Raw genomic sequence first — 72,089 nt, forward strand, 5'->3', positions numbered from 1 at the left:
ATATTTATTAAATGTTACATAAAACCTTCCAAAGACCCCACAGAAGTGAAGACAAAGAGCCCATTTAAAAAAAAAAAGGATATGCTTAAAACTTTAAGAACTATTATTTTCAGTGTTTATGGATGAAAAGAAATATCTATTCAGATAAATACAAAAGAAATCTCAGTAAATAAAATTTAATACTATTTCCCTTTGATCATTTCTTATAAGTTTATGTATAAGTACATTTGCATGTTGTATAGCAATGATTATACCTCTAATATATTTTATCTTAAAATTCCTCTTCTGTTACTTATGAGACATCTGTGGGTATCCCTTCAACATTTTCCCATCTAGCTGTTAGGATGAGCGTTTTCCAGTTGGTTGCTCCTATCTAAAGTTGGAGTTTGTATTTTGGTAGAGATCACATTAAATCTATAGATCACTTTGGGTAGCATGGACATTTTAACAATGTTTGTTCTTGCAATCCATTAACATGAAATGTCTGTCTGTTTCTTTGTGTCATCTTCAATTTCTTTCATCAGTGTTTTATAGTTTTCAGAGTACCTGATCTTTTACTTTGATTTGATTTGCTTATTCTTAGGTATCTTATTATTCTTTGATTAGGCTTATTCTTAGGTATCTTATTATTTTTGGTGCAATTTGAAAACAATGGAATTATTTTCTTAATTTCTCTTCCTGCTGCTCTTTTATTAGTGTATAGAAATGCAACAGATTTCTGTACATTGTTTTTCTATCTTGTGGCTTTATTGAATTTTTATCAGTTCAAGCAGGTTTTTTTGGTGGTATCTTTCAGGTTTTCTACATATAGTATCATTTCATCTGCAAATAGTAAAAGTTTTACTTCTTCCTTACCAGCTGCGATGCCTTTTATTTCTTTTTGTTTTCTGATTACTGTGGCTAGGCTTCTAGGATTGTATTGAATAAAGTTGTGAGAGTGGACATCCTTGTCTTATTCCTGACCTTAGGGGAAATTGATGGTGCTGGCTGTGGATTTTTCATACATGGCCTTTATTATTTTGAAGTAAGTTCCTTCTAAACCTATGTTGTTGAGAGCTTTTTTTTATGAAAAATCCTAGGAGAAGAGGTAGCAATGTCTCTGATATTGGCCATAGCAGCATTTTTCTAGATATGTCTCCTGAGGCAAGGAAAATAAAAGAAAAATGAACTATTGGGACTACATCGAAATAAAAAGCTTTGCACAGTGAAAGAAACAATCAACAAAACTAAAAGGCAACCTACAGAATGGGAGAAGATGTTTGCAAATGACATATCTGATAAAGAGTTTGCATCCAAAATATATAAAGAACTTACTCAACACACAAAACCCCCAAATAGTCCAATTAAAAATGCTCAGAAGTCATGAACAGACATTCCTCCAAAGAAGACATCACATGACCTACAAACACATGAAAAGATGCTCAGCATCTCTCATCATCAGGGAAATGCAGAAAAAACTACAAGGATATATCACCTTACACCTGACAGTATGGCTAAAATTAAGAAATAGCAAGTGTTAGTAAGGATGTGGAGAAAGAGGAACTCTTGCACTATTGGTGGGAATTCAAATTGGTGCAGCCACTGCGGAAAACAATATGAAGATTCCTGGAAAAGTTAAAAGTAGAACTCCCTACTATCTAGTAATTGTACTACTAGATATTTACAAAAAAATATATAAAAACACTAATTCAAAGGGATACATTTTTCCCTATGTTTATAGCAGTGTTATGAACAATAGCCAAACTATGGAAGCAGCCTAAGTGTCATCAACAGATGAATGGATAAACAAGTAGTATATATATTCAATGGAGTATTAGCCACAGAAAAGAATGAAATCTTGCAATTTGCAACAACATAAATGGAGCTAGAGTTCAATGCTAAGTGAAATAAGCTAGTCAGAGAATGACAGAAACGCTATGATTTCACTCATATGTGAAATTTAAGACGCAAAACAAGCAAGTGGGAAAAAGAGAGATTAAAACTGAGAAACAGATTCTTAAATACAGAGAACAAACTGATGGTTACCAGAGGACAAGGGGTTAAAGGGATCGGTTAAATAGGGTTTGGGGATTAAGGAGTGCATTTGTTGTGATGAGCACTGGATGATGCATGGAATTGTTGAATCACTATGTTATACATCTGAAACTAATATAACACTGTATGTTAATTGTACTGGAATTGAAATTTTAAAAAATAAAGGAATACATAAGTAAAAACACAAAGTCATAATTCATTATTATGAAATGGAGTTAATAGAACTAAATAAAATGAGAGAGGATCTTTCACTCCTGGGAAAAATGGAACAGTAGAAACTAGATTTACTCCTGACTAAAACAATTTTAAAAATTATCAAAGAATGATTTTCAATACACTGAGCATCAAGCAACAAACGACAGTGATTCCTGAGAGGCAGGATACAAATGAGGCAAGCTCTATGATTGTCTTAGCATTTTGGAGAGACTTTCCAGTCTATACTGCAGGCAGTAGGAATCCAAATGGAGTCCTTCCTGCATGCTCACAGAGGTGGTGAGATGGAGCTAGTAGTGAAGGGAGATCAAGAAGGCTAGAATTCACAGGACAGAGACCCAGAGAGGAGGCAGCTGCACAGAGAGAATTCCAGAGATCTTCAGAAGGCCCCTTGAGTATTCTGCAGGTTGCTGATGAACACATGCATTTGTGGAAACTAATAGCAGTGAGAAAAGAGCCACCTGAAAGGATTAGAGGGAATAGAACCTCACATTCACACAGGGCCTGTAGGAACACCAGTTCCCACCAGCCAGATGGGCAAATATCATAATTCACTGGAAATTGGGAATAATATTCAGGAAGCCATGCTTAAATAGCAGGGAGTAATTAGCCCCAGATAATACATAGATTTGGCCCTGTCTAACAAATCTTAACTGCAAGAATCCAATGGATCAAATTGTTTCCAATTAACCTAACTACATCCTAGAGAAAAGTTCAAGAATAGCATAGGAATACCAAATATCTAGCAACCAACAAGGCAAAGTTTACAATCTCTGGCAACCTGGGATCGAGTCCCACGTTGATGGAAGCATGAAGCCTGCTTCTCCCTCTGCCTATGTCTCTGTCTCTCTCTTTCTCTGTGTCTCTCGTGAATAAGTAAATAAAATATTAAAAACAAAAAAGAAGAAAAATGTGGTATGACCTAAGGGTCAAATTATGTTACAGAAGAAAGGGTTAGTGAATATGAAGACACAAAGATAGAAACTTTCTAAAATGAAAGGCACACAGATAAAAATAGGAATTAAAAAAAATGAAAGAGCAACAGTGAACTGTATTACAATTTAAGAGCAGCCAAATATATATGTAAAGAAGGGGAGAGAACAAATGGTTGATAACTGAAAAAAATTCAAATTTGATAAAAATTCTAAACCTACAGGTCCAAGAAACTTAACACATCCTAGGAATAAGAAACATGAGGAAAACCACCCCAGGGCACATCATAATCAAATTTTTCAAGACCAATGATAGAAACAAAATCTTAAGGCAGTTGTGTAAAGGGGGAAAAGGACATATAGAAAGCAAATAAGAAACCAGACAAGCAAAAATATCAGAGATAACATCTCTAAAAATAGCATAAATAAAAATTGTCAACCTAGAATTGTATATCCAGCAAAGATATTTTTCAAAAACAAAGGCAAAATATTGATCTTTTTCAGACAGAAAAAATTTATTGCCAGATTTGCACTAAAGGAAATGTTAGAAAAAAAATGATACTAGATGGAAATATGGATATACCAAAGGACAAAAGAGCCCAAGAAATAGTTACTGCATGTATAAATAGATATTTTATTATTTCAATTCTTAAAAAGATAACTGACTTTTTAACCCTCTTTAGAAAGAAAATTAGAAAGTTCGTTGAAGTGAATGAAAATTAAAATATATTAAAAAATCTGTGAGATACCAGTAAGCAATACCTAGTAGAGGAATTTATGCCACTAAACTCTCCTTCTAGAAAGAAGAAAGTTCTTTGAAATCAATGACTTCAGCTTTTACCTTAAGAAACTAGAAAATCAAGATCCAATTAAAATTAAATAAAGCAGAGGACAATAATAGATGGTGAAAATCAATGAAATAGAAAACAGAAAGAGTACAGAAGAGTACAGAAATGAAACTAAAAGCATATCCTTAGAGAAAACCAATAAAATTGATTGATGACTAGCTTGATTAGTTAGGAAAAAGAGAAGAAAAAAAATTACCAAAATGAGTCTTGAGAGGTGACATCACTATTCAAAAGATAATAATGGAATATTTTGAACATTATGCCAATAAATTTTTAAATTTTTTGAAATGAACAAATTTCCTGAAAGATACAAAGTGCCAGATCCTATTCAAAAGGAAATAGATAATCCAAATAGCCCTATAGGTATTTTTTTTAATTTTTATTTATTTATTCATGAGAGAGAGAGAGAGAGAGAGAGAGAGAGAGAGAGAGAGGCAGAGACACAGGCAGAGGGAGAAGCAGGAGCCATGCAGGGAGCCTGATGTGGGACTTGACCCCGGGTCTTCAGGATCACTCCCTGGGTTGAAGGCAGGTGCTAAACCGCTGAGCCACCCAGGGATCCCAACCTATAGGTATTTTTAAGAATTGAATTTGTGTCTAAAAATCATTCTTCGAAGAAAATGGTAAGAGTAGATGTCTTCGCTGGTGAATTCTACCAAACATTTAAGGAGAAAAAATTTATCAGTTCTACACAGACACTTTCTAAAAACTGGAGAGAAGAGTATTCTTTCTAATTCATTTTGTGAGTCCTGCATTGCCATGATAACAAACTCAGACAAAGAGATTGCAGTAAAAGAAAATGATAGACAAGTCTCTTATGAACATACATGTCAAAATGCTTAATAAAACTTTCACAAACTGAATATGTCATGACTAAGTGGAATTCATCCCAGAATGAAAAACTTAAATGGGATGGGTTTTAATATTCAAAATTAAATCCATATAATTCACCGTATTAACAAACTAAAAAAGAAAACCCACATGATCATATCAAAAGATCTATATCATGCGTAAATAAATAAAATCTTAAAAAAAAGAAAGTGCTTTCATCAACCTGGTAATAGGTATCTATGAAAGAACAGAAAACGGTATTGCTAACATCAAATTAAACATCATACTTAAGATTAAAAGACTGAATGAATGTTTTCCCTCAAGATCATGAAGAAAAAAAATGGTCACTCTTGCTACTTCTATTCAGCATTAAACTACTATTCATATTCAACATCAATCAGTGAAATTAGGCAAGAAAATGTCAAAGGCATCCAGATTGCAAAAAAGGTAAAATTGTCTTCATTTGCACAATATGATTGTCAATGTAGAAAATATGATGTAGTCTATAAAAAGTTACTAGAACTGATGAGCTTAATAAAGTTGTTAAATATAAGATCAATAACAGAAAATAAATAATCATCAATTGACATAAAATCAATGCCATTGGTAATACCATAAAAGTAAATATTAAGTACTTAAGAGGAAACTACAAAAGAAGTAGAAGACCTAAATACTCAAATAAATATTGGTAAGACCTAAATACTCAAATAAAACATTGTTAAGGTAATTAAGGAAGAGCTATATATAAACTGAGAGATATATTTCGTTAATGGTTTGAAGACAGTATTGTAAAGATTTCAGTTATTCTCAAATTGACCCAAATATCCAATAAAATCTCAATTCAAAGTTCAGCAGATACCTTATTTTTTTTGTAGGAATTGCCAAGCTTATTTAAAAATCCATGTGAAAATGCAAATAACTTAAAATACCCAAATCAACTTTGAAAAAGATGAGCAAAATTTGAGGACTAACCCTACCTGATTTAGTGACTTATTTAAAATTACACTAATCTAGTCATATGGTGTTTCAATTAAGATAGAGAAATAGACTAATAGAACAGAGTGGAAAGAAGGAAAAGAGAAATAGATTCATATATAGATGTAATTTTGACAAAGATGTAAAGGTGTATTAATAGACAAAAAATAATCTTTTCAGAGAAAGGTGCTAGCATAATTGGCTATCTATAGGAGAAAAAACCCAACTTTGATTCATACCTTATACCATAAACAAAAATTAATTTAAAATGAAGGATCCCTGGTGGCTCAGCGGTTTAGCGTCTGCCTTTGGCCCAGGGCACAATCCTGGAGTCCCAGGATCAAGTCCCGTGTTGGGCTCCCGGCATGGAGCCTGCTTCTCCCTCTGCCTGTGTCTCTGCCTCTCTCTCTCTGTGTGTCTATCATGAATAAATAAAAAATAAAATCTTTAAAAAAAAAACAAAATGAATTATATACCTCAGTGTAAAACCTAAATCTAATAAAGCTTCTAAAAAAAACAGATAAGAATTTTTTGTGAACTTTGATTAATAAAAGATTTCTTCAATATGACACCCATAAAAGAAAAAAATAAGATAAATTCAACTTTGTTATCTTCATAAAGTCTGCTAAGAGACTGAAAAAGATAAGCCACATACTGGGAGAAAATATGTGCACCTTATATAGGTAATAGAACTATATAAGCCACATATGTATATGTGTACGTATATATTGCCATAATATATAAGGAATCCTCAAAACTCAATTTTAAAAAACCAACCCAATTAAAAATTAGTGAAAGTTTTGAACAAACACTTCACAGAATGTATACAAATGTTCAATAAGCACATGAAATGCATACATCAGGGAGATGCAAATTAAACCACGATGAGATACCAGTACACACCTATTAGGATATCTAAAATTAAAAGATTGTCCATATCAAATCTTGGCAAGAGAAACTGGAGCTCCCGTATACTTCTGGGGGGAATTTAAAATAGTAGAACTCCTTTGAAGTATTGCAGTTTTGGGCAGCCCCGGTAGCCCAGCGATTTAGTGTCGCCTTCAGCCCGGGGCATGACCCTGGAGACCCGGGATCAGTCCCGCGTTGGGCTCCCTGCAAGGAGCCTGCTTCTCCCTCTGCCTGTAACTTTGCATCTCTCTCTCTCTGTGCCTCTCATGAATAAATAAAATGAAAAAAATTTTTTAAGAAGAAGTATTGCAGTTTTAATTATTTACCTTCTATGTGGTCCTGTCATTCCACTCCTACATAGAATCCCATGGATTGGAAAGACAGACAAAGAAAAAGCCATGCACATTGTGTAATTCAATTTATATAAAGTCTAGAAAATGCCATTATCTAGAGTGACAGAAAGTAGATCAGTGGTTGCTTGGAGACAGGAAGGCTTATTTGAAACTGCAGTCCTATCATCAGTGTGCTCAAACCTATATGGCATTTGTGAGGAGCATGGTTTGAAAAAAAGCTGAAATCAGATAGTACAGAGTCTGCACAATTGCAAAAACAGATGTGTTTGCTATACTCAAGTTTGTACTTATGTGATAGACATGTAGTAATTTGATTGATGGCATGATTGAAGAGTATAAGGCAAAAAAAGTTACATTAACTAATTGAGCCTCATTTTTTCATATAAAACTAGAGATAATAAAACTTCAAAATTTTTGAAGGATTAAATATTGCATGTAAAACCACATACTACTCTGCTCTTCAATTTATAGAAAGTATTTGAGTAGGGTATTTATTTATTTATCTACTTTAAAATTATTATTGGGGTTTAAATTTATTTTTTTATTTCATATTTTTTTTATTTTTTACTTTTAAAAGATTTTATTTATTTATTTGACAGAGAGACAGCTCAAGCAGAGGGAGTTGCAGAAGGAGAGGGAGAAGCAGGCTCTCTGGACCCTGGGATCAATGACCTGAGAGCCAAAGGCAGACACTTAAGCGACTGAACCACCCAGGTGCCCCATCTTCATATATTTAAATTTTGTTTTTTATTTGTATTATTTTCTTTATTTAAATTTTATGAATGATTCTATAAAATTTACCTTTAAATATATTTACATGTGTCATTTGAAAGACTGTCCTTCACCAGAGTGTTATGCTAGATTTTTGTATGCGTACTAACCAAAACTGATATCTTTTTTCTCTTTTGGTGGAATTTAAAAAAAAAAAAGGCAGGGCTCTAAAATTATGTCTTTAAAAAGACTTTAACCTCATTCCTATTGTCCCAGACCAGCATATTTAAAGTCCAACTCTGGAACACCTGGCTCATCATCAAATGAAAACCCTGAAGGGGGCAAAATTGATAAGCTGACCTACTATTTGTTCAACGCAATTATCTTGGGATTTCAAGAGGCTCATGAACAACATGATGTGTGTGAAACATTCATCTTTGTTGATGAATGCTTGTATATTCTATCAGTACCACGTCCTCTGAATCACCTTGGGATGATCATAGCCACACTGTTCAGTTGAGATAAAAGTCCCAACATTCTCTAGTACTGATCTGCTGGGGCATTTTGCTTCCTGGTAGGGGTTTTATTTTTTATTTTTAAAGATTTTACCTATTTATTCATGAGAGACACAGAGAGAGGCAGAGACACAGGCAGAGAGACAGAGAGAGAGAGAGAGAGAGAGAGAGAGAGAGAGAAAGGCAGAGGGAGAAGCAGGCTCCAGGCAGGCAGCCCCACGCGGAACTCAATCCCGGGTCTCCAGGATCCTGCCCCGGGCTGAAGGTGGCGCTAAACCGCTGAGCCACCAGGGCTGCCCCTGGTAGGGGTATTAAATGCTATACGTAAACCTCACCACTATCCCAGACTAGAAAGCATTCTGGAAAACCAAGGCTACTGAGCACTTCTGCAGTAAGAGTCACTGCCAGAATTTTATATTTTACTTCCTCATCCGAATTGCATCTCCAAGAACCAATGCTTTCACCTACTCAAAAATTTTCCAGATTCCTTAGTGGTACTTTAGTATTGGACCTCTGATCCAAGCTGAACATCTGTGATCAAGACTGGTATCTCTAGTCTGTCTTTCCTCAGTTTTACAAGCTTGCTATAATATTACTACACCATCACTACTCAGTTTCTCATCAGTATGGATTCTGTTCCCCAGTTGCTTTTATTTCAATTAGACCAAGTGAAGATAGTACTTGTTGAGATCTGAGTAGATCAACTGATCTCTTTATTGTTTTCTGCAAATATTTTTCTTCCCCTCTTTTGACATGCAGTGGACTCTTAAATTACTTCAGTTTTAGTTAACTTAGGAGCATCTCTGTGCCTTTTCCTATATCTAAAAAAAATCTAGGAAAAATTGATTGATACTTGTGTTTGTGTGGTACTGTTTATTTTCTACTACAGCTTACGGTGCATTGTGAATTATTGGTGATTTGTCTCTTTACCCTTTGAGAACAGTATCTGTCTGATTCATGTTTTGGATCTTCACAACCTACCATGGTTCTAGGGTTATATTAACTACTCAGTTGATGCTTAAATGATTGCTTTATTGTGTAATGATTCTTTATATAACATAATAGTTTTAAAAATTCAAGAAACAATAAATTCATTCAATTTCCTTTAATGAATATTTGTTATAAAAAGAAAGAGGTATAAAGTCCTGTTCCCAAGTCCAAATCACTTACTAATTTAAACCTTGAGTTTTCTGAACTACCCAATTTGAAGTAATCTGTTTATAACTGAAAAAAAAAAGTTTTATTGAAATGTTTGAGAAAAAAATATGTATTGCAAAAAGCATATGACAAAGATTTCAAGAGTATAAAATTAGTTGTAGAAGTAACATAATTTACTGGTAAACCCACATTGTATTAGAAATGTGTAAAAGTTTTGTTTTTCTTTTTAATACTGAGCACCCATTTTTATAAATTAGCTTCCCAAGGGGAAGTAACTGCTTGCATACATTTTATCTATTTCTTAGATTCAAGATTCAATCTTCTTAATTGAATGTGAGGTTTAAGTTATAAGAAATCCTTTGACAAGAATTTTCTTTGATGGATTTCAAAGTTAGCTAGAATTTTTAATGTCAGGATGTAAAAACCTGTATATATGGTGTTCTATTTCCTTCAGTTCCTATCCCACAGGAGACTAACCCTATAATTTCATTCAGAGAAAAAAAAGATGAAATTTGTATTCAGAAGTGTTCAATGATTGCTTTTTTGTGCTGGTGGTTCATTTCCTGAAGTCAATGTGGCTCTCATAATTATCCTTTAAGATCAGGTTATTGATTAGAGTTGTATAAACTTTGTTGTCTGGTTGCTGGATTTTCACTGAGAACGACCTTCTCTTGATCTTCTTCTAGATCCTGTTAGGAAGAAGGGAGAATGCATAGATTGTAAATGTGATGGAACTTTAGAATTTAACAATGTGATATTTTGTGTATGACTATATCCATAAAGACCATCATTTCTTATTGTAATACACATTATGTTTTCTTAGTTATATCCTCTGTTTATGAGGATAAATTCAAGGTTATCTTTTGATCAAAAGTATATGAAAATAATAAAGTTTGAGAATTTTAGTTCTTTCAGAAATTTGGATGGATTAGGATGTGTAGAAGAAATCCCTGACAGAACCTTCAGTTAGAAATCATTTGTGCAATTGATTTTTAATTTCAAGTGTCTACATTGGATTGGCTTAAAATCAGATGTACCTGTAGTGCATTTATAAGCCTTGCAATTTCTTTTGACCATTAATATGTAATTATTTTAGAAGTTCCAAACTTGTAACTTACTCTAAGTTCCACATGGAAAATCTTTGATTATTTAATGTATCAAAATGCAAGGTAACTTAAGTGAAAGATTAGAAAATGCACATAAATATAATTATGAAGAAAATTATAGTGCATGGGTGATATATACATGTGTATAATCTACACATTATATCAAAATTTTGTACAAAGTTATATTAATAACTTTCTATATGTGTAAAAATTTTAATTTACTTGTGTTTCAAGTAAATTTACTTTTGTTTCAAGTAAACTGTAGCCTGATCTCAAATAATAACATTTTTAGAGAGTTCAGTTTCACTAGCAACCGACTGTTGCTTGGCTCTTATTCAAGGATTTCTTTTTAACTTAACTCTACTTGAGTCTACCTCGGTGGTTCCAAAAATCTAGCAGTTTAGATGAGTATAATTGCCTTTCCTTTAACATTCACTATCCTTAGATTTTACTAATAGTGCAGAGCATGAATAATTTATTTTCTGGTTTTTGTCATCAAAATACTTTGCCTCAAATTTGCTAACTTTTCTCCCTAAAAGACAATAAAGTCCAATAAAATATATTAAAACTCTATCCTTTGACTTTTCTTAACATAACAAAACATGTGTGCCATATGCACATTACTATCAATATATTTACCTTGAACTCTTTTGTTTGCTTGTATCTTCTTCACAGGTGTGTCTAGAATTAAATAGTTGTAGTGAGAAATACTTTGAAATTATTTCTAACATCAGAAAAGAGACCGTAAGTAAAGAAAAGTATGAAGTCTTAAAATAAGCATTGCTTAAACATGTAGATTTTCTTTTGGAATAGTGGAACTTTTTCATTGGCCACACACAGACGTTTGTTTTCTACATATCAAAATGAATGCTCACTATTTGCAAAACATTGTTTCATTATTGTATTTGGGGTCCCACAGAGTAAGTGACTTACATGACTTTTTCACTTTTTTAATAAAAAGCATTGCTTTATGATGAAGGGATGTTTAACATTATATAAAGCTTAGCAGAAGTATCTTCTCAGAGATATCCAGTCATTTCTCCAGTCACTCCTATTTGTGATGTATCAGACTTCTGCCTCTGTAAAATTCTCCTTGTAAATTAATTCATGATTAAATTAGAATATGAGGACAATAGCATTGGCCTAATAATTCTAGAAATATAATATTAAACGATTCAGGAAATGTGTGCCAACATACTGCCGAATTTGACTTTAATCCTACAAGACCATTTATAAAATTAGTTAAAAATAATAAAATAAAAATAATAAAAGTTTTCTTATTTAAGAATTTCAAGTGTTTCAGAGCTATGCAGTTTTTTGTTGTTATAGTTGCAAAATATTTCCAATTTTTTTGTTTTTCTTTAACTCATCAGTTAACCTAATTCACATTTTCACTCTGCTAATGGATACTTAAGATCAAAGAATAAATGTGGTTCCTACAGTGACTTCATTTTTCTGCTTATCTTTAAAAAATATTTTTCTCCAAATTTTGACTTTTTGCATTTATATATTATCTATAGTCAATCAGGTAAAGATTTTTCTATTATATATATTTTTTCAATTCTCTGAAATTCCATTAAAAAGTAAAGCAAGAAACTACCACCAACAGTAATGTTGGCTGCATGTCACCAAGAAACATTTTTAAAATGTTTGAATAAGTTTGTTTCTATGTGGCACATTCCAACATGCTCTTTTTCTCCACAAAATATACGATTTATAACCATTTATAATATCATATTAATAGTAGAATACAGAACCATAGAAAACCTCATTAAATTAGATAGTAGGGGAAAGTTTACTTGAGATAGGAAAGCCTGAATTATGGAATATGCTCCAATTGATATATTTTTATTAATTTCAGGTTTATTTGGTAACAAAATAATGGCTTATAGAATATAGTAAAGAAAAGATGGCTCTAAATTTTAATCAGTGACTAAGATCTTTTCTTTTTTTAAAGATTTCATTTATTTATTCATGAGAGACACAGAAAGAGAGGCAGAGACACAGGCAGAGGGTTCAGAAGCAGGCTCCCTGCAGGGAGCCCGATGTGGGACTTGATACCCGGACCCTAGGATAACGACCTGAGCCAAAGGCAGGTGCTCAACCACTGAGCCACCCAGGCGTCCCAGACTATTGTTTATAATAGCCTTATTAAACTCCAAATGGCAGTTATTGTATAATTTAAAACAAGGTAGAAGTATTTGAGACATTACATTTCAAAAGAAGCACTTACACTCAGATTTTCTTTCATACACTCGGCAACATCCAATTAAGTAATTTGTTAATTTATTACTATTTTGCTATGATAATACTAAAATAAGAAGTATAAACTATAGCAAAAAAACATCTTTAGAAGAAAGCATGAATAAAGTGCAGAAAATCAGATTTGTCTCCAATGGCTCTCTGCTATCTCAAAATGAATGAGTCATATCATGTTGAGAGAAACAAATGGTTGGAAGATAAACCAATCATATGAATGCCCCTCCCTACCACATTTCGTGAAACATGCAAAATGCTTCAGCCCAATTATTTATGACTTGCATGTTTATATGGCTATGGCTCTCAGAAATAAGTTAGGTGTAAAATATTACTATCATAAGTTTATATTATATGTTTATTATGTAAATATAATTGGTCGTGATACTTACTGGGAGCTTGTATTTGCAGAGTATTATTCCAAGTACTTTTCATACATTAACTCATTAAGATGTAGGTAAGTAACATTACTTTCCTCATTTTCAGATGAGGAAACCAAGTAGAAGAATTAACTTACTTATAGTTTGAATTAGAGCCCAAATCAAAAGCCAGACCTACAAGCTGATCCCTATTCCCTACACAGGCTTTACATGTTATATTGGCAGATTTGTCAAAACCATCTAAAATGACTTCTTTTTTTGTTCCTTTCTCTATAGGTTGATATTCTCCCTTAATACTTTAGTAGGTTCAGTAAATATAGCTTTACCTAAGATAAATGTGAAATTCTGTACATTTCATGAGAATATTTTCGAGTTAAGGGCTCCGAAGTACTTCAGCAATAAATCACAATATTGGTACCAAGAGGACCACTTAGCCATGCTACCAGTCATGACTAAAATAATTGAGGAATACACTCAACTTATCAAAATGTACTATATGTACCACTATGAGCAGTGTAGATTGAAAACTCCAAGTTTTGAGATAAAGACTATAGTTTTCACTGAGGGGGGCACTCGACGGGATGAGCACTGGGTGTTATTCTGTATGTTGGTAAATTGAACACCAATAAAACATAAATTTATTTAAAAAAAAATAAAAATAAAAATAAAAAGCAAAAACAGAAATAAAAAAAATAAAGTCCTTGTCTAGTAGATCCATCATTAAAAAAAAAAAGACTATAGTTTGGATAGAGATCAATAATTTGTATTCTGAAAGAACAAAGGCCAGTCTTGCAGGATATAATCTTTATTCATAGCAGCTTCTTTGTAAATAGGAGTCTCAGGATCTAGACACTTATAACTCAGTGATGACCCTTTGATTTTAAGGGCTAGAAAAAAACCCTACCATGCCCAATTAGTGTCCAGATACAACTAACTATACTTCTTATATTGTCTTTATTATGTGCAGAAAACCTTAGAAATGTTTTGATAAAGAACTTATGATGTGGCATTTAATGCTTTATAGGTGTGTAAAGAAACCAAATGTTGGGAACTAAAAGAATCAACCCTCTGGGATAAAAGAAACAGGAGTTAAAGAAAGATTTCATTAGCTAAAATTTGAATATCATATTCTTTAGCAGATATGTTTTCTTTTGCCTAAAGTTATTGTTATGTACTTAGTTCATTGTTTGTAGTCAATTTGTAAAGTGGCACTTATTAAAGGAGAGGAAAACATACTTACCTGAAGTTTAAGCCTAAATAAAGTAAAGTGATGTATATATTGGTGCAGCTACTAATTGATTCATTCTCTAAAAAGCACTGCCATTCTACAAAGCTGCCTACTATGGTAAGAACTTAAAAAAAAAAAAAGAATTCAATTTAATCTTCATAATGTCTTCACCTCTTCCCTCCAATCCTTGTTTTCCTAGCAATTAAACATTTGTGAATAGATGAGTGAATTCTGTATTAGATCATACAGAAAACCTCCAATTTTTGATGGCTTTGGCTGTGTCACACACTCCCTGCAGTCTGAAAGGAAATCATGTATTTTTCAGACACATATTTTCCTATAGAGGGGAAATTCAATCATCGGTTCAATAAAAATTATTTATTACCAAACAGTCTCAATACTATATAAAGAGATTTTTACCTATGTTAAAGAATAAAGAAACAATTACCTATAATATGCATGGTTCCAAGAGAATTTACATCATCTTGAACATAGGGATACAATTTAAGCAGAAAAGCCATCTTGGATGCTATTTTGGATAAATACTGAAATGCAGTTGTGCTTCTCACTTCATAGTATATTTCAGGAAACATATTTGATTTTTCTGAATAATTTAAAACTTGTTTCTTTAATTTGTCATCTAAATACTTTTGTTGTCGTAAAATGAACTAGATGTTCAATTTTGAAATGCCAATTACCCAAATTATGTTTTATTAGCATTTACTATTTGAATAATTATAATTTATAGTTTGTGTAAGATTTTGAATTCTTTTTTTTCTTTTTTGCTTTTAAAAGTAGTTCATTTTAATGCCATAGACAGAGAACATTCTGTACTTTAAAGATTAATTTCATATGCAAAATAATTTACATATCTAGGTATAGATTATCACTCAAACTGTTAGAAGAAACAGATATCCATTCTCAAGAATGTAGTTTGGAAAAGAAAATTACTAAATGCACTGTTTTTTTTACTAGATCTATGCACTTAAAAAAATCCATACACATGCCTTTTATTATTGTTCTGGGGGCAGTGAATACATTTTTTTAATATAAAATATATGTCAATTTGGGCTTCTTTAAAAAACTAACAATTTGAAAAGTATTCCCTTGCCAGATACTTGAAATATCCTTACAGTTATCTGTATCAAAGAAAAAAAATATTCATTGCTCCCCAAGTTTTATACCATGGAACTTTTTAAAGACTTTAAGCTAGTAATCATTTCTTTGTTATTATTACTTAAACTATTATCAAGTCAATCAATCTCTTAAGACAACACATCATGTTGTCTTTTTCAATCTTATTAAAAGAAAAACCTGAATGCTTAGTCTTTAAAAAGTTGAAGAACTCTGTCTTCAGGACCTGTTAAGCGGGTTAGTTATTTCCCTTTTACTAACCTCCCTGAAGAAGTCTTTTAATTTCTTCATCTTCAAATAAATGACCATCACCACCTTCAATGAATTTGGTGACCTTGGTGACCTCTGAGAGGATACATATTTATAGCAGAAATTGGTTTATGTAATAAAAACACAGGGCACTTGATGCGATGTATAATGGCATCTGGCTAACAATGAATTCCAGACCAACACTTGATTCTTTCTCCAGTTGTAGTGCGGTTTTTGATAAGCCAACATTTTATAAAGCTGTTGAACAATATATAACAAATATATAACAAAACAATCAATTTGACTGTCATTTGAGTTTAATTCTCTATCTTTGGACATTTTTCATGTGTTGGCATGGAATTCGAACAAAGGAATGACATAGAGTAGAAAGTATATAAAAGGCCTCAACAATTATTTTAGACTTTGAAACAGATAGCTTAGGTATAGTCACATTCTTATTTTTCTAGACATGCTGACCTTCTTGCAACAATTTCTTCAGAGTTTCTTCTGTTTCTCCACCACCAGTAGAAATTCTAGTATATTTTATTTCAGGACCTGAAAGAAAGACAATTAAAAAAAAAAAAGTTCTAAAAGAGCGGTAGGCAAACTTCTCTATAGGGCCAGATAGTAAGTATTTTTAGACTTTATAGGCCATATGACTCATGTTGCAGGTATTCAAATAGTCACTGCAGGATGAAAATAGTTATATACATTAAATGAAGGGATGGTTATACTGGGTTCCAGTAGAACTTTACATAAGTAGGTGGTACAAGCCATAGTTGCTGACTGCTCATTTAAACAAAGACTTGCAAAATAGCTGATTTAAGAATTTTAGGCTAATTCATTAGTGGGAGACTGACACAGAGATTCACTAAAATTATGGATCCATTGCCTTACACAATGTTGCCTATATGCATGTAGAGATGTAGTGTAGGCCTTAAGCAAAATAGAAAATCAAAGGAGGGAATGGTTTTTCTTCTAGGATTTATTAACTCATTAATAAATAGCAAAGTGAAAATATTATATAGCATGTATGAATCTGCATAATGAAAATGCATGCTTATAGATTTATCCACAAATTTCAATTCAGAGAAAAACATAGATTACATATTTAAAATAATATGTAATCTACGTTTCTGACAAAAAGAAATAACTTCAGTAACCACCATGAAAATGACTTAGTCCATTTCTCTAATGATTCTTATAGAGAGAGATATTTTAAGATTTACTATGGTTTTACCTTTATAATTTAGGCAGAGTTCCATGTTCGGAATCAAAGATTACCTGTAATAATGCGTTCTTCCCTTGTCTCTTTTTCAGTTATTTCCACAGGCACTCCATCAATGATTTTAGTGTATTTTTTAATAATTGGCTCTAAAAGTAGGGGAAGAAAAACACAGCTGATGTATCCCTTATGGTATCTAAACTGCCATTTTAATGATTAAATATGTTTCTTGAAGCAATACCATTTAGAATTCAATCATAATCATTTTGAGGACATATCTCGAGCAGATTCAACAAACATCTAAAAAGTAGTGTTACGTCCTGAATCCTGGGTGAGGGAGAGAGCGCTGGCAAGCTAATTCTCCACGTCATATTTGTTTTCTGACTGTGGAATGAGTATTTACTGAGAATCCAGGGAATTATACATAATTAGAGTGGGAGCCTTATCATAAATCTCATCAATGACTTAATAGTAATGTTAACATAATGGCCATTTTTTCTACTAAGTCCAATAGATTTCTTTGTATTGATATTATTGTTATCATTACATTTCATATTCATCACTGGCATCTACACAGTAATGACGATTTTATTGGACCTGGTGACTTAATGGGTAAATTAATTTCAAGTAGTTAAATTACTTTAACTCATTAAAGGTAAAGTGTACTTTATTTGCTTGGAAGAGATTTAAAAAAAAAACCACTTAATGGGAAGAACCTATAAATGAAGTGAATATTCCTATAATTTATACAAAAGTCAAGAGAAAACATCAAATATTCAATATATTTAACCAACACTATTTCAAAATAATCACAGTGGCCCTAACTAGGCTTTAAGAAATACACATAACGTACCTCCATGGATCACTTCAGTTACTGTTTCACCTTCTTTAACCAGTCTGAACTCAGGTTCACCTTCAATTTTGACCTTTGTTATTGTGGGTCCTGAGTCATTGTTTTAGGAGACAAATTATCACATTAAAGCGGTTCTTTAACTTTAGCAGAACAGGAAATTTATTTCAACATTTGATGTTATTCAAACAAGTGGTCTCAGCCTTTATGAAATCAGTTTTAATAATTTCCCATTGTCTTCAAATTAGGCAGTATTTATGAGAACAAATGGCTCAATCCACTGGTATGCTGTTAAAATTACCTTCATCTGTTTTAGCAGTTAGCATTTCCATCCATTTGTTTGTAGTTATAAAGTAGGATCACACAAGGTATTATATACTTTGTGCATCATACAATATGTACAAATTTGAGTTGCTCTAATGATAGCTAGTGTAGATCTTACTTTACTATAGTGGGGTCATCGATTACTCTTTCCCTATTAAATTAAATTAAAATTTTAATTAGTATTGTACACTTTATCCAATGGAGGTAAGACTGAACATTTAAAATTTTCAACTTTATGTCTATATTTAAGGCACTGAATTTCAGGTTTCATGTGAAAATAAATTTGAGTACTTACCTTATATATGAAAATGATGCAAGAATTTGCTAATTAATAATTAAATGGTCCTTCAAATACAAAAGTTAAACAGTGTTGCATTTGGCTTCCAAAATGATTTTGCTCCCAGAGAAAATCATTTTGAATGTTAGAAAGCTGATTACTACATTAGTTAACTGAGACTATTTCACAGAGAAGAAGAGTAAGGTTCAGTACATTTAACTCATACTGTAACACCCTTCAACAGTTGAATATCACCATATTTGCTTTATCTTTGAGAGGATTTATTTGCTTGTCCAGAAATTGTCAAGGTACACCATTACCCAGAATTAGTCTAGAACAATCTAAAATAGTGAAAACAATTGTTCTTTCAAATAAGGAACACTTCATACCATACTATGGTATCAAGGGATCTTGAGTATCAAATGTAAGGCCAGGTTTTTAAGGTTTAGAAATTTCAAAAGAACATATACTTAAGGAGTTTAAGAACAGGAAATGAGTTAATAAAATATCCAAGTCGACATTTCATTAGGAAAGCTTAAACTGAAATTTCAGAAACACCGTCTTACATTACACTCTATGTAGGCAGGGATTTTTATCAAATCTTTTTTTAATATTTGATAAAATATGAGTACCTAGTAGAGTGCCCATTACAATAATAAGATGCTCATCAAATATTTGTTGAAATGAATTTCAGTTGTTTATGCTTAATTCTATAATTTGGTTAAGTACATTTTGTAAGAAAATTATTTTTTTTAAGATTTTATTTATTTATTCATGAGAGGGATCTCTGGGTGGCTCAGCGGTTTAGGGCCTGCCTTTGGCCCAAGGCCCGATCCTGGAGACCCGGGATCAAGTCCCACGTCCAGCTCTCGGCATGGAGCCTGCTTCTCCCTCCTCCTGTGTCTCTGCCTCTCTCTCTCTCTCTCTCTCTCTCTCTCTCTCATAAATAAATAAATAAATAAATAAATAAATAAATAAATAAATATTTTTTAAAAAGTCTATTTATTCATGAGAGATACACAGAGACATAGGCAGAGGGAGAAGCAGGTTTCCTGCAGGGAGCCGGATGTGGGACTCAATCCCGGTACCCTGGGATTAACGCCCTGAGCCTAAGACAGATACTCAACCACTGAGCCACCCAGGCGCCCCTATAAGAGACATCTTAAAATTGTGTTTTGGAGCCTATTACATTTAGTAAGAATTCAAGAAACATTAAAGAACCTGCAAAAAAAGAAAAAATAAAGAACCTGCAAAAGTTAAATGAGAATGAAATGCAAATAGCAATCTTAGAGCTGAACAATTGTAAATGGCTGCCAAGGTAATCATTTTGTTTCCTTCAGTATGTTACACAGAAGTAAAACTTCTGAATTTTTGAACTGAAGAGTTTTTAATGCATAGGTGACCTGACTCCATTTTTCATCCTTTTTCCTTTATAGGAAGAACCCAGATAGAGTTGATGCTTCACTGTGTTCCTAATTGAAGAAAGATTAATATAGTAGATTCCCACAGACAAAGATTGGGAAGATAAATGAAGACGCTTGGAAGGAAAGATAGGAATCTTTGAAAATAAGAACAGCACATGTGAATCATTTTGATTACAGAAGCTATCTATGATTATACAAAATTTTAGGGAATCTAATTTTAAAAACAGCACAAGAATGTTAAAGACAAATGTATTACCAAGGACAATTTGATCATTTTTCATTAAAATGATCAAGAAACATTTTGTTAACAAGAAAATTCTATGATTTAATTTCTTAAGACACCAAGTTCTCATCAAAATGTAAAAGCAATGAAATGACCATAAGCAGAGTATTTTTTTTTTTAGATAAGCACAAATTTCAAAGTCTACATCAATTTTAGGTCTTAAGAAGAAATAAAAATATAGATAACTAATTAGCTAGGAAATAAACTATTGCATACATGTTTCCAATATCTAAATGGAAATCTAGGTTTGCCTTTAAAGGAATAGACAAAAATATTCAAGAAATTGCCATCTCAGTTGATAGAATGAGAAGAAATATCAAAATCAAAGATAATTAATATAAGAATTTTTTGAGATTCAACTGAAAACATGAATTTTTCACCCTTTTTTTTTTGGAAGACTGTTTCTATCCTTCTTACAAAATAAAGAAGAAAACTTGGTCTTTTCTTTGTGGTGTGTCACCACATTAAAATGCTTAGACATAAAAAAAATCATTCTTAAGGTCTGACCCTTGGTAATAATTAAAATACATGAAATGAAGATACCATCAAAGATGTTGGAGTTGGCCAACATAGACAGTAAGGGTAGAAGTTCAGGACTGCAATTAAGAATCTTAAGGTTTGACTCACTGCACCAGCTACTTATTCCCTCTTCTGTTTCTGGTAGTCTAACTTAAAAATATATCATATGTGGTTGTAATTTTTAAAGCCTTCATCAATGTATAGCTTCAACGCTCTTTTGAGAATACAAAGCCTGTATTTTTTGAAGAGCTTCTTATAACAAGACATCCATGTGGGGAGATTGGAGATGAAGCTACAAAAAAATACTCTGGTGTAGTCTAACTTCAGTAAAAAAATAAAATAAAATAAAAAATTAAATTAATTCAAATTTTTAAAAAAGCTCAGGATTTATTTGTTTGTTCGTTTACTTATTGATTCATCTGGGTACTAGTGTTAAAGCAATGGCCAATTAGGTTCAAATGAAATCAAGTACAAGCAAATGTACTGAAAGTATTAGGAATGCACATCTACTCTGCTAAATAATTTGCATTCCGCATTCTACAATTACATGAGCATGCCATTGATATAGAAATATTTAGCATGTTAGTTTAAAAAAGAATGTAGATACATTCATAGAAATCAGTCTATTATTTGGATTTTTTTCCACAATAAAAGGAACCATGTATAACATTGATTTTTACCTTCAGTTTTGATAATAGGCTGAAGACTGCCTTCAATCACTTTAATTTTTGGTTCCACAACTTTGGTTATAATTTTAGTTGCTGAAAGTATAGAAAGTGGAACATAAATGATGTTTACATTAAAAACAACCTGAACAAAACTGTCTTTTTTTTTTAATCTTTGTTGAGTACTAAGGTATAGGTTGTGGTAATATGTTCAGGCAGTCAGATACAGGAAATATTCATGTTACATTTTTCTATTATCTTCTCACGTCCAGATGGTGTACTCCGAAGTCCAGTGACTTGGATTTGTTCCAGTGAAATATATACACACTAAGTGAGGAATTCTATCTAGAACTCTGTGATTTTGAACTGCACCACTAAAGCTCTTTACCTTCTTTTGTACTTCTTGAAAATATTGGCTGCATAGCAACAGAAGACAAATAAACATGATTAATTTCATGCAATTCATAATATCTTAAATTGCATTGATGGATTCTTTCTCAGAAGAAAAAATGAAAGACAAAGACAAAATATTTTTCATGCATCTGATAACAGTGATACAGAAAGGAAAATATGAAAAATAGTTCAGAATAATTAAAAATAAAAATAAATTTCAGCCGGCCATATATGAGCTCTATGCAACAAATATGATATGAGCAATATTTAAGTTATTGGCTAAAATGTCTTTCTTTAATTTTCAGCTTTATTATCATGATCATTTATTTTTAGATTTTATTTATTTACTTGAGAGAGAGTGAGTGAGAGAGTGAGAGAGAGAAAGAACACAAGCAGGGGGAGGGGCAGGAAGGAGAGGAGGAAGCAGACTGAAACTGAACAGGGAGCCTGATGAGGGAGGGACTCGATCTGAGGACCCTGGGATCACGACCTGAGCCAAAGGCAGACGCTTAACTCACTAAGCCACCCAGGCGCCCTGTCATCACAATCTTTTTTTTAAATGAAGGTATGTATTAAAGTGTGTGTCATTCACCTAACTAAGACAATAATATGCAAAATTTATTTAAAATAGCAAACTATTTGTTTGGCTTTTGGTTGTACAGATTAACTGGAAAAGTGCTTCTGGAGCCATGGAACCAGAGCTACTGCTTTTTGTCATTTCTAATTAGAAGCCTTAAAAGATAGCTCCATTAGACAGTGGGGCTGCACTATATAAAGTTAACTGGGCAATCAGAGCAGATTGTGTTGACACATTAGAGGTGAAGTGTTAGCACAATTCAGGTTTCTGTCACGTTCTCACCTCAGACTTCTGAAATGTCAACTTTTAAAAATTCATATGGGTTCTAGATCCTTTTAAAAAATATTTTATTTATTCATTCATGAGAGACACAGAGAAAGAGAGGCAGAGACACAGGCAGAGGGAGAAGCAGGCTCCATGAGGGAGTCTGATGTGGGACTCGATCCTGGAACTTCAGGATCATGCCCTGGGCCCAAGGCAGGTGCTCAACTGCTGAGCCACCCAGGCATCCCGGGATTTAGATTTTAATTATGACAATGTTTTAGTCAGATCAAATATTTTTATCTTGAATTCTTAAATTATGAAGCTCTGAAATATATCAAATCTATGCATCCGATTACTGACCCTACAGGTGGTCTTGCCACAGAGGAACCTTTCCATTAAGTCCACATCACAGAGGTCTGTGCTGCTACTATCTAAAGGGCTTAATTACTTTTAGCTTAAAATTTTCCTTCTTTTTTTTTAATTTATTCAGAGGAAGAGAGAGAGAGAGGCAGGCAGAGAGGCAGAGACACAAGCAGAGGGAGAAGCAGGCTCCATGCAGGGAGCCGATGTGGGACTCGATCCCGGATCTCCAGGATCACACCCCAGGCTGCAGGCGGTGCTAAACCGCTGCGCCACAGGGGCTGCCCAAAATTTTGCTTCTTATTAAAGAAGTTGAAGTGTAGGATGTTTAGTTGGTTTGTAGTTGTGTTTCAATCTTACTTGTCTGAAGACGTAGTTTTGACAGGTCCCAGGTTGAGGATTAAATACAGATTTTATTCTGTTGTACCTTAGATGCTATATTGTTGGCATCATATCCCACAGAGCATTTTTCTCCACATTACGATTGAAATGTATGATATTTTGAGGACAACAGTAATATGTATCAAGGAAATTAAGAAAGTTTTAGAGACAAGTCAATGAAGGAACATAAGAATGAAATCTTAGGTTTAATTATTCTCTATCTCTATTTGAAGTATACCTCTACATAGCAGCATACCCATCTGGGGAGGAGTTAAAGAAACATCTGGCATTGGAATGTAAATCCCAGAGCTCTTAGATCTTTTGAGTAGATAGACGCGGTTTATTACACTTGAATAATTTTATAAAATACATGAAATTATTATTATTTTCTGTGAGTGTGGATCCAATTATAATAGAGGAAAATAAAGGAATTATATGACTTTGGCTCATTGTAAGCAAAATATGGCATTGGCATATATATAGAAAGCAGTGGACTGATCATGGGTAAAGTAGGAAAGGTAAAGAAATATGGTGCAGGTACACAACTTTGAGAAAGATGACATAACATTTCTGATGAATAGAGCCCATAATGATTCTTTAATTTATTTTAAAATATGTACAAGATTGTATACTTCTATACTTGAATTTATACCATGTTGAATCATAGCTATTCCAACTAAATCTTTAAAACAGTGCTGAGCTGGCCAGATACTTGATTTGTATATGTTATTCTTACATAATTGAAATCAGTAAGAGCAGTAGACATTTTGTTTTGCTCCTTACATTGTCTTTATTCTTTTTCCATAACTGGTGTAAAGGAAAAAATTTTTTAGTACAATAACAATGCTCATATTATAAAATAGAATTATTTTCTAGCCAGGATAAATGTGGGAATTGAAGTAATGATTTTACTACTGGTACATTTTGAGTGTTTAATTGTAGAGTCAAAACAAAATGAAAATAATTTCTACTTTGAAAGCTACAAAGAAAGAAAGAAAAAAGACAAATGAAGAAAAAGCCACACTGAAAAAGGAGTACTACAAGTTACATTTATGAGAATGGAATACCCTTTACCATTGTTAAGTCGTAGAGGTTTAATTTTGATAATCTGGTAGAGTCAGGGATAAAAGAACCTTGGCATCTAGAAATTTTAGGTTTAATGCCTGGAAAATTCTTTGTTCCTTTGTCCAATTTTGAATGGGGAGAGTTTTTGAACTGCTAGATCGTAAACATTAGGATTCTTTGGCACATCACCTCCTACCTTGTCCTTAGAGAGCTGACAGCTTGAGGCTAGAATGAGCTACAAATCCTTCAGCAGTGTTAGTTCTGTGTTTACACATCTGAATTTTCAGGTGACTCTGGAGTGCCTTTTGTCTCCTCTTTGTATGTTTGTATGTCTTTTTTTCCTTGCCTCTTTTCCATATTTTACCATATTCTCGTATCTTATCATTCCTGTTTTTCTGATGAATGGGGAAGTATTTCATAGGACCTGACAGGTAGGGCCCTGGCTGAGAGGCCTCATCCAGATCTTAAGCCTGCTTCAAGTGGGATGAAATTTGCCATTGTTTGGAATTCTAAATACCAGATTATCAACAATTTTTGCTTCCAAGTGCAAAGAAAATTATTGTGTTTTCTTTTTTTTGCATCTTGCCAATTGCATGTGACAAATATTCATTATGTACTTACTGTAGACAGTCATGGGGATTTCTTTGAAGGTGCTACCACGAACAAACTGAAAATAATATTTGTATTTAGTAACATGAAATGAGTAGTTTTATTAACAAAATTATGGCATCACTTTAATTTATTTTTCAATCTGCAAATTGGGCCAGATGGCATAAAGATTATTGGATTTGTTACTCAAAGTCTTAAAAATGATAAAAATAGTTTATCTAAAGTTAGATGTTTATTAAATAGTATTTCATATGTTTTCCAATACTTTGACCCTACGAGGACAAAGAAGCAAAATACTTTTTTGCTTTTAACTCTAAACTGTGATTAGTGACAATTTTTACAAGTGAATACTTTACCTTATGTTCTGTAGCAAAGTATTTAATGATAGATTATGGTTTTTTTATCATTATGTCTTTTCTTTCCAATTGGACTGTAAATTTTTAAATAAAGGGCCATCTCTGATTCAACTTATATTTCCCATTACACTTAATACACTGCTTGGGCCCACATACCAGATACTTGTTGAATAAAACCAAAAAGAAATTATGTCATTTATTCACAGATGGGCTAGTGGTTCATAATCTACAAAAAGCAATCCAAGTCTAATGGAAATCTACCTATTAATGTATACATTTCTGGTCTTTTATGTTAAAAATTGCAATCTGTTCAGCACATTAGAAATAAATGCAGTAATGTTCTGTACCTTAATTTGGATGTATTTGATCAGTTTGTTAAGTATTTCCAGCAGCTGATCATTTCCAACAGGTGTGTCTATGCAGAGGAATATTAAATGAGTATTGGTAAGAAAGTGTGAAATGAAAATCTAGGTTTCTATTGAAAAAGGATTTAATTCATTAATGAGTTCCATAATTACCAACCTGCTGGGTAGAGGAGTTTATCTACAACATGAATGACACCATTTGTTGTCATAATGTCCGATTCTTTTGATTTCACCTCGTTCACCAGAAGTGTATCATTTACCTATCAAAACAAGGGATAATATCAATGATAAATTAATGATAATTAACATTAAGATAATTGATCAATGGATGAATGCTATCATAAATTCATTCTAGAGAACTTACTCCTTTCAGGTAGATTTTGCTTCCTTGAGTGGTCTTCAGAATGTTAGTAACACCAGGTTCAAATCCTTTTCCAATGAAAACTCCTGGTGTTAGGTGATAAAGGATGATGTTTTGAAGGGCATTTTTGTCTCCTGGGGGCAGGGGAAATGTATATTTATAACATGTCATATTTTTTGATATTTTGATACTGGAAAGACCAAGGATAAAAATATTTCTTTGTCTTTTTTTCCGCACTATAATTTCTCATCATGTCATTGTTCTCTCAAGTTGCTATCAACACCATGTCAAAATAGTCACTTCAGTCTGTTCAATCAAAATATTAGCCAACTTAACTTACTGGGAGGAGAGAAAATCAAATTATTTTTGGAATTGTGACTACTTTTGTTCTTTGTCACCTAATTGTGTGGACCTTAACAGAAATAGCATAAGTGAACATCTAGCTCAACAACCACGACAGCAAGCTGTTAATTTAGAGCATTAATGAGTAGTCCTCCAGGAATTCCAAGTGAAATTAAGGGAAACCGGTTTAGATATGAATATTAAAAAGGGGGTGTTTTTGAGGCTGACTTCTGGTCAGGAAAGCTTGAGGAAGAAATTAGATCCTGAACCCAGGTGGCAAATATCTGGTATTCACTTCTACTCACGAATCAGAATTTCCTTTTCTTCATTTGTCATTCCCTTAAAGGCATCATTGGTTGGAACAAATAATGTCCAATCCCCAGGTTGTGTCAGGAGCTCTTTCAAGTCTGCAGCTTCAAGTAGGCTGAGGAAGGTGCTAAGCAGGAAAGAAACATGTTTATTCTGTTAGATTTAGATTTAGGCATGCTCACAAGCAATGCATGGAATAGAATACAATCCATTTATGGTGGAAATCATGAGAAATTGTTCATGCATTTTCTTTTTCTTTTTCTTTTTTTTAGATTGTTAGATTGTTTCACTCACCAAATCATATTATGGTGCACCAGGAAGCAAAATAGTGTTAAGAACATATTTTTATTTTGAAAACATTTGCATGGACTTATTCTAATTACTATTTTCAGTAATACTGAATACTCAATGCCTTTTGGAATACTAACTCTGAAACAAAACTATGCCAATAGTTCTCACTTTGTGTGCGTGCGTGTGTGTGTGTGTGTGTGTGTGTGTGTAACTGAGACCAATAGGCTTACCTAAAGCGCTTATCTTGTTTTAATTTTTCATGAAGGGATTTCTCTGCTGGCTTGATGATCTCTCGGAATATATGAATGGCACCGTTTCTTCCTTGTTTGCTTCCTCTCACCATGCATGAATTTTCAATGCAGACAGCCTAGCAAAGAAGTGAAAGATACAACTGTCCATTTCCTTACTTGAAATGTCATATGTGGAAGTAGATGCATAGTTGAGTTAATAGATTGACTCTTCTAAGAGGTCTCCTGACCTCTCCAGCCAGAGGAAAAAACATCTTACTTCTGTTTTTAAAGTCTGGCACAATCTGACCTTACACTTCTTATTCAATCAGGTTTTCTACTACTAGTTAAGCTAACCTATGTGTCAGGCAGGTAGTTTCATCAGTAAATAACAAAAATTCCATAGAATTCCATGTCTACATTTTTCATCATTCTTCTGCAGGTTTGAACCATTCTTTCATACCCTCTTTAAGAAACTTTCACCCTTTAACTCTTTAGGACTCTCTTGAACCATAAAGTTTCCTGACTTCAGTGCCTTTTGTGATCTTTGCAGGTATTTGCTATGTTTTCCTGACTGTAAGATTCTATCAACTATGTCACATTATTGATTTGGTTGTAGTGTTTTTAAACAAACAAGTATATACAGGCCACTTTCTGCATCCTGTAAAATGTGTGTCTTGGGAGATCCCTGGGTGGCGCAGCGGTTTGGCGCCTGCCTTTGGCCCAGGGCGCCATCCTGGAGACCCGGGATCGAATCCCACGTCGGGCTCCCAGTGCATGGAGCCTGCTTCTCCCTCTGCCTATGTCTCTGCCTCTCTCTCTCTCTCTGTGTGACTATCATAAATAAAATTTTAAAAAAATTAAAAAAAAATAAAATGTGTGTCTTGGGATTGTGGAACTATAGTGAGCAACTGCTTTGTGTTATATCAGGTAATGCTTGACTTCCTGTGAAATCTTTGAGCTCTAGATGCATTTGTTGCCAGGACAGAAATTGAACAGCACAACTGTTCTTGCATTGCAATTTTCAGAAGCAATATTTTCTAGCAATATTTCATCAGATGAAGTACATTAGAACCATTTTATAGAGTTCAGAAGTCTTTATGTGCCCATAGAAAAAGTACCATTTTGTTTTGTTTTGTTTTGTTTTGTTTGGAAACTGGGAATCCAAAAATCAAATTTGTTTTAGAGGAGTTTTAGTGATTTATAGAACAGAAATAATTAATGTTTTATTTTTTTAAGATTTTATTTATTTATTCATGAGAGACACAGAGAGAGAGATAGAGAGTGAGAGAGTGAGAGAGAGAGAGGGAGACAGGCAGAGGGAGAAGCAGGCTCCAAGCAGGGAGCCTGACGTGGGACTCGATCTCGGGTCTCCAGGATCACACCCTGGGCTGAAGGTGGCGCTAAACTGCTGAGCCCCCGCGCTGCCCTAATTAATGTTTTAGAACAGAAAGTTATTTATAATGAAACAAATACAAATTATCTGAATTATTAATATGTGCATTTTCTATGTCTTTTCATACATTACTCAGTTCCCTATGAATATTTACTATTATTAAATATTCTTCCTATGAAGAATGTTCTTCTACTCTTCCTATGAATATTTACTATTACAAAAATAAAATTTTGGAAACATTTGTTGTAACAATATTCTTAGACAACGACGTGTCATTTGACATTTAGGCCAACGTGGTTATTTTATCATTTCCTGATTCACTTACTGTACGATAAACGAAGACTCTGAGCTGTTTGCCTCCAATGGTTTCGAGCTTTTGTCCATTGTAAAGCTCGTTAAGGCCAACTTTTACTTTCAATATGTGATTCTGCAGAATTAATTTAAGAAGCCGTTGATCCATGCTCAGAGTATCATCTATAAATAAATTCATGAAGAAAAAGGATTATTTAGAAAGCATTAAAACTCCTCCTAGTAAGGATATTATGGATTCTGCACTCATAAAATATCTGAATCAAATAAATGCTCAAGGCTACGAATTCCATGCACCAATTAGAAACTCTGTGAGCTCTTCCATCAAATGACTAACACCATTCTAAGGGTTCCAAACAATGGATTTCATATCTGTAATGGCTACATAGCTTTATGTAGTCATTGGCACAAGTTAAACTCTACTATTGGCCAAGATTTTTTCTGAGAATTTGATACACATCAGTCACATGAAACACTACTGATGAATCATTTGTAAATTTATATTTACTTCTGAAGAGAATATCAAAACACATACACCCTCTTAAAGGTCGGTTAATGTCCCACACATATGGATATAGTTATTACAAAGAAGAATAACAGCATTTCTAGGAATCCAGATTTTTCATTAATTTATGCATCACAATGTAGCATTCGAAAAAATATTTTTTAAATAATACTTATTCTTTAATGGCTAAATTTTGCTTTGCAGTTTAAATATGTCTTTGTGAAATCACTTTTCTAGAAAAAGTAGCAGGTTGCATTAATCTAAACACCATCCTTAAAAAAAAAATCTAAACACCATCCTTGAATAGCAGCTACTAGATTAAATACTTATAATAATTTACATCATAATATGGAAGTGTATAATAAATCATCTATTGCTTTTATTGATTTATAATTTGACATCTTTTTTTTTTAAATCTAACTTTTATTTTTTATTTTTTTATTTTTTTTTTTAATTTATGATAGTCACACAGAGAGAGAGAGAGAGAGAGGCAGAGACACAGGCAGAGGGAGAAGCAGGCTCCATGCACCTGGGAGCCCGACGTGGGATTCGATCCCGGGTCTCCAGGATCGCGCCCTGGGCCAAAGGCAGGTGCTAAACCGCTGCGCCACCCAGGGATCCCTAATTTGACATCTTTAATCAAATTTGGAGATAAGAAAGATAACTACTTATTTTTAATTATTATGTTGGTGTTAAATAAACAAATTAGATTAAATTTTTCTTAAGATCTATTAATGCATCCCTTATGTGTGCTGGAAATATGATTAGAATCATAGAATAACTGAATACCCTTTATCACAAACTTTTTCACTCCCTGTAGGCTATTACCTAATATAATGAATTGTTTTGAAATGAAACACATTTTAATAGGGACAATGTAGTGCTAACAATGTGTAGGTAATAAAGAAATAATCAACACCTGGTAAAATGCCTATTATTACTTAATGCAAACAATCATGATGAAGAAAAAATGTGTATGTGAGGATTGATGTGGGAGAGAGAACAGGAATGACAGTGTCCAGTACATACCTGAAAATGCATTATTCATAGGTGCCAGCAAAGTATATTCTCCATCTGGCCGCAGAGCAGATGCCAAGCCTAATTGAGCCACGAGGTCCGTGAAAGTGGTTTGCTGATTTCCAGCCAGCTCAATAACTTGTTTGGCTATAAAGTAAACCATCACCATCCCAACAATGTCATCTTTGTTATTATCATCATCCTGAAATTAGTAAATCAATTCTTGGCTGTTCTCTACAAGCTATTTGCTACAATTACAATGTGATCCAAAGCTGACCATTTGGCTATATCTTTCCTTCTATTTTCAAGAAAAACTATAGTACTGTGAGAATCTTTATAAATATTAAGAAGTCCAGGAAAGCCAAAGTTCCATGTGTGGAGTGCCTGTGACTACACAGGCTCCTTCGTACTCACTTCACTATATTATACATGTGTTTCACATGCCTTTCCTTATACTACACATTCATTTTTCATGGATTTACTCTTGAGGCATCATTATTGATAAACAGTAGTAGGTGGAAGAATATGAAATCATTGCTTACCAGAATCAGGAATTAGGACCTGATCAATCAAATGGATAACACCATTATTTGTCACAATATCTTTTTTGTTCACCATTTTTATTCCATTTACTGTTATGCTGTCACCATCACATCCTATCTCAATGGTGTTTCCTTCCAGAGTCTCAAAGACTGCTCCTCCCATGATAGCTTCAGAACATTGAAGGGTGTTCAAAAGGTGGTACTTCATGAGAGCTGGAGGATAAATTAAAAACAGCAAGTTTTAAGATCAAGGGAAATTGCACTTAACCCTTAAAAGACATGTTTCACTGTGGACCTAAGTTTCCTAAGAAATATAATACATCTAAAACCTAAGTATTGACTGAAGGTTTTTAAATTCTGTTTATGTTCCAGGGCCATTGTTTCAATTAACTGCATTAACTATATACAACAGAAGTAGCTCAGCTCAGGAGGAAGTAAGAAGAGAAGATCAATTGTATGAGGTGAATTGTGTAGTACTAGAAAATGTGTTAGAGCAAGTTCCCACTATCATAAGAAAGTAATTTCTGATATGAAAACAAAAGGAATGGTTTCTGTATTTATTAGTGATGCCTATTCCTAAACGCCCAAGCAACATCTTGCATTAGCAGCTCATAACAGAATAACTGCATATTAAAAAGATTAATAAGACAAATAATTCCCTAAAGAAAACATCTGGAGAGTAACCAAAATAAAGATGATTTCTTGTAAGATATCTGAAGGAATCTATTCCTCACTGTATTATATCTATATCTGCATCATCAAAATTTCTCATTTTAAATTGGTTAAATGTATTTTGGGAGAGGCTGAGTAAGTTAAATGTACTACTCACAATGTAAAATCTCTTTGAAAATAAAAAGGGAGAATAGAATGAAGCCAAATTCTGTGTATATATAAATAGTGGCCCAAGAGAACTGGGCAATTTTCTCAACTTAATTATACCTTTTAGCATAAATTTAGAATTAAAGGCATTACATAATATGTATATGATGTTAAAATTTCATGATCTAATTTTTCTTTTCAACAATGGCTAAATCCTTTTTAATGCCTGCTAATTATTTTATTTACTTGAAAGCAGTAAAAATGATGTGATCTTTCTGATATTCTTATTTTTAAATTAATTATTAATTATTTAATTACTCTGCTGACTCTTTCATGGGCTCTGTTTTTTTAAGATTTTTTTATAGTCTATTTCAGAGCAAAAGTTTTTCTTTGCCTTCGCTTATCAAAGATGATAATATTGTCATGACTTAATCATTTTTTTAAAATTTTCTTTTCTTGGAATTCTGGGAGGCTTTTCATAGAGGAAGACATTTCAGTACCTTCAGAAGCCACTTTGTCTCCCATGATCCTTTCCAGGACACCTCGTGGAAGTTTCTCAAAAGCCTCATTAGTGGGAGCAAAGAGTGTGAAGTGACCATCTCTTCCAAGAGACTCCAGGATATCAGATGTGATAGCAGCTGCCTGAAACACAAATGTGCTTTTTAGAGGCTTGCACATTGTAAATCCAAAAGAAAAATACGATACACTTAACCTGGGCCATCATGAGGGAGGTGATTCTATAGAAAATGATAGAAGTTTGCTCTTGTCAGATCTCTAAAACATTACTTTTTGGCGCAACCAACTCGCCCTTTCCAATTTTCCTCAAAACTCTTTGTAAGAATGGGAATCCTGCCCATGTTTGTGGGACTGTAGCAATATCCAGCAGTACATATAGCTGATATGGACACATACTCAATGTCATAAATAACCTATAGGCACATAACTAACCATTCTGTGTCTATTGTGTCCACACAAGAATTATTATGTCATATAAGATTATTTCTTCAGTGTAAAATAAAACTCTTTTTTATTTCAAGAAACACATTTGTTACATTTCTGCCAGAGTTTTAAAACAACATTTTTATTATTAGGTTCTGACAGAGAAAAAGGAGAAATTTCAATGATCCAAGACAATCTGCTGTTTTTTCTTGTATTTACCCTAAAAGATGACAGGTCATCTTCTGCTTCAATGAAGTCTTGAATTGAGGTACCAATTTGTGTAAGGACACGGTCAATGACATGTACAACACCATTTGTTGCAATCTGGTTCCCATGGATGATTCTAGCGCAGTTAACAGTGACAACCTATAATTATTTGGGAAAATCAAAGTGCAGAAATCAGAGCGATCAACTGACCACTGAGACCCTAAGGACATTATTTTTCATTTCTACTAGTAAATGTACCATGAAGGAGCCAACATTCTAAATGTAAATGTTGAGGTTAAAGACGTATCACTCTGTCTAAAAATGAACCTAAGAGAAAACAGGATTGGTTGAAAATGCAATCCAGTTACATTTAACATATCTAGAAACTAAGGCAAAAAAGCATTTTTTTTTCATTTGAGTTATTGTTTTTATTTCTTTCTCTACCCTTTATAGAGATAGTCATAAACTATTTCAATAGCAGGTCAATGCATTACATGAAAATGTCTATCAGTCTGAAAGTAAGTTCTGAGAGAGAGAAATAGTTATTGCACAAATTAATCAGTTCTATTCCAGGGATTTCCTAATTATTGCCTTATCACTGACCCTTTTCATCCTTGGAAATTTGTTGAAAGAACCCTATGACCCTGTTGGAAATTTCCCATGAAGACTTTTAATCTAAACACACAAGAACCTAAATCAGCATAGTAGCTAGAAGATGAATAAAGGAATACTCAGTCTCTGATTATCCTTTGATAAATTCTTATTTACTATTTTTTCTTTGGTTATTATTTTTCAAACACATCAACTACTAAAATTTCCATTTTTTAGGCATTTAAGTCTACTGTCAATCAACTGTGAATTTAATTTCTTCCTCACAATCACTCTCCAGTAGAAGTCAGCCACTAAATTAGAATTTAACATGCTCTAAATGTGGTGAAAGGGCATAAGGTAGTACTTACATTCACTAACATTTTGCTATTTATGTGACTATTAAAGATGAAGAAAAAATTAAGGGTAATATTACTTAGCAATTTACTTTTGTTCATGAAACTTACCCCATTAGGATAATGGTTAATGAAAAGCCCCAAATTGTTATACATGGAAGGAATAATCATGCCATTTTTTAAGTCCTTGGTCAACATTCTATTATTAACCATATGGCTATGTAACGCGTTCAATAATTCAACATTTACATTGCTCTCCAAACCTCTCCGGATATCCTAGGAAAAATTGAAATGATAGAAGTTTGTTTCATTGTAGTTCATCATTAAAATACTTATAATCACTCTATTTCTTACTCTCTTGTTACTTTTTTATTGCATTATCCAGATGGCCAAACCAAAGTAACATAAATAAAATTATATTATCTCAGTTGATTAGGGAATTTTGTAAATTCAGGCACTGAGTTAAGGGTCCTGAATCAGATAGAGTGCTTGAACATTTTTAGAGACAAAATTTTTAAGTAAATATATTGACAAAGAGACAAGCTTGATGTAAATTAAAGGTTTAGGGCAATATGAAACTGTCATATGTTAAAAATATTTTGGATGGTAAACAAAACAAAACAAAAATGGCATATTTGTGCAAAGCATTTGGATTTTAATAAGGATTTTATGTTTATTTCATAACAAATTCCAGAATTTAATCAACCTATACCTTTTTATTTTTCCAATATATATCCTATAAGTATAATGTATAACATGTGTGTATCATGTAGTATATGACATTATATATGGTGATATGGGAAATATAATAAGTCAAAGTATCTTTAAGTAAAGATACTTAAAGATAAGTATCTTAAAGGTATTTATCATATGGGAGCAGTTAAAAATAAACATAGTAATATAAAGAACAGAAGGCAAAAAAAAAAAAGTGCTTCTAGGGATCAAATGAGGAAGGGCAGCTATTCAAGGCTTGGGGATAGGCCTTAAAGGGTGGATAGGGTAGGAATGGTAGTGATCATTCTAACTCCAGTTGCTGACACAGGGGGAATGTTGGAAGAGCAGATGTTGTTCAGTTTGGTTAGCCCATACTTTTATGTTTGTTAGATAATATTAAGAAAGAATTTTAGGAAAGATGATAATATGGGATGATAATGTGGAAGATTTTAATGCCTGCATAAAGCACAAATTAAACTGGCAACAAGGAGCCACTGATGATTTTATGGCATTGGAATATAATGATTAGACTGGGCTTTGGGAAGGTTAATCTGGTGATAATGCATAGCAAAGGTGAGGGTATTAGTCAGGAGGATGAAACATGAGACATGGATGACTAATAATAGTTTGAAAGAATTAGAGACAGCAGAAGTAGAATGACTCACAATTTTCAAGTCTAAACACTTAATATGGGTACTGCCAGTTATGGAAAAAAAAAGGCAGCAGAAAAGCAATTGTTTGTGGGGAGAAAGAAAATGGCATATGTTTTAAATAACTTTTTGTTTAAAGATGCAGTGGTGTATCTAAGGAGAAATATTACTCCCCTGAGGTCCCAAGCAGAACAACTAGAGAAACAGATTTCATGGTTATATGACTGAAGTGATAGCTGAGCCATTAGAAGTGTATATAAAGGAGGTCCAGGTGGCAGAGTCAGTAAGAGTCTGCCTTGGGCTCAGGTCATGATCCCAGGGTCCTGGGATGGAGCCTGGTATTGGACTCCTTCTCCCTCTACCCCTCCCCACTGCTTGTGCGCGCTCTCTCTCTCTCAAACAAATAAAATCTTTTTTAAAAAGTATATATAAAGAGCAGAGTCTAATACCTAGAAGAGACTTTAATAAGACCCATTCTTAAATGAAGAAAGAAGAGGAGTCAGAAAAAGAAATCAGAAACAGTCAAAGCAAGCAGCAGAGTTCTGTAAAGCAAGCAATTAGCCACACAGTTAATGTAGCAAGATAATATCTAAAGGAATCCGCCTAAGTTTTACTAAGTAGTATTTGACTCTAGTAGTAATTGTCAATTCACCTTCATATCAAGTAGAAAGTAGGAATATATTTATATACCAGTTTTACAGATTGGAAATTTAGTTGTATTATAAACCAGACTATGTGCTCGCTTTGGCAGCACATACACTATAAACCACACTATGTACAAAATGTCTGGAAATCAAATGCATTGTTTATTATACTTCACTTAAATATCCATAGACATTTATAAATATGTCAATATCTAAGCAGCCAAATATGTTTACATATAATTAAAAATAATTAATTACATCTCTATAATATGCCTTATAATAAAATGTAAATTCCACTAGGCTTCTTAACTTACCTTTCTATTAGATATGTCATCTAAAATTTAATATATTTCTTCCAAATCAAAAAAAAGAAAGGAGTAAAATAGAATAATGATAAATACCAGTTCAGTCCACTCTTAGTTTGCCTTTTTTAACTAGTCTGTGAACTTGCTGGAGAGTTATTCCATTTATGGATGTATTAAAATGCTTTAATCCTTACACTTAATAGCTCATTCTTTTATGTATCCTAATACATGTATAATGAAAAGATCTAAAATTTCTATTAACTTCCAAGTTAATAAACCAATTAAAATGAATACTGATAAAATAAATATATTAATAAGCATAATGAATTACAGAATCCAGGTTGTCCCAAGCCTCATTACTCGGTGCAAAGTAAGTGAATGATCCCTTTCCTTCAATCTCTTCTCTCAGTCTTGAGACATCAGAATAGCGCTGTGTTGTGGTGGCTCCCACAATGCCCAGAGTACCATAAACATGGTCAATAGGCAAAACTGAAATAATCAAGAAATGAAGATTTACTTAGAATAATATTTCAAGAATATTATTTCACTATCATTTAAACTTTATACTAAGCTCCTCAATATATTCAATGGATAATTTTAGCAATGTAATTCTATGAATTATCAATTTTATGAAGAAGTTGTCTTTTGAGTGCGAATAACCTTTGAAAATTATTTTGTCATAAATCCTTTGTGTGGAGGGAAAATGAATTTTTAATTATCATCCTGGGTTAACATTCAGTGTATGTAGGTGTGCTTCCTGCTATGTCAATAATAATCAATTATAATTATCAATAAATATTTCTGATTCACTGGAAAAATAAAAAGATGTTCTTTACTACTCACTGAAAATGGCAAAGGTAATACTTTCTTTCATGTTGCCTTAAACTCCTATATGGTATAATATTGTTAGGTATTGGAGTACTAATTTTTATAGATTTCTAAAAGAAATATGTAGATCTTCTCAGCATGATTTCAGGAAGGAAATAGATGGAAGTATCTAATGATTCCAGAATATTTTTCCTGAACTTTAGAAGAAATATTAATATATGAATGTCAACCTGAAAATTGATGCAACTAATTTATTCATTTTTTACCTTATCTTATTTGAAGGTTCATATAATTTGGATAATAGTATAGGAGAAATGGTTATTACATTTCTGAATATATAAAGACTAGGTGACACAATTAATAAATTAAATGATAAAACCACGATTTTAAAAGACCCCTAAAAGATGAGGAAAATACGTCAAAATTAACAAGTTAAAGGTAACTCCATGTATGTCTTTACACTGAAGTTGAAAAAATAAATCCTAGAGAAAGACCTGACTTGAAAGACCTATAATTAATTTTAATTGATCATAAATTCATTATGAGTTAATGATAGGACATGGTTCCCAATGACATTAACTAAAGTTCAGGAGCCCCCAAAAGTGAAGTATTTGTCATGATTTTATTCTCTCAACTCTTAGAACCCATACAGAATGCAGACACCAGTCTAGGATCACATTCAGAGGGGGCAGGGCGAGATGGCAGAGGACTAGGGTCCCCAAGTCACCCGGCCCCACCAACTTACCTAGATAACTTTCAAATCATCCTGAAAATCTATGAATTCGACCTGAGATTTAAAGAGAGAACCGCTGGAATGCTACAGAGAGAAGGGTTTTCGCTTCTAACAAGGTAGGAAGGCAGGGGAGAAAAAAATAAAAAAGAATCCAGTGGGGGAGTGCCCCCGCGAGGAGCTGGGCTAAGGCGGGGGTGAAAGCCCCTGGGACAGGAGAGCCCAGCCCCGGAGAAGCAGGAGCTTTAAAAATCTGCACCAGATTCTTCCCTGAGGGAAAGGTGCTCAGCAGTGAACTCGGGCAGAACCGAAGGACGGGCAGTGGGGCCCCAGGTTCTGGGGTCACTAACAGGAGGCTCGCCCCAGGGGAGTCCCCCACACCCTGTGGGCCAAGCTCAGTAAAGGGCTGGAGTGGCCTGGCGGGCTCCAGGAGCAGCTCAGGCAGTCTGCATAGAGAGGGCTGCGCGGCCCCTGGGACACAGCCCAGGATCCTGCGCTCCCTCGGGACAGATGGAAGCAGGGAGGGCACAGCACAGCGAGGACACTCCTGCCGCAGGGTGCCCCCTGAGCTGTGCAGATCAGCGCCCAAACCTACCCCTCCCCCACCCGGGGAGCATCTAGGCCAGTGCAGACTAGGAGCTGCATAGTTACTGCGGGAGCTGACTCCAAGACTGGAGAGCTGGCTGCTGCCAGTGATGTTGTTCCTCCTGGCATCAACACGTCCCTGGAGGAGGTAGGGCCACCGGAGAACAGGGGCCTCACAGGATAAACAGCTCCCACTGAGTCATGCACCTGGCAGGGGGCGGGGCAGCTCCCCCAGGGGCACATACCTGAGATTCAGCACAGCAGGCCCCTCCCCCAGAAGACCAGCTGGAGGGACAGGGGAAGAGCAAGTTCTTGGCAGAGCGGCACTAGAATGTTCCAGGGGAAGTTGAGGGATTTACACTATATAGAACCAGAGGATACCCTTCCTTTTTTTTCTTCTTCTTCTTATTCCTTTTTCCAGTACAACTCGTTTTTATATCAGACTGTAAATTTCCCTTTTTTTCTCTTTTCCCACCTTAACTACATTTTACCACTTCTACATTTTTAGAATTCTTCCTTATTGACTTTTATATTTCTACAATTACAAGTCCTAGATATATTTTCCACTTCTAGAGTCCCTTCGAAATACTCAACTTAATTTTGGGAGATATACAAGATATGTTTTTTGTTTTGTTTTGTTTTTTTCTTTTCTCTGCCTCATTTTGTTCTACAATGGCAGAAGTTAATACCTTCTAAAACATGACCAGCACCCAGAACCAAGTGGTATACCGTGCTGGTTCATTCTGTGAGATTCCTCATTCCCATCTTCCCCCATCTTTTATCTCATTTAGGTTTTGGTGGTCAATGTTGGGGCCTTCTTCAAGTATTTCTGCTTTATATAAATTTGGAACTGAGCATCTTCTAACATACAGAACTTAATATACCCAGAAACAAGAGGATCACCCTCTAGAAACCCTCAGGTAGACTACATTCTCCCTACACTACAACTTCTTCACCACCACCATCTCCCAGTCCCCCTTATTTTTTTCTTCTCCTTTTTTTCTGTTTCTTTTTTTTTTTTCTTTTTTTCCCCCTCTTTCTCTTTAGGATTTCTGGCCTTTTATTTTTTTACTACTAAGTTTTAAAATTTTTCACTTTAGTGGTCCTGTTGTTTTATTTCGTTTTGATCTTTGTTTTCAATTACTGGTCTCTGACCTTGGCAGAATCGTCTAGGGTGAAATGTACTTAGGTTGTGGTTGATATTCTTGATGCAGCCCACTCATACAGCCACTCTACACTGAGCAAAATGACTAGAAGGAAGAACTCACCACTAAAGAAAGAATAAGAAACAGTACTCTCTGCCATAGAGTTACAGAATTTGTACAGATTACAATTCAATGTCAGAAAGCCAATTCAGAAGCACAATTATAAAGCTACTGGTGGCTCTGGAAAAGCGCATAAAGGAATCAAGAGACTTCGTGACTCCAGAATTTAGATCTAATCAGGCGAAATTTAAAAATCAATTAAATGAGATGCAATCCAAACTGGAGGTCCTAAAGATGAGGGTTAATGAGGTAGAAGAACCAGTGAGTGACATAGAAGACAAGTTGATGGCAAGGAAGAAAACTGAGGAAAAAGGGAAAAACAATGAAAAGACCATGAGGAAAGATTAAGGGAAATAAATGACAGCCTCAGAAGGGAAAGTTTACATGTAATTGGGGTTCCAGAAGATGACGAGAGGACAGAGGGCCAGAAAGCATATTTGAACAAATCATAGCTGAGAACTTCCCTAATTTGGGGAGGGAAACAGGCATTAAAATCCAGGAGATAGAGAGCCCTCCCCCCCTGCTAATATCAATAAAAATGGTTCAACACCTTGACATTTAATAGTGAAACTTGCAAATTCCAAATATAAAGAGAAGATCCTTAAAGCAGAAAGAGAAAAGAGATCCCTAACTTATATGGGAAGAAATATTAGATTAACAGCAGACCTTTCCATAGAGACCTGGCAGGCCAGAAAGGGCTGGCAGGATATATTCAAGGACCTAAATGAGAAGAACATGCAGCCAAGAATACTTTATCCAGCAAGGCTCTCATTCAGAATAGAAGGAGAGATAAAGAGCTTCCAAGGCAGGCAGAAACTGAAAGAATATGTGACCACCAAACCAGCTCTGCAGGAAGTATTAAAGGGGACTCTATAAAAGAAAAAGGAAGCACAAAGAAATAAGCCACAAAAACAGGGACTGATAGGTATCATGATGACACTAAATACATATCTTTCTTTTTCTTATGTTCTTTTTTTTATAAATTTATTTTTATTGGTGTTCAATTTGCCAACGTATAGAATAACACCCAGTGCTCATCCTGTCAAGTGCCCACCTCAGTGCTCATCACTCAGTCACCCCCACCCCCCCGGCCACCTCCCCTTCCACCACTGCTAGTTCATTTCCCAGAGTTAGGAGTCGTTCGTGTTCTGTCTCCCTTTCTGATATTTCCCACTCATTTTTTTCTCCTTTCAATAGTAACTCTGAACGTGAATGGGCTAAATGATCCCATCAAAAGATGCAGGGTTTCAGACTGGATAAAAAAGCAAGACCCAACTATTTGCTGTCTACAAGAGACTCATTTTAGACCTAAGGACACCTACAGCCTGAAAATGAAAGTTTGGAGAACCATTTACCATTCAAATGGTCCTCAAAAGAAAGCTGGGGTAGCCATCCTCATATAAGATAAATTAAAGTTTATTCCAAAGACTGTAGTAAGAGATGAAGAGGGACACTATATCATACTTAAAGGATCTATCCAACAAGAGGACCTAACAATCATGAATATTTATGCCCCAAATGTGGGAACTGCCAAGGATATCAATAATTAATAACCAAAGTAAAGACATACTTAGATAATAAATACACTAATACTGGGAGACTTCAACACAGTGCTTTCTGCAAATGACAGATTTTCTAAGCACAACATCTCCAAAGAAACGAGAGCTTTAAATGATACCCAGGACCAGATGGATTTCACAGATATTTACAAAACTTTACATCCAAATACATTTTTCTCAATTGAACATGGAACTTTCTGCAGAATAGACCACATACTGGGTCACAAATCAGGTCTCAACCGATACCAAAAGATTGGGATTGTCCCCTGCATATTTTCATATCATAATGCTTTGAAACGTGAACTCAATCACAAGAAGAAATTTGGGAAAATTCAAACACGTGGAGGTTAAAGAGCCTCCTGCTAAAAGATGAATGGGGCAATTGAGAAATTAGAGAAGAATTTAAAATATTCGTGGAAACTAATGAGAATGAAGAAACAACCATTCAAAATCTTTGGGATACAGCAAAGGGAGTTCTAAGAGGGAAATATATCACAATACAAGCATCACTCAAAAAATTGGAAATAACTCAAATACAGAAGCTAACCTCACACCTAAAGGAACTGGATAAAGAAGAACAAATAAAACCTACACCAAGCAGAAGAGAGTTAATAAATATTCGAGCAGAACTCAATGAAATAGGGACCAGAAGAACTGTAGAACAGAACAACAAAACCAGGAGGTGGTTCTTTGAAAGAATTAATAAGATAGATAACCCATTAGCCAGCCCTATTAAAAAGAAAAGAGAAAAGACTCAAATTAATAAACTTACAAATGAAAAAGGAGAAATCACAACCAATACCAAGGAAATACAAACGATTTTAAAAACATATTCTGAGCGCTATATGCCAATAAATTGGCAATCTAGAAGAAATTGACACATTTCTGGAAAACCACAAACTACCAAAACTGGTACAGAAAGAAATAGAAAACCTGAACAGGCTAATAACCAGGGAGAAAATTGAAGCAGTCATCAAAAACCTCCCAAGACACAAAAGTCCAGGGCCAGATGGCTTCCCAGGGGAATTCTATCAAATGTTTAAAGAAGAAACAGTACCTATTCTGCTAAAGCTGTTCCAAAAGATAGAAAGGGATGGAATACTTCCAAACTTGTTTTATGAAGCCAGCATCACTTTAATTTCAAAACCAGACAGAGACCCCACCAAAAAGAAGAAGTATAGGCCAATATCCCTGATGAACACAGATGCAAAAATTCTCAAGATACTGGCCAAGAGGATCCAACAGTATATTAAGAAATTATTCACCATGATCAAGTGGGATTTATCCCCAGGATGCAAGGCTGGTTCAACACTTGTAAAGCAATCAACGTGATAGAGTACATCAACAAGAGAAAAAACAAGAACCATATGATCCTCTCAATAGATGGAGAGAAAGCATTTGACACAATATAGTATCCATTCCTGACAAAACTCTTCAGAGTGTAGGGATAGAGGGAACATTCCTCAGCATCTTAAAAGCCATCTATGAAAAGCCCACAGCAAATATTATTCTCTATGGGAAACCACTGAGAGCCTTTCCCCTAAGATCAGGAACACGACAGGGATGTCCACTCTCACCACTCCTATTCAACATAGTACTAGAAGTCCTAGCCTCAGCAATCGGACAACAAAAAGAAATAAAAGGCATTCAATTTGGCAAGGAAATCAAACTCTCCCTCTTTGCAGATGACATGATACTGTACATAGAAAGCCCAAAAGACTCCACCTCAAGATTGCTAGAACTCATGTAGCAATTCGGTAGTGTGGCAGGATACAAAATCAATGCCCAGAAATCAGTGGCATTTCTCTACCCTGACAATGAGACTAAAGAAAGAGAAATTAAGGAGTCAATCTCATTTATAATTTCACCCAAAAGCATAAGGTACCTAGGAATAAACCAAACCAAAGAGGTAAAGGATCTACACCTTAAAAACTATAGAACACTTCTGAAAGAAATTGAGGAAGACACAAAGAGATGGAAAACTATTCCATGCTCATGGATTGGGAGAATTAATATTGTGAAAATGTCAATGCTACCCAGGGCAATTTACACATTTAATGCAATCCCTATCAAAATACCATGGACTTTCTTCAGAGAGTTGGAATAAATCATCTTAAGATTTGTGTGGAATCAGAAAAGACCCCAAATAGCCAGGGGGATTTTAAAAAAGAAAACTATAGCTGGGGGCATCACAATGTCAGATTTCAGGTTGTACTACAAAGCTGTGGTCATCAAGACAGTGTGGTACTGGCACAAAAAAAGACACATAGATCAATGGAACAAAATAGAGAATCCAGAAGTGGACCTTCAACTCTATGGTCAACTAATATTCGACAAAGGAGGAAAGACTATCCACTGGAAAAAAGACAGTCTCTTCAATACATGGTGCTGGGAAAATTGGACATCCACATGCAGAAAAATAAAACTAGACCATTCTCTTACACCATACACAAAAATAAACTCAAAATGGATGAAATATCTAAATGTGAGACAAGACTCCATCAAAATCCTAGAGGAGAACACAGGCAACACCCTTTTTGAACTTTGCCACAGCAACTTCTTGCAAGATACATCCATGAAGGCAAGAGAAACAAAAGCAATAATGAACTATTGGGACTTCATCAAGATAAGAAACTTTTGCACAGCAAAAGTCAACAAAACTAAAATACAGCCTCCAGAATGGGAGAAGATATTTGCAAATGACATATCATATAAAGGGCTAATATCCAAGGTCTATAAAGAACTTATTAAACTCAACAGCAAAGAAACAATCCAGTCATGAAATGGGCAAAAGACATGAACAGAAATTTCACAGAGGAAGACATAGACATGGCCATCAAGCACATGAGAAAATGCTCTGCATCACTGGCGTTCAGGGAAATACAAATCAAAACCACAATGAGATCCCACCTCACACCAGTGAGAATGGGGAACATTAACAAGGCAAGAAATGTTGGAGAGGATGCAGAGAAAAGGGAACCCTCTTGCACTGTTGGTGGGAATGTGAACTGGAACAGCCAATCTGGAAAACTGTGTGGAGGTTCCTCAAAGAGTTAAAAATAGATCTGCCCTACGACCCAGCAACTGCACTGCTGGGGATTTACCCCAAAGATACAGATGCAGTGAAACACGGGGGCACCTGCACCCCGATGTTTCTAGCAGCAATGTCCACAATAGCCAAACTGTAGAAGGAGCCTCAGTGTCCATCAAAAGATGAATGGATAAAGAAGCTGTGGTCTATATATACAATGGAATATTACTCAGCCATTAGAAACGACAAATACCCACCATTTGCTTTGACGTGGATAGAACTGGAGGGTATTATGCTGAATGAAATAAGTCAATCGGAGAAGGACAAACATTTAATGGTCTCATTCATTTGGGGAATATAACAAATAGTGAAAGGGAATAAAGAGGATGAGTGGGAAATATCAGTGAGGGTGACAGAACATGAGAGACTCCTAACTCTGGAAAATGAACAAGGGGTAGTGGAAAGGGAGGTGGGCAGGGGGATGGGGTGACTGGGTGACGGGCACTGAGGTGGACACTTGATGGGATGACCACTGGGTGTTATGCTATATGTTGGCAAATCGATCTCCAATAAAAAATACACACCAAAAATTATTGAATATTAAAAAAATAGGATCACATTCAGAAAGAAGATGCCTGGATTAGATGCTTTTTATGCATTGCTGTCCAAAATGGTGAGGGCTCTAAAGTTTATGTTATATTAGATATCTGTTGAGGAAAAGAGGGTAAGAAATCTGTTGAGGAAAAGAGGGTAGCCAGAGGAAGTATATGATGATTGGTGTTGAATATTTGAACAGGTAGTTCAAAGAGGAAATAGAATAACTATTTTTCCTTTAGTTGGTAATTTTAGAAACCAATTTTCAATATGAGGGATGTTATAAAATTAGAGCTGTTCAATTACAGAAGATTATGCCTTCCCAACTAGTCCACTCCATGTTTCTAGACAAATTCAAAGACAGGGATTTTGTAGAGAAGATTTTCATTCTTGAAGGAAAGTTGAACTAATTTAAATTTACAATCAAGCTTCTGTTGTATGGTCCAATGTTCAGTGCATGAGAAGTATGTTTTAATACTTTATCACCATGACAACTTCGTGATTCACACAAAGATGGCAGTATATCTTAGGATTTATCACGGTGCTAAATACACACACCCATACACACACACACGTTTGGCTTCTCTACAAGCTGAGCTACCTCAAATCTTTTCTCTCACATAAGACTAGTTCTTCATTTATTTCTGTAATTGAAATTTTACCTGCTGGACAGCCTTTCATTCCTTCCATTCTCATATAACCAGGGCAACATTCATATAACACAGTCCTGCATATCAGAAAAAAATTAAGATTAAAATTGGGAACTACATAGAATTCATTTATACATAATCTTAGCAAAAATATACCACTTGTTGCCATGATTTATGAAATTCTAAAATTGGGGTTTTTTTCCCCAATACCAAGTTACTTATATTAGTTTGATTTCTGTATATACTGTCATGACATTGTAGAAAAGTTCCAGGATCTTAAGGCAGAAGAATGAGTTCTGGTTCCCAGTTCTGTCCTTGGTAGATGTGTGACCTTGAGCAAGTAATTTAACAAATTTGAGTCTGTTTCTTCACCTTTGTAATATGGCAGTCGCAGCTATAATATCTACTCAGAGGCTAGTTGTGAGCCTCAAATAAAATGATGTTTTGGATATCATTTCTAGACTATAAGTGGTTAGAAATATTAGTTAGTATAAGGTTATTAGAAACTAGAAACATCAGTAAATATATTAACCCATTCCAATCAATAAGAGCTATTTCACTGCTAATTAAAATAACATTTTAGGTTTGAATTGCCAGTAGAGTTATTAGTTTGATCATATTAAATACAATCTTTAAAATCTTCTTCAGTATTCAAGAAAATGCTATTTTGTTCAAAGTTAACAAAGTGCATTAAGTTATATAAAGGCATAATTAAGGTAACAAACCAGAAAATTCAGCAACAATAACATATCCAAAATAATTTTGTTAAATTACTATATTTTGTGGGAAAATAGTAACCTGAAATCATCTATGTAATTGCTTTTATTTCTTACTTTATTAAAAATATAATTCTGATCTTCATTTTATCAAATTTCATTTGAGATTTTTTGGATTTCTTCAAAATCTAGTAAGGGTAATATTTTTTATCAAAATTTTATATAATGCTCTCTTTCCTCTCAATAGAAATATGAAGGTGAATATACAAAACAAAAATTGTAAGTAGGGCAATATTATAAGTAAAGAGGAAATAAGGCTATTTTGTAGTTTTTAATTAATAAATTTTATGTCATGCAGTTTAAGATAACTACTTATAGACTGATTATCTTGTATTTAGCAATTGAACATGCATTGACTAGTTCAAATATTATTTATTTCTGTTTTTTTTCTAGTTGTGTTAATTGTACCCAAAAAGTATGAATGACTGAAAGAATTTGGATATTTAAGAAAAAGATCACTATAAGAATAAATAATGTTTTCTTAGCATGATAAAAATTACAATAAAAACAAAATTTTTAAAAGTATAATTATTAATGATATTAATATATATTATATATAATTATTATATCAAAATTATAGAATTATAGAAATTTCTATATAATTATAGAAAAGTCTTCTATAGTTTAAGAAGTTTCTATAGTTTAAAAGTAAATAAGCTTTTCAAATTAAAGCCATGTCCGTTAATGGATTATCAATGATTTGTAGTCTTGTTTGTGCTCTTAGATTCCTATTTCTCTATTTTCTTGGTGTCAATTTAAAAAGTACGATGTAACATTATTTATGCATATTCAGTAAAATATGAAAGATGAATGAGAAAAAAGTGTCTGGCATGGAAAATTGACTAAAAATGGTTGATAGATAAAAAGATATCGACAAAATGAATTGGGAAATGTCAATTTCAAATGGTTCTTCAATTTTAAAATAGTTTCAAAAATAATTGTTGTAAGAAACATATGGAAATTATATGGGAGCTTTATGCAAATCCTAAAATGGCCCCTGAAACAATTTATTTACTTAGATTCCCATAGAAATAAATTTGAATATTTTGATGCCAAAGGACTGATTCAGAATTGCTTACGCGTTAGCTTTAGCATATATTATAAACAATTAAAAAATGAAATACATATGTATTGGTTCAATATTGATCATACTAACTGGAAGTAAAATAGTGAATAGAAAATTATTAATGTAACAAAAATTTTTGTAATACATGCTAATATGCCTCAAGGATTAGCCTTAATGTAGACAATTAGTGCACCAGATGGAAAATTTATCTTCATATTCTGAATAGTTATCTAAAATCCCATGAAAATGCCAGTTGAAAGGAAGTCTACAAAATACTATATTATTTGGCCAATATAAGTTGTGGAAAGTATCTTAAAATTAGGAGATTCATGTTTATCATTAGATCTGCTCAATTTCTTCCTTCAAATCTGCAAAGCAACTGTTCAACCAAAGGGCAAACATTTCTGTCAACTGAAAAAAAAAAAAGTCCTAAAGATGTCTCTGGAAATTTTAGCAGCTGCAAGCAGATGGCAAAACAGGCATTCCTCTTGTCAATGTTATTGATTTATTTGATTATTTGAAACTCACAGCTAGTATTTACATTTATTTCAGAGCACAGATGTAAATGTGTTTGTGAAAATGAAGCTACTTGGGGGAAATAAGCTAATTAAACAAAGGCGAGACTGTTATGTTCCTGGTAAAAAGCCAGGCTTCAAAGCAGGATTTTTTTTTTTTAATGGAGAACAAGAAAGAATGTTGACATCACCTTTGTACAAGCCTTGGCATCATCTCTAATATATTTAGATGGTTAAAGTGAGATTATATCATACTTTCCTAACTCCCAGGAAGAATGTAATAAAGTTATCCCCTGAATATTTCAGACAGCAGGTCCTTAGTTGGTATGCCTTCCAAATATGTCTCATGTAACCATGGATATGAGGAACAAAGCGGGGAGAATCGAGGGCCTTAGAGTTCCCAACTGGGGTCCAGCCTGCATCATGGCCAAGATCATTGCAGCCACTGACTTACACTGTAATTGTGTGAATGACTCACAAGTCTAGCAGATGTCTGCTGACTAATGGGAATAAGATCCAGGCCAAATAGTAACATCAGCCGAAACTCTATTAAGCAAATAACAGGAACAGGCAGCAAAGTTCTGTGATGTGCTAGACCTAGCGACCATGGGGAAGTCCAACTAAGGTTATAGGCATTGAATACATGATGTTTGTCCGGAAATAAAGATAATCTTGTGCGTTTTAGATAGGCATCCGGTCACAACTCCTTTTCCCACCCACATATATCCATTTGTTTAAGTACTTTAATTTTAAGGACAATTGATATTGTAAGTTACTGAGCAATTCCACATTCATCAAATCAGTCTACCCCCCAGAAATTCTGTAAGTATAACATCCACATTTTGCAGGTAAAGAAACAAAGGCTTTGAGAAGTTAAGTGATGTTATGTTAAGTATTTGTTCCAACATTTTTAAGTTAGGAATAAGTTTTTAACAATCCCTCAATCCTTCCACTTATTTAGAGTAACTGAAGTTTGATGATGGTGTAGTAAACAGGTTTTCATTCAGATGCTTGGTTCTCAAGGCATCTTTCATTGAGGGTGGAGTCCAAATTGATGGGAAGCACTATTTTCTTGATCAGGAATGGTATCTCTAATCTTTTTGATAGAGATAGTAACTTATTCTATGACTCCGCTCCTTTACTTTAAAATGAAGAACTTGGACTACATGAGTAATTCTCAACTTTTATATGCTCAGGATTGTATTTTCCTATGGATAGGTTAAACCAATACACATTTCTACAAAGTAATAAAATATTTAGGTTAAACCAATACACATTACTACAAAGTAATAAAAAATATTTTCTGATTTTAGGTTAATTAGTGAAATATACAACTAAGTAAAGAGTAATTGTCTTTTTGGCTATTGAAATAGTATATACGATGATGAGCTTTATCAGCTTTGTGGACTCCTGCAGATCTGATAGTTTGGGATGGAATAACTGGATTAAGTGAAAAGATGAAGTTTAAGTTCTTTCCACCTTCAAGCTTTGATGAAAAATTTGAGGTAAACGGGAGTAAGTCATTCAGATCAGATAATTTCCAAATGATTGTAGGCAAACATTAATAAGTACTTCAAAAATCCTGATATTTTCGATCAATTTGTCCTTCTGGCCCTTTTTTTAAAAAAATAAAATGAGGAAACCATTTTTGTAAAATGAGGCATCAAGGTTAAGTGTCTTGCCCAAAAAATGAGGGCCAAACCAGAGGTAGAAACGACAGAGTCTCACGATTCTATATATCGCCATGAGATTTGTTTCCTTTGGACCTTCGTAACACATAAACTCAGGGCTCATGAGGGGCCCACTAGGCAGAGGGAGAAATGTGGGAAGAATGCCTTTATTCACGTTTATTATCATTTTTTTAAAGCTTGCAATTTGGGAGAGTATTTTCAAAGAAAAATGTTGTGTATGTCCTGGGAAAGACATAGTGTTGTCTTTGGGACTGGCACATTAAGAAAAAAGGTGAGACTTACGTTTTCCTTCCACAGATGGCACCTTGATACCAGTTCCTACAAGTGCTGAAGTATTTCTTTTTGGTGCCTAAGATCTGTTGAAGAGCACAGACATTTGGGCTGGAAGACAGATAGAAGAAAAGAAAATTAGTGTCCTAATGACAATGAATTTTTCCTATCTTCAGGTCAGACAGTTCAGAAAAAAAAGTTAACATGTGGACTCAATTTTCAAAGATGTGATTCTAGTCTTGCACAGATCTGCTTCTTGATCCAAGCATACTGAATCATCAGAAAAACTAAAGTCTATTGGAAAGAAAAAGAGAGAGAAAATTATACATCCTTGAAAGGAAAACATGGGTGTTTCAAAAGTTAACTTAGTAGGAATATTCAACAGCATTAAATTCAACTTTATTTTGTTTTCATTCTTATTACTTTTAATAGGAAGATAATCTACTGACCCATTTTAAACTAAAAATAGGCTCATTTTGGACTTTAATCTGGAACAATGGGCTCTGGAACCATGAGGAATCAAGAGAGCAAAAGAGACAGGTTTTACTAGGTCCAAAGACATATCCTGTAATTTTCTAGATAAGTAATCACAGAAGCAAATGAGTGCTAAAATTAACTTATCATATGGCTGCGCAAAGGAAAATCTTTTTCTTTGATTAGAAATAGTAGATTAGAACATCCTCTGCCAGAATTTTAAGTGTCTTTCTCTCTTAAAGCAATAGGAAGTCTTACTTGCATTGTAAAGCAAAGGAACTTTTAAGCATTTTGAAAATCCCTCTGAGACATTGGAAGAAGTGCCAAGAAATATTTCAAAAAAAATTATAAGTGGTTGGTTAGGTTACTAAATCATGCCTATTAACTTTTTAAGAATGCTAACTTGTAGTTGAATTAATTTCAAGAAATATGTTATTCTTGCAAATTTTACAAACTGCAGAATTTAAAAACATTCTTAAATGCTTTAAAATATTAAAAAAAAAACTAGTTACATTTTTCATTTAATTTTCATACATAACTAATGAAAACTTTCCTATCATGTGAGATACTTCAAAGTTGCTTACATAATGAAAGCCCTAACCTTATATTTTTTATTTTGATACCTCATTTCAGATTTTTGGAAGGCAAATAAAAATACAAATAAATGAAATAATAAAGAAATGCCCTGTTAAATGTTGTCAATTACATTAAAATTACATAATGCTTCAGAAAAAGCAATTACACATTATTTTGACAGTAATTTTTAAAGCTTAAAACACATATGTAAATCACAGAATAGTCATGTTTTTTCCTTTTTCTTACTACTTTTTAATTAGAAAATAACCCTTGGTATATTTAAGGAAGTTTATGCATACACTGACATATAATGAGCTAAGGAAAAAAAAGATGTATAAAACCTAACCACTGACTTACCCCTGATCCCGGCCCCTGATTCGGCTATGAGCCAAGATCTTGTCATAATGGCCATTGGCGTTTGCAGGGTTAACAACAACCAGCAAGAGTAGAGAAAATATGGGTAAAAAAGGAATCATCTTTTGTCTCTCCGTTGCAGTTAGTCCACGAAGAGAACTGGCAATGGGCTTTGGAGAGCTCAGAGTTTATATACATGTCAGAGTCGTGGGAGGGAACACTGTATAACCTAGGAATCTGAGCTCTCTCCAAAAAACATCAGCAACTTCAAGTTGGCAGCTAAAATCCACTTTTCATAGTTATGTTTACTGAACACATTGAGCCTCCTTTACATCTCATTCTGAAGAAGATTTTTATTTTTAAATTATTTATATTCCTCTTTAATAACATGATTCTGCATGTTCGTGTTTCAGTTTTACTCTTTTGTAACTTGGAGGGGTTTATGGAAAATGGCTTTGTTTGGGTTTTAAGGAAAATTCTGTAATCCATCCCTTTCAGAGTGCATGTCCCTGCGCTCAATGAGATCATTGATCTTATCACATCTCTCACATTTAGTTCACATCAGAACTAAAAGGTTATTATTTTTCACCAGAAAACAAATGTAGATATAAGTTTGATAACCATAAGGCAATAATGGCTGTTGATTAAAAACTGATGTTGAATAGATTTAAAACTTGTACAAAATGTGAAATAAGAACTCTAATTGCTGATGAAATAAGTTGAGAGACCACAGTTTTCTTTCAATGCTACTAAACTGGAGAGATACTTCCCATTTCACTTCTCTTTTCAAATATCAAGGAATCGGGAGAGTTAACATAAATCTACTTCTGGCAAATTTTCCTAATTCTTGAAATGAAACAGAAAAGAAAAACATTTGTGCTTTATTGTTTTTTTATTACATATTTCACATGGTGATGAACTTGATTAGGCAGCATATCTGATAACCACTGGACAAAAGCAGCCCCTATTGGAAACAAATATTACTAATCTAGCTGTAATAGATTAAATATGTATTAAGAAACAAGAGCATCACCAGATTTCTTCTGATTTTTATCAAGTAACCAAAGTCTCTTAATGTTACATTATGAGATTCCTATCCAAGAGAATATGCGCTCTTACCCTTCCACATATGGCACATATGGCACATCAAATGTTTGGAACACTGGATAAAAGAAATCTGAATGTCAGATGTCAACAATAAGCTAAAATGATAACTTACAATGAGTCTTTTGAATAAATAAGTTACACACTATCCTAAAGTAAAAGTGTAATTCCAATATGTCTTGTTGCAAAGTGCTCCTTCTGTAATGGCACATCGCTATTGTTTCCCCACTGGCAATATAGAGAAATTTTATACTGACTCACCATGTTTTCCAATTGCAAGGGCTTTTCAGGAGGCTGGATACACCTGAGATGATTCCAGGTATCAGGAGAGTTACATTAAGTTTTCTATAGAATTTTGCTTTGAGGCACTAAAATAATTCTGCAACTGGCAGCTAGTTTATGAAGAAAGCATACAATTAGATAATATTCTGAAATACGATTTCAGAAGTTTATTAAGAAAGCATACAATTAGATAATATTCTGAAATATGATTCAGAATTGAAAATGGGCCTGATAATAAGGTATAGAAAATGAAAGAGCAATTCAAAAGGAGAATTGGAGAGAAGAGGTCATAAAAGGTAAATTAGATTCTGTTCCTGGTCCCTTGCAGGAAGAAGACTAATCTAACATTTATATTCCTCTAAATGGAATTATTCTAACTTCATCTGTATGTGCTGGTTTGCTTTATATCATAAGTTTCTATTATTTTTATGTGTGTAAATTGGTAGGTGGTCTGTAATTGTTTACTGAGTAGTATGGAGAGACTGTCTTTTATGAAAACAATGTCTTAATACCAGTAAAGTAGCTGCTAGAATATTCTTGGTAACATAGTTATATAAAAGTCTTCTAGACTGATTAGACATTTAATGTAGATTACTTATATTCTAAGACATAATAATGGAATTTTGGAATTATAGAAGGATAAATCAAACTTATAATACAGAAATTTCTCTGACACCACCATTATAAATGGTCATTCATTCTTTACTGGGATGCTCACTGCTATTAATGTGACCCTTTTCCTATTAGACAACTGCAATTCATAAGCTTTTCTGCAATGAAGCTGAAATCTGCTTAAATCTCATGGGGTTTGATTGGAGAGGAAGGTTTGAGGTATTGAGAGGAAGAGATATAGACATGGATAATGTGTATAGAGGGCAAATGATGTCTTTAAACACAGTCCCAATGATAACAAACAGACTCGATTTTGAAGTACAGGGGTAAAGGCAGAATCAATCACTTCTGTCATGTTACCTACTTTGTTAGTAGTGCCTGCAGTACATTGAAAATATATTGATTATTTTTAAGAATAATTTTGACTTAGTTTTTCCTTGTGACCTTTGGAATCAATGGTTTCCATTCATTTTGATTCCTTCAGTGTTCTAAATGGGTAAGTAATTGCATGAGATGAGTAGGAAAAATGAATATGCATTCATATTTCAAAAGAGGATTTGCTCCTTTCTGACTAGAAATAGAGGTTTACTTTTTATAAAAAGCATGATATATTCTCATATACTAAAAAGATTCTTAAATATTTTCAGAGTTTCAAATAATAGAGTCTTAAATCTATCCATCCTGAGCAGCATATTGGAAATTGTAGAAGTCCCTTTGGAAGACAACAAATGTTAGCCCTCAGCAAATATTTATACTCAGGATGAGCAATGCCATCAAGGAGGATCTTGAAAATGAGGCCCAGATTGTACATATAAACTACATGTAAATTTAGAGGTTGGAGAACATTCCAAGGGAGGGAAAAATTTAGGGTAAATACAAAAACATGAAAGCACTGCAACTGAAAAAGCCAACCTCAGCCTGTAAGTGTGATATTGTATCACATTTTGGAGTGGGAAAAAGTCAAAGCAACCTCTTTCGCCAGGATCCTAGCTTCTAGGAGGCTAATAATTGAACACTAGTTTCTATCTGACAGTGCAGGGTAGGGTGAGGGAAGGAAATAGTTCAGATAATGGGAGAAAAACTAGTCTAAGATGTGGAAAAGAGAACAAAATCTTAAGAAGGACACCATTCTCTCTTCAGAACACTCGGCAAGGGTCAATCGCTCTCTGTCCACACAGGGCCTTTATTCTTCTGCTTCATGAAAGGATGCTGCCCCTGGGTTGGCTGCGTAACTTTATTAGCAGTTTTGGGGAGGACTGAAATCTTGGCAATTGAATCTGACATTCAGGATTGTAAAGTCTGACCTGGAAACGGAAGTCATTAATGAAAAGGAAATGGCTTATTATGTAGCCAAGGAAAAATAATGTGTCTGAAAGACAGAGACATTTGTTTCTAGCTATCAGGATGCTAATTTATGGGCAGTTTGCAAATTATCCAGTGGATCTTTGTAGCAAATATTGTAGCCTCTGGTGACTGTGAAGTCATTGTAATATCAGGCTTACTCTCGCTAACATGTGACCAACATGCCCTGCACTCTCTAGGATTGGACATTATCTATGGATTCAACAAGCCTCCATGGATACCCAAGCCAAGAGTAGATTTTCTTTAAAAAGGCATTTCCTTGGTTCTGAATGATCCAGAATAGTTATTTGCCCCAAGTCATGTCTAAACTCCGGCTTTTTAACATATTGCCTGTGGGATCTTAAAAACATTTCTTGAGTATCACTTTGCTTTCTTACTGGCCTATTTGTTAACTATAAATAATAGAACCTGATTATAAAACATGACAAGCCCTTGAAGTTCATGGGACCAGCATGTCTCAACATCCAAGTGCTTGGCCAGTGAGGGTCTTAGCATTTTTTGGTACCTGGGTTTGCAGCCCTGTAAATTCAAGTTCTGACAAAGGCCCAATGATCTTTGTTTCCTTTGAGCGAGGGAAAGCCAACAGTGAAAGGAATTCAAATTAAAAATTAAGTTTTGAGATTTTTTTTCCTCTTTAAAATATGAGGTAAAATATATGTAAAATAAAATTGAAAATCAACACTCGACTTAAAGAAGTCAAAAGAGCAATATATAGGCTCAGATATTTGTGGTTGACACACTAAAGCCTATAAGAATTGGTACCTCCAAAGCCATACTCCCATAGATTTCCGTTGGAAATATATGAAATATATGAAAGGTAATGAAATCATATTTAGAGAGAGATGACTAACTTGGCCCCCAAGTAAACATTCTATAATGTCTCTTTAATGTTGATTCACTTGGAAGTTTTTCTGTGGTAGATGTGGGTAGTATGCCATCTCTCTTAAATTAAGACTCTCATTTCCTTTAAAAGACTATCAAGTGGGATCCCTGGGTGGCGCAGCAGTTTGGCGCCTGCCTTTGGCCCAGGGCGCGATCCTGGAGACCCGGGATTGAATCCCACGTCGGCCTCCCGGTGCATGGAGCCTGCTTCTCCTTCTGCCTGTGTCTCTGCCTCTCTCTCTCTCTCTCTCTCTCTCTCTCTCTCTGTGACTATCATAAATAAATAAAAATTAAAAAAAAAATTTAAAAAAAAAAGACTATCAAGTGACAAATCTCACTTTCATACTAAGTAATCAATGTATCTATTGTCGCTAATCAAACTGAGTGCTTTTGAAATTTTTAAACTGGGTAATGCTAATAGCAGCATTTATTAACAGTATTTACTTGTATTTCTCTGGAGACATCTAGTGGAGAAAGTACAGTATATGTTTCTATAAGCGCAAATACCATTACATTTTGATTTAAATAATTTATATGAAATTGATATAAAAAATCTTAAATATCTTACATACATTTCAAAATGCCAAATAACTGAGGATTAATAACAATCTCTTAAGTAAAATACTTTAGAGCTGATTTAGATCAACCATGATGAATGATGCCAAATGCAGATTAAAAACTAAAAAATTTAGTCTTGTTTCTTTTATGTGACTGAAAAATAAATTGCTTTATTTTTTATCTGAGACTTTTGCTGTTTTTGTTCCCCACTGATATAGACTAGTGACAAGTCTATGTCACTAGTAGATAGTCTTATGTCACATAAGAAATTGTGACAGACTTTTCTACCTCACATAAATGATCAGAAATAATCACTTCTATGCATGATCTGATTTCACTCACTGGTTCCTTCACATTTATAAACCCTTTCTTTCTCATCTCTGGCACACTTGATACTGTTGATATTGTGCCTTTCATCTTTTCTCTCATTTAGATCTGAACAACTTTGTTTTCAGAGACAATGAAGACCCTAGTCACATTCAGTCTCCCACTCACAAATATGCTAATATTCTAGTAACTTCTAAAAAGCAGACTATAAGATGAAGGGGTGCATAATTCCTGCAATTAAAAGAAACCTGTATATGGCCATAGCTTATAGGATGAGAGTTTCAACATTCCATCTGGTATTTTTAGTCTGATGAAAGAATGGTCTGAATTACGATAACTTTATCATTGATAATCACTCATTTATTAACTTACATGGCCTTTTCCCTTTAAAACAGAAATATTCTCAGGTCCCATACCTAGACCTCATCTGCTGATACCCCCTCTGTTTATGTATCCATGTTGATACTGTCCTCAAATTCTCTTTGTCTTCTATTTCCAGTGTTTGTAATAGGTAATGTATTTTCCCTCTCCCTCCATTTTTGAAAAGCTTCTTGTACTTCTTTCCAGGGGGAAACAAAACAGAATTCAGTTACTTTTCATTTTCCAACCATAATCTGTCTGCTATCCTCAAAGACGTTGAATATATTCTGCTCTAAAACAAAGCTTTTCATCTTCTCCACATATTGATCTTAAGTGATTAATTTCCAATTGCAGAGATTCAGTATTGTTACTGTTAGATTCTTTCTGGTTACTCTCCCAATATATCTTGAAATTTCCTGCTTTCTTATGCAGACTTACTTGAAAATGTCAATTCTCCTCTAATTGTGGATCTGATAAAGGTTTTTATTCACTACAATTTTCTTATATTCCGACCAATATGAGGGTGCTGTGGGGGAACAAAGATAGGAAAGAACTGCTATTTGGTTTATGCTAACAAATGTGCAACATTCTTTATATTTTTATTCATGTTCCTATGGAGACCCATCCATGTGGAAAAAGTGGAATTAGACAAAGCACAGGACCTCAGGTTATATCTGGTTATGCATAATCTGCACACAGGTTTGGACAGCTTAGCTTTCCAGTATATAATGAACAACAAGAAAGAAGATGATATTATTAGAAACAGTTCTGGGACGGAAGAGTATTCAAGTAGACATAGAGATTAATTTTGTGGTTCTCATTCAGGAAAAATAAAGGTCTATAATAGTGACCTTTTATATGAGAGAAAAAAAGCCAACTTTGGTTCTTTAAGTCTGCCTTTGAACTTCATAGAAACCAACACACAGTTGTGCATTTTTTGCCTTGAGCAAATCATTTTCAGTTAAATGGAATAAACTCTTAAGTGTGCAAAGATAGGCTAAAATAATAACAATAACAGATATTAGTTATAATGGATAGAGACTTATCCATTAGCACTGTTTGGAAGCCAGACACAAGTCAAATGTGGCAGGGAAACTTCTCTTTTGGCAGGGAGCTGGTAGTGTTGATACAACAAGAAACTTTAATGACCAAACAATGTAAAATTATAGAGATTGCAAATTAATAATTCTTCACCCTGAAAGAGTATTTTGGGAACTTCAGTTTTGGAACATATGACGTCAAATTTCCAATTGCATTTACACATCTCCCAGCATATATTTTTACCATGCAGCAGCTCTCTCCAGGGTTTCCCCCAGCTCCTCCTCTTACAAGGTCAACAGCAAGAAGGTAATTGAGAAGAGCAACCAAATGTGAGACCCAAGTCTTGGATACTTCTGCTTTGGAAAAAGCCCAGTTGAAGAGAGGGAGCTCAGTTAACTTCTCTGGATGTTCCAGTTATCTGTTGCTGCCTAACACGTCACTCCACACTTAGTGCCATAAAATAGGAGTCGATTTATTGCATTTTGGTTTCAATGGGTCAGGGTTCCGACAGTGCCCAATGGGGATTACCCATAAGTCATCCTGCTCCGTGAGGTCTGTGTGCCTTCAGCTGGGAAGACAAGGGTAGCTAGGGTGATTCCAGTAACCGCCAGATGCTGGCTGGAACACCTTGGACTGGAGGCTCCACTTCCAAGACGGTGTCTTCACTCGCATGTCCAGCGTATTGGCGATGGTGACTGAGAAACAGCTCAGCAGAAACTATCAGGGGGAGCATGTCCACACCATCTCTCCAGCACGGTGGCCTCTGAGTCGTTGGACTTCATGCGTGACAGTTCAGCCATCCACTTAAAAAGCAGCATATGCACGACCTTTTCTGAGCTGGCCTCCCAGGACAAAAGGAGATCTCCTGCCCTGTATGCAGATGGTCGAAGCTGGTACACGTCAGCCCAGATTGAAGACGAGCATCCAAATGCAGGAGGAGCCAAATGTTTGTAGCCATGACTGGATGGCATCAAAGCTCCTGAGACTCCTTCCTCATAGACCTAGAAATGCCTATAGAGTCCTCTAATGTATGGTTAAATTAGATAATGTATATGGAAGTAAAATATATCTAATAGTTACCTTATTTTCAAAAAATTGTCAAAGAAATCACTATACTGTTAGGGCTTCATCTTTCTGTGTTACCGGATTACATTTCTCTTGGAATTTTGCAGCTTGGCTTACATACAGTGTGAAACACCTCTCCATCCAGGCGTGTAATGCTTTGAGCTTTTTGAAAGGAAAGGGCTTTTAATAATGAAAGTAAATGAAGAAAATATTTTGAAAATCAGAAACAAAATTCTAAACTGGATGACTTTAGTGTCTGAGCACCGTATTCAAACTTAAATGTCTGACCTCTACTGATTGCAGCTAGTTTTTGCAGCTGTAAGTATGTATGCAGTTTTTTATTTTTTTTTAATTTTTATTTATTTACGATAGTCACAGAGAGAGAGAGAGAGAGGCAGAGACATAGGCAGAGGGAGAGGCAGGCTCCATGCCGGGAGCCCGACGTGGGATTCGATCCCGGGTCTCCAGGATCGCGCCCTGGGCCAAAGGCAGGCGCCAAACCGCTGCGCCACCCAGGGATCCCTGTATGCAGTTTTTTAGATGAAGTTTCACAAAGTATTTTATGCTGTTTGCTGCTATTACAAATGGTAGGTTTTTTCCACTGAATTTTTCAGTTGTCCATTGCTCGTGTTTTTTTCTCTGTTTTCTTCTGAGAGTTTTACCTGTCAGGTCTTGTATTTAAGTGTTTTTATTCATTTCAAATTGATTTTTGTGAGTAGTGTAACAAAGGAGTCCAATCTCCTCCTCCTCCTCCTCCTCCTCCTCCTCCTCCTCCTCCTCCTCCCCTCCTCCTCCTCCTCCTCCTCCTCCTCCTCCTCCTCCTCCTCCTCCTCCTCCTCCTCCTCCTCCTTCTTCTTCTTCTTCTTCTTCTTCTTCTTCTTCTTCTTCTTCTTCTTCTTCCTCTTCTTCTGTATGTGAATATCTAGTTTTCTCCACATCATTTATTGAAGAAACTTCCTTTACCCACTTAGTATTCTTGGCTTCGTTGTCAGACACTGGTTGACCATATATGAGTGTATTTCTGGGCCCTCAATTCACGTAAATCTATGTGTCCATTTTTATTCAAGAGCATAATATCTTGTAATATACTTTGAAATCAGAGTAGCCCGGGTGGCTCAGCAGTTTAGCGCCACCTTCAGCCCAGGGCCTGATCCTGGAGACTTGGGATCGAGTCCCACATTGAGCTCCCTGCATGGAGCCTGCTTCTCCCTCTGCCTGTGTCTCTGTCCCTCTCTCTGTGTCTCTCATGAATAAAAATAAAACAATTAAAAAATACTTAAAAAAAAGAAATCAGAAAATATGATGCCTCCAGCTTTGTTCTTTCACAAGATTACTTTGGTTATGCAGGGTCTTCTGTGGTTTCATATAAATTTAAGATTGTTTTTTGCTATTTCTATGAAAAATGCCCCTGGAATCTTTAGACAGAGATTGCATTAATCTATAAATGGCCTTGGGAAGTATGAATATTTTAACAATATTAACTTTTTTGATCCATGAACACAGGATGTCTTCTGTTTATTTGTGTCTTCAGTTTTTCTCATCAATGTCTTAGATTTTGGGGTATATGAATCTACCCTGGCTAAATTTATTCTTAAATATTTTATATTTTTGATGCCACTGAAATTGGATTGTTTTCTTAATTTCTTCTTCAGATAGTTATTAGTATATAAAAACACAACTGATTTTTAGACAAATTTTGTAGCCTGAAATTTCACTGAATCTATCAATTAGTTCTAACAGTATTTTTGATGGAGTCTTTAGAATTTTCTATATACAAGATGATGTCATCAACAAACAGGACAATTTTACTTTTTTTTTCTAATTTGGATGCCTTTTATTTCTTTTTCTTGCTTAGTTGCCTACTTGCTCTGAATTGAAGTATAAATAAAAGGAAATTTATTCTCAGGACACCTGCGTGGCACAGTCGGTTAAGCATCAGACTCTTGGTTTCTGCTTGAGGAGTGATCTCTGGGTTGTGAGATGGGGCTGGCATTAGGCTCTGCACTCAGTCCAGAGTCTGCTTGGGAATCCCTCTGCCTTGCTGGCTCATGCTCTCTCTCTCTGAAATAAATAAATAAATCTTTAAAAAAATCTACTTCTCTCCTAAGGCCAATAAATATAATATCTCAAATATTTTTTTCACCCACTGAACTTTCTGTAAAACTGTCCATCATCTATTACTATTTGACATATGTAGAAACTAAGGTTTACTGAGACATCAAAGTCAGATTGAGAGGACTTGGGTTCTTTATTATTCTTATAATTGCTTTAGAATATTTCAAAGTAATCAGCTTATAAAGAATTTTGCTTATCGACAGAACTCAGCATTCAGGCAAGTACTTTATTTTTCTTCTGTTTCAACTTCATGCCATGTTCATATTTATGAACTGGCATCTAAATTTTTAATCCCAATTCTATAGATTAGTTTTGCAAAAAGCAGATCAAATATAGACCTCACAGATCTTGATCACAGATTTTTGGGAATGATTGTTCAGCTGCTTATCGTCTTGGTATCCAGCCCATGTTATCCTTATTAAAAACCTCATGAATGGCTAATATTAATCCAACACACTCTGTATCAGATTCCCTTCATCATATTATCCTTATAAAATAGTTCATGAATAATTTCATATTGAAATGCACATACCTTTCCCATCTACAACTGTTCCCTTGTCATTTGACCAATGACATAGTCATTTGTTGAGTTAAGTTAACCAAGCAGGAGTTGCTCTTAGTGAACCAATGCTTGAATATTGATAATCATTTTCTTTTATATACTCAAAAAACTATTAAATTTAGTAACGAGATGCAAATTGCATTTATAGTGAATACCAAGTTCCCAAATATTTCTTCTCAAAATTTGAATTTCATTTCCTTGTACACCATATTCCAACATGTGTCTCCTTAGTCACAGCCTGTTATAGACCAACACTAGCCATCCAGTGGTCCCTTCAGTAGCATGGGACAGAATTGATTCTGGTTATTGGATTTAAAATTATTTAAGACACTTTGGTAATCTTACTCTCTTAATACCTACCCAGATTTCCATTTTTTCTATAATGTGGTCTATTTTAGTAGTCCTAATATTTTGGACATTTGTCTGATTGTGTTGAGACCTGCCCTTGTAGAGATAACAGCCTTTAACACGACATGGCATTTTCTCCAAGGGCTCTCAAAGCTTTAATCTGCTGAATAATGTTATACCAGAATTAGGACTCTTTTGCTAAAGTGAATTCTTGGACAGCTCAACATGTATTTATACCAATTAAAAATCTAATATTTTCTGATCTCTACATTTCCAATTAAGTACCTTCTTGCTAACTTTGTGCTAGTTGACAGGAACATACTTGGAATATTTATATTTTGTTAAAGTATTTTATTTATGACCATGTACCTTAAAAATCTGACCCATCCAAAATAAAAATACACTTGTTTTTACTTTGCTTTTAGCATCATTAGAAGTTCTAGGTTCCTAGTCTTTCAAATCATTAGTTTTATTGTAATAGCTCCTCATTATTGTGTTAGTAAAAGAAAAATAAATGATTTGTTTTTCTTTCAAAGCTTCAAAAAGAGGCATTTTCTTTGTAGCTTATTCAGATATAACTAACCTAAATCCTTTGAGATTTTACTGACAAAATAACAAATCTATGACGTAGCAGATGAAAATCTTTTTGGTAAACTGTTAGTAACTAAAGTCTTAAGAGATGACTTTTATCTTATCTATATATCCAGCTTAAAACCAAAAAAAATAAGGATTTTATGCTTACTTAGAGAAGGAAATATTTTGACAATCATCCAGCTAATTTTTAGAACTCAATATAAAGATTGTGCATCTTGATTAGTTCAAAATAAAGCAATTAGATTAGATGATTCTTCAGATCACTTTTGATTCAAATAATGTTCTATATAACTTCACACAGTTGAAGATAGGAAGACGGGATAGATGGTGTTTGAAGTTAGTCTATTAACTGGTAGTGACTCTAGCCATCACATCTAAAGGCTGAGCAGTAAAATTCTTTCTGAGTGTGTTCTCAGAGACCAGCAGAGACACTATTCATTTCCTTCCAAATTCTTCATCTTTCTAAGGTCTTCCACCATTTGATGTAGACTGAAATTCTACAGTATGAAAGTCTTTGTTTTATTAGTATTTTTTAAGTTTTTATCTAGGGACACCCCGGGTGGTTCAGTGATTGAGCATCTGCTTTCGGCTCAGATCATAATCCCGGGGTCTTGGGATCGAGTCCCGCATTGGGCTCCCCACAGGGAGCCTGCCTCTCTCCCTCTGCCTATGTCTCTGTCTCTCATGAATAAATGAATAAGATCTTTAAGAAAAAAAAAGAATTTATCTCTTAAGGTACATCTCTGAAAGCAGAAGTAAAACTCTAATCTGTTATCAGTTGCTTATTTTTTAAGGCAAAAATGAGTTTATGATCTTTCTGTTTGAGATCCAATTCTGAGAAGAAAAATTTGGAAAAACTCTAAGTAAACATATGAAACTGGTACCACTTTTCTCTCTTCTCAAAGGTTATTTTCTCTCCATTTCTCTTCTTTCTTTCCTCTCTATAACCTTGTATTGGATCTCTTTCACAGAAACTGATACATTACTATTAAAATTTAAAGGGAGATTTGAATATTAATAAAAGTAATAAAACCTAGAGTAAAGAAATTAAAATTTAATGACTTGAGGCAAAGAGAGAGACCATGTTGTGTGTTTTGGGAGGTCAGATGGCCTGGATTGAACCCTTGATCACTCAGTCATCAGCTATAAGACCACTGGGAAAATCCCTCACATCCTTATTCCTCAATCTCCTTAGCTGAGTAATCAGCTAATAATATTTGTCCTTTGAACTCTTCAGAGATGTTTTAGTAGTTATTTTTAAAGGAGGAAGATTTTAAGTAAATGTCCAAATAGAGTGAGTTCTGTGCTTTTCCAAAGTTGACAAACTGAATATCACTGAAAATTGCCAACTCTGTATATGTGTCAGGAGAGACCCTCAAAAGGCATTCAGAGATACTTAACTTTTCTCCCTGACAGGCATGGCGATGGGCCTCTAGACACTGTTGTGCCATAGCACCAGACAACAGTGAAAATACTCGAGTTATTTTTGGCTGAAGATGGAGTGAACTGTGTGTAAAAGTACTTTTTAAACTGTAAAGTGACTGAAAGATGATTTGAAGTTTTAAAATTATGACATCTCTGGGGGAAGGAAAATCACCTCTGGGGAGATATAGAAGGATAGCCCTTTCTCAGTAGGGGAGACAAGGCAAGCTGAATGAACAAAGTACTTGCTGAATAATTTTACTGTGAGGGTTGTAAGATTAGGTCATAGTGACATTCAGATGCTAAACTGACCAGTCTTCAAAATGGAATATATCCAAATTAATTCAAATTAAAAAGAAAAAAGTACATATATATAAAAAAACATATAGGAATATATATGTTTATATATATCCAAATTAAAGACAAAAAAGTGTATATATATATAAATATTTAAACATATAGGAATATTCAAATGTTATCAGGGAGATATACAATAACTTTCCACATTTATTTGTAAATAAATGTAAATTGACTTTTAAAAATCCCTTTTTAGTATTTTTGTCTAGAAAGGTTTAAGGTAGTTCATTGTCACATTGTCTGGATTTTGATTTTTTATTCTTGTCTGCTAGGAGACTTGGATGGTAGCCACTGCCTTAAAAGTGAGGAATATCAGACAAGGTTTCTATTCTACTGCTGTGCCCGGAAAAAGCCACTATGCTTTGGGTCCTATCAACATGTAAAATGCACAGTCTAAAAAGGAGTTTACGGGATCCCTGGGTGGCTCAGCAGTTTGGCGCCTGCCTTTGGCCCAGGGTACGATTCTGGAGTCCCAGGATCGAGTCCCATGTCGGGCTCCCGGCATGGAGCCTGCTTCTCCCTCCTCCTGTGTCTCTGCCTCTCTCTCTCTCTCTCTCTCTCTCTCACATAAATAAATAAATAAATCTTTAAAAAAATAAAAATAAGGAGTTTCAGATTTTTTTGCATGGTGACTTTGAGGTTGCATTAAATTGTAGCTTAGGTGTTTTGCTTGAGGTCTTTTCAGGTCAGACCTGTATGTCCTGTGGTGTATCAAGAGAGAACTAATCCTATGAGTATGTCAAGATCAGTGTTGTTATTTCTGTTGGGGATCATGTTACCAATATTACCATAGTAATATATTCCTAGTGGCTTACAAGAGACTTATTTTGCTTAAGTGCTATTTTTATTTTATTCAAAATGAAATAGAGATAAAATCATAATTTTTTTCCTTCAGTTAAATGGTAATTTCAGGTAGTAGAACAAAGGTAATCAATGCATATCTGTTTTTAGCAACTTTCTTTTACTTACCACGCACTGGTTCCTCAGGCCAACAAAATCATTAGAGTGATTATGTGAATGAAAATTAGTGCCTGTGTATGTTTTATTTTCCCTTTGGATTTGTGCTTGCCTTGAGGGCAGGGACAGGATTGACTTCACTACTCAAATTTGGTCTGGATATCAAGACTGGTGATGCCACACATGCACAAGGAGGGTATAAAGAAATGTATTACTTATGGAATAAAGCTTTCTCTGGGAAGCAGGGTAGACTTTGGAGAAAGTTGAAAGTGGTTTGGGAGAGTAGGAAGGGGGAACTGACTTTTACTTTTCTTGAAGTTGGGATGTAGGGCCAGGGTGAGTGATCTTACACCAGACCCTGGGTTTGCTTGGTTTGACTGTCCTCCCGGAACCAAAGGAGACACTGTTTTAGGCTTTTTTATTGGCTAGTCTAACTGGGAGTCAAGGGAAGAAAAGCAAGGAGCTTGAAAGCAGTTAGTGATTGAACATAAAAAATGTAACCAGACTATTTATAGTCTCTTTCATTCACCTTTGTCATCTAAGCAGACACTAAAGACATGAGTGGATTTTGTGTGTGTGTGTGTGTGTGTGTCTGTGAATACAATTATCAATAAGAGAAAATGACAATTTGTACTTGTTAAAGCTTATAAAAACTTCTCTATTGTTTTGACAAATAATTTTGATACAATTTGCACATTCCTTTCTCTTTCTTCATGGAGTTGGTGCATTGAAGATGAAACATCACCAGCATAGGGAAGTTTAAATTTCTTTCCTAGTTCTATTTTATGATTGTTTTCTTTTTAAAAAACTTGCTCTACATGGTATCCCTCTTATTCTTCCAGAAACTCAGTAATTGTAAATATACGTGTGTGGTAGGAAAAAAATGTACAATGTTTTGGTTTTCGTGTGCACATAAATTTACACAATTGTATTATGCTACAGATACATATATTTTTTACTCAGTGCTGTGTTTTAAAAATCATTCCATGTAGTTATATGTTTAATTTAGTTTGTTACTTCTGACTGCTGCATAATATTTTATATTACGCTTACCAGACATTGTAGATATCCATTCCCTTAGTGATAGCCATCTAGAAATCTCTTGGTTAGCCTAGGACATTTTATAATGTCCTAAGCTAACATTCTGTTCCCAAACCCCTGCATCTTTCAACCTGTCTCTTGCTTTTGTGGTATCTATAAATTGAGTTCTGTCAAGACAGCCAGCTATCAGGCCTGTTTGTTTACCACATTTTTGCACCTCAAAAGAATTTTCAAACCTTTGACTTTATTTGATTCTCATTATTAGTAAGTCAAATGCTGTGATTAACTCCATTTTATTATAAGGCTTCTGGTGAAGACGAGTTGGAATGAGGCCTGAATGATGGATTCCAGAGTAATTCCAAAGTCTTTTGATTTTTTACACTGTTTTAGATTAGTCAGAATAAGCTACTACCACCAAATTGTGAGAAATGGACCCCAGATTGCAGTAAACATTTTGGTGTAGTTATTGGTGTTTACTAGTACCCAGAAAAGAAACTTCTACAAGGAGATGAAATACTACAAATTATTACATTATAAAAATTCATTCATAAACTTCCTGAATTTGGCTTGGTATAAAGGTCATGCCTATCATACCACAACATAATCTCTAAGCATGGTTTAATTCTAGCTGTGAGGTATTAGCCTGCTACAAATTCACAACAGGTTCTGAGCAATCCCAATCAGATCTCATACAGTATGAGAGTTTTATATCGGAAGCTCTAAAAGACAACAGTGCTTAATCAGTGTTAGGTGCCATTCAGTATAATTCCGCAAAGACTGGTCATGTGGATAAGATCTAAGATGCTGGTTTAGGAATCCGGGACTTGGACTTCAGTGTTGCTTCCATCTCTAACTTGCTGTGTAAACTTGTGAGTATAATTTCACTTCACAATTGAAATTAGAGTGCTAGAGTAGATGAATTTAGAGTCCCTCCAACTTGAAATTCTTTAGCTATAGTACATTGTTAATTTGAATGAGATAACAACTCTAAAATATTCCTCTGAATAATGGATTTTTAAAAATCTATGCTTCACACATTTTGGTACAAGATATAAGGTTCAGTGATTCTCTATTGTTCTTACAAATAATTTCGATAACATTTGTACATTTCAAGAGTATATAAATTAGAATACAATTGCACAGGAATGCGTTAGGTGAGATAATCAATTAGGATGACAGAATTTTTAGAAATAATGTGTTACTTCTGTATGGGTCAAAACAATTTCTGATGTTCAAAGAATGATATACAAACTACACACTCAAAGGTAGTTTTATAATAACAGAAAACAAACAGGAAGGTAAGAGCCATAACAGTTTCATAAAAATCTCCATCCTGAAGAGGAAAATAAAAAGATTAATATTGACCCAGTACCTACTAGATGAGATGCCTTGAACTAGTTGTATGACTCAGAACTGGTGTGTCTCCACTGAAGCTGCAGAGGAAGAAAGATCATACATTTCTGTGAGCCTGTTTTACTAGCAGCATTCCCAGTTTTAAACCCTCGGTTCAAGTAAGATTGAGAAGCTCAGTGCATGCAGTCTGTAAAAGAAAACTGATAGAGAGTTTGTTTCTAACTGTAGAGGGTAGGTGCTGTTTTTCTACAAACCTCAAGCAGCTATTACATGAAACAGAAAGAGTTTTAATTCTGGCACAGGTCTACTGGTTGTGGGAGATGTTGCCAAATTTTTAATCCTCTTGACCCTAGTTTCATCATCTTTACAATGGGAAGAAGAGCACATATTATTTGGAAAGATCTTAGAGTGAATATTTTTAAAAGCTCTCTAGTGCCTACATCAAATCTTGTGTTTTTTCTAGTTATATTTAGTGTTAATATCTCATAAGAATTCCATAGTACTAATAAACAGAGTGGAAAACTCTCTTCAGTCCACAATGGTAAGCTTATACAACGCTCAGATTTGCTGCCCCTGCCAAACTTTTCTCTACTGGGAAGAACTATCTTTAATAGTTTCCTCTGAACTGGGGGTCAGGCTGTGGTTACTCCCTGCCTGTGACACAGACATACATGCACCAGTGCACAAACTTACACTCGAACTATGTCTAAGGGTCCAGCCCAGCTTGAAGTCACCTTGTACCACTCTCTCTCTGACAGGAGTTCACAATTTTCCTGCCATACTCACAAGCAATTTGTTTGGGACCTGGACACATCCCATTGTGTGTCTTCTGCAAAACAATTTCCTTAGAGATGTCACCTGCTTCTTGACCGGGAGTGAAAGATTGGAAATGAACAGACAGCTATTGCAATAACCTGTGTTAGAAGGGTTAACACTGTAACAATTGTCTTTATTTCTCTGCTTGAGTCAGGTCAAGAGAGTAATCTTATATGAGGAAAAAGCCATCACTAATCCTGTGAACTAGTCACCCAGCAGATGAAAGGATGAAGGACAAGCTCACAGAGAAATATATAGAGAGAGCATTTGTGTCTTTATTTGTTCCCTTCCAACCAGCCAGTAGGCAACTCCGTTCAATAGCTGAAATTATCCTGCACAGAGGGCGGCAAGAATACGATATTTGTTTTATTTTAGAGTCAGGCAAAGGCTGGGTATCAAAAATTTCATAACAGAAATCTTAAAAATATGGTACTTTAAAAACTACAAACAAAAGCAACATTTGTTACCTTTGGTCTCATAACCAATTTACTTGATAAGCCTTTGTAAAACCTCATGTCATGACAATAGAATCTGCCCTGACTCTATGATGATGCGGTTGTTTCTGTATCTCTTTTTCTCTGCACGTAAAACTTATTCTTACTTCTTTAGCTTATGATTTTTCAACTCCTGCTATTATATGCCTCACTTACTCAATAATCAGATTCTAGAGGCTTTTAACAGAGTCTGCAATGACTGTTGGTGATGACATGAATCAATGAAATGGCATGGAAGCTCAGGAAAGAGAACGGTGAAAAGTTAAAATAGGCACAGCCCATTAAAATTGTTCTGCCTTTATTAACTCAAAATGCAGCAATTCAAATGCATCTAAAATGAAAAATGCACTTAATGTCACACCATACTCTAGTTTTCATCACGTAGTTCATTCCCGGGGCTAATGCCAGAATGTGTTCCTTTAGACTCACATGGTGACTGCAGACAGGTATGAGGCAGGGTGCAAACGGAAAAAAAGACTTTTTGTGCTTCTGCAGTAGGTCTCTGACAGGCTCTCTGATGTGAGAGAAAGCACTTAGCCATGTGAGTAATTATATGTGTAAAGGGCAACAGCTTTAATAGTCATTATTTCCTTGTATTGTAATTTTTAGTGTGATATTAATATGTAAGTGCAAACAATGTAACTTCAGCTAACCAAAACTCGAGGATTTGTGAAAAAGATGGAATACCATCTCTCTCAATTTACCGTGATTGTAAGAACCAGCCCAAATACAATTTTCTGAAAATCAGTTTGTGTTCTAAAATAAACTGAGTATAAACTCAGTTTAAAGAGGCAGTTTAGGGATCCCTGGGTGGCGCAGCGGTTTGGCGCCTGCCTTTGGCCCAGGGCGCGATCCTGGAGACTCGGGATCGAATCCCACGTCGGGCTCCCGGTACATGGAGCCTGCTTCTCCCTCTGCCTGTGTCTCTGCCTCTCTCTCTTTCTCCCTCTGTGACTATCATAAATAAATAAAAAAATTTAAAAAAAATAAATAAATAGGCAGTTTAAACTGCCTATTTAAATAAACTGCCTTTATTTTCTCTTAATGTCAAAGACTGTGATATAATCAGAAGAGCATGGGCTTTGACCTTTAAAATACCTTAGTTCAGATCCCAGCTCCACTACCTTCTAGCAATGAATCCACTTGAAAAAAAAAATCACAAGAACTCTATGATCATCAAGATTCAGTGATATGGGAATGGAGTTTATCACATCTAATTTTTATGAAAGTCTGAGGTAAAATGTTTATCCCAAGAAATATTAATTTTTCTTCTATCTTCTTTCTCTTCCTTTTCCCCCTTCCCATCCGTCATCTGCTCTTTCTTCTTCCTTTTTTTTCCTCTTTGAAGTGAGGTGCATATGTTAAAATCTATCTTATTCCACAAACATGTCATTTGACACAGGGCAAATGCTAAACTTTGCTCACTCTCTTTTTCCTTTCCCTACAAAACATTTAATGACCTTTTGAGTTACAGCAAATAAAATATATGTGAAAGTCTCCTTATATAAGTAAATTTTCAAAAAAATAGATTTCTTTCCTTCACTTGTTAACTTTTCTGTAAGCTTTGTGATCTTAGAAAGCCATTGAGTGTATACACATTTTATTATTCCCACTTCTTTGACTTACTGATAGAGAAATTTGGGATGGTACATGAACTTGGTAGTATGAAGGAATATTTCAAAACTTTATTCAAAAATACCTGTTCTCCACATTAGAAACGTAAGCGTGAACAACAGGGACAAATCCCTGCATTATGGAGTAGCATTTTAAAGAGAGTAAGAGGAAAAAAACAAAACAAATAAAACAAACAAACAAAAACAAAAAAAAAAACCCACAAAAGACTGGTAAATAGTTTCTGGCTAAGAACAAATTTAGATAGTCTAGTGATTTTGAAAACATCTTAAAAACTGAGAGCTAGAAATTAACTTATTTAACCTCCTAAAAAAAATTGCACTGGATCTATTAACCCTTTTTGAAGAGTTTATGTCACCATCTTAACCAACCTCTTTTTTCTTTCCTAGTTTTCAGCAGCAAATCTCAAGTTTCAAAAAATGTTAATTTCAGGTGGTACCTTCATTCAACAAATAAATAAATCTGCTGTTTCGGACTCTGGTCTGGTTCTTTTTTTTTTTTTTAAGATTTTTATTTATTTATTCATGAGAGACACAGAGAGAGAGAGGCAGAGACACAGGCAGAGGGAGAAGCAGGCTCCATGTAGGGAGCCGGACATGGGACTCCATCCCGAATCTCCAGGATCATACCCTGGGCTGAAGGCGGGGCTAAACCACTGAGTCACCTCGGCTGCTCTCTGGTCAGGTTCTTAATGTCTAATTGAACCTATTATATACTTGCCTATCAGGGTTAAGATTCTCTCAGAAACACAATTTAATCAAAGATGAGGCTGATTTTTCCTAGAAAGGATAGCAAAATAAGTAATGCTTTCACTCTCTTCCCAAATCCACCAGGAACTTGGGAAATCAATTATTTTAGGAAATCCTGCAACATACCAAAGCCACCCTGTGGCTTATTATATCCTGTTTTAGATACTTATTATACAGTTAACTACCCTCAATGTTATTCTCCCCAGTCACCTATTTTCTCCTGTGATTTCTTCCTCAAACTTTTCTATTTTTTAAAAGATTTATTTATTTATTTCACAAAGAAAGAAAGAGCAGAGAAGGGAGGAGGAGAGGAGAGAGAATCCAAGCAAATTCCATGCTGAGTATGAAGCCCCACATGGGGCTCAATCCTACCACCTTGAGATCATGATTTGAGCCAAAACCAAGAGTCAGCTGCTCACCATCTGCACTACCCAGGCACCCTAAACCCTTCTATTTTAAAATCTGGAACAATTTTATCTTTACTGATTTTATATTAAGTAAATGAGCTTTACATACTTACCCACTGCTTTGAAAATAATTTTCACCAATTTTCCCTTTCTGAATCATTGCTGCTCAAGAGAAGATACCACCTCCCCAGGTAGCCTTGTCCTATGGATGTGATTCATTCTCCACATCCCATCTATCAGGAAGTTGGGAATCCTAATATTTTTCAATTTTAAGTGCATATTTCAAAATATTGCTCCTCTACCATGTGAATCTCATGTTAAATTTCTCTGACCCACTCTGTTCTCCATTCTTATTCCCAGCGAAATTCCACCTTTATGATTTGACTTCTCGAAGC

General features: G+C 34.5%; 1 protein-coding gene across 4 annotated transcripts; it reads right to left on the reverse strand.

Annotated features, from left to right (window-relative positions):
- Positions 1 to 9,411: 9,411 nt before the first annotated feature.
- Positions 9,412 to 51,433, reverse strand: POSTN (periostin). Of its 4 annotated transcripts, XM_055317297.1 has the most exons (23): positions 51,258 to 51,433; positions 49,863 to 49,961; positions 45,545 to 45,609; positions 36,622 to 36,779; positions 34,089 to 34,253; positions 33,046 to 33,192; positions 32,388 to 32,529; positions 31,069 to 31,281; positions 30,539 to 30,673; positions 29,021 to 29,169; positions 27,303 to 27,439; positions 26,778 to 26,908; positions 26,134 to 26,264; positions 25,927 to 26,029; positions 25,752 to 25,819; positions 25,061 to 25,106; positions 21,415 to 21,495; positions 17,911 to 18,000; positions 17,117 to 17,206; positions 16,310 to 16,387; positions 15,845 to 15,928; positions 11,225 to 11,266; positions 9,412 to 10,168 (listed from the first exon to the last, which is right to left on the reverse strand). In XM_055317297.1, exons 1-23 carry the CDS (start codon positions 51,374 to 51,376, stop codon positions 10,131 to 10,133), a joined length of 2,511 nt encoding a protein of 836 aa, XP_055173272.1. In that variant the 5' UTR covers positions 51,377 to 51,433; the 3' UTR covers positions 9,412 to 10,130. The 4 variants fall into 4 exon arrangements, with proteins under 4 accessions (XP_055173272.1, XP_055173274.1, XP_055173275.1 ...); XM_055317299.1 differs by lacking the exon at positions 21,415 to 21,495; XM_055317300.1 differs by lacking the exon at positions 15,845 to 15,928.
- Between the last annotated feature and the right edge of the window lie 20,656 nt (positions 51,434 to 72,089).

The sequence above is a fragment of the Nyctereutes procyonoides genome, unplaced genomic scaffold (assembly GCF_905146905.1).
Source record: "Nyctereutes procyonoides isolate TBG_1078 unplaced genomic scaffold, NYPRO_anot_genome, whole genome shotgun sequence".
NCBI classification, from domain to species: Eukaryota; Metazoa; Chordata; class Mammalia; order Carnivora; family Canidae; genus Nyctereutes; species Nyctereutes procyonoides.

What these genes read in the sequence shown, in the direction of transcription:
- POSTN (XM_055317297.1), bottom strand. Translation starts at nt 51,376, where the DNA reads ATGATTCCTTTTTTACCCATATTTTCTCTACTCTTGCTGGTTGTTGTT. An exon ending in AATGAAAGGCTGTCCAGCAG is followed by an intron (nt 36,780 to 45,544) that starts GTAAAATTTCAA and finishes TGATTATTTCAG; the next exon opens with TTTTGCCTATTGACCATGTT. An exon ending in AATCCCCATGACTGTCTACA is followed by an intron (nt 21,496 to 25,060) that starts GTAAGTACATAA and finishes CTATACTTTCAG; the next exon opens with CAACTAAAATTATAACCAAA.